At 40.3% G+C, this 58,745-nt stretch overlaps 1 protein-coding gene, 1 long non-coding RNA gene and 3 pseudogenes across 2 annotated transcripts; 2 read left to right on the forward strand and 3 right to left on the reverse strand.

The window, feature by feature from the left end:
• Positions 1 to 25,155: 25,155 nt before the first annotated feature.
• On the reverse strand, positions 25,156 to 26,251 carry LOC139814140 (uncharacterized). Its single transcript, XR_011732342.1, has 2 exons — positions 25,822 to 26,251; positions 25,156 to 25,755 (listed from the first exon to the last, which is right to left on the reverse strand). It is a non-coding gene; the product is annotated as an uncharacterized lncRNA (long non-coding RNA).
• Positions 26,252 to 27,204: 953 nt separating this feature from the next.
• On the reverse strand, positions 27,205 to 28,037 carry LOC139813858 (uncharacterized; annotated as a pseudogene).
• A 101-nt stretch (positions 28,038 to 28,138) lies between these two features.
• Positions 28,139 to 29,096, reverse strand: LOC139813082 (E3 ubiquitin-protein ligase rnf146-like). The gene has a single exon (XM_071778368.1). The coding sequence runs from the start codon at positions 28,854 to 28,856 to the stop codon at positions 28,311 to 28,313; it is 546 nt and encodes a 181-aa protein (XP_071634469.1). The 5' UTR covers positions 28,857 to 29,096; the 3' UTR covers positions 28,139 to 28,310.
• A 1,795-nt stretch (positions 29,097 to 30,891) lies between these two features.
• Positions 30,892 to 31,850, forward strand: LOC139816682 (E3 ubiquitin-protein ligase rnf146-like; annotated as a pseudogene).
• LOC139813869 (uncharacterized) lies at positions 31,689 to 32,783 on the forward strand (annotated as a pseudogene).
• Positions 32,784 to 58,745: the final 25,962 nt, after the last annotated feature.

Here is a 58,745-nt window from a genome sequence, read left to right on the forward strand (position 1 = left end):
ACTTCAGAAGATTTGGATCGAGAGAAGCTAGCGTTATGGCACCGAAGACTGGCTCATTTGAATATTCGCGATCTGGTGGAGATGACAAAGAAAGGAGCCGTTTCAGGTGTGAGTCTTGGACGTATAGATTTGCCTCCCTGTGACACATGCATACGAGGTAAGCTAACTTCGTTGAGCTACACTCAGAGCACTGCCAGGAGCATCGAGAAGCTGGACATCGTTCATACTGATTTATGCGGACCCATGAGGGTCAGGTCGAAAGGAGGGGCATCCTACTTTCTCACTTTCATCGATGACTGCACCAGATGGTGTGAAGTCTACTTCATCAAACAGAAGAGTGACGTTTTCGCCACATTTTTGGAATACAAAGCATATGCTGAGAAGCGAACCGGGGAACGGATTAAGCACCTTCAGAGCGACAATGGTCGCGAATATTGTAACAAAGAATTCGACCTATTTTTGAAGGAGCAGGGGATTCGACGACGGCTTACCGTTCCGCACACTCCGCAGCAAAACGGCGTAGCCGAGCGAAAGAACCGTACTCTTATTGAAATGGCACGGTGTATTCTGTTTCAGGGAAACTTACAGATGACCTTCTGGGCAGAGGCGGTGCATGCTGCAAATTATTTGCGAAATCGATGCGCGTCTAGAAGCCTGGAGGGCGCAACGCCGTATGAGAGATGGGAGGATACCGGACCTAAGACATCTCAGAGTGATCGGCACAAAGACGTACGTCCTGAACAAAACTTCGACGAAAGGAAAGTTCGAGGCACGTACCAAGGAAGGCATTCTCGTTGGTTATTCCGAAATTACCAAAGGATATAAGGTATGGATACCATCGGATAATCGAGTGATTATTGCTCGAGACGTAAAATTTCAGACGGAACTCGACCTAGCTTCCTCCAAAAACGAAGAGATTGATCAAATAATAGTGTTAATCTATGTCGATGATATTTTGATCTGTTCACAGGACAAAACTTGGATTAAGGGATTTTGTCAAGGCCTGGCTCGAGAGTTTGAAGTCAAAAAACTCGGACAGGTCCGGCATTGCCTAGGAATTGAGATCGCTCAGGACGGAAACACAATCTCGCTAACCCAGCGGAAATATATTAAGGAAGTCCTTGAGCGGTTCCGTATGGAAGCCTGTAACCCTGTGTCTACTCCTGGAGAAGATAAAATTCGGGCAGCTGCAACGACTCGATCAAACAAAGGAGATGAAGACTCAATTAAGCCTTATCGTGAGCTCATCGGTGCCCTAATGTACCTGGCCGTTGCGACGCGCCCGGACATAGCGTATATAACAAGCTACCTTGCTCAATTTAACCATTGACATACTTTGGAGCACTGAGGGGCTGCTAAACGTGTGTTACGTTACCTCCAAGGCACCTCTAATCATGGCTTATGTTTCAGCAAATCGAGCATCAAAGTAACGGGGTACTCTGACGCGGACTGGGGTAATTGTGCAGTCGACAGGAGATCCTACACCGGTTACGCGTTTATATTGAGTGGAGCTGCCGTGAGTTGGAAGTCTCAGAAGCAGCGAACCGTTGCACTCTCCTCGACCGAAGCCGAGTACATGGCACTCGCGGAAGCGGCTAAGGAGGCTGCTTACCTGCGAGCTCTATTACAAGAACTCGGAAATCCAGGGATCCAAATCACCGTTTTCTGTGATAACCAGGGCGCTAGGATTCTGACTGAAAACCCGGTCTTTCATAGTCGGACCAAGCACATCGATATTCGACACCACTTTGTCCGACAGGTCGTTGAAGACGGCATACTAACGCTCAAGTCGATACCGACTTCCGAAATGGTAGCCGACGTCTTGACTAAGTCGTTACCGAAACCGAAGCATTGCCAATGTATCGAGTCATTAGGGTTAAAATTATGTACGTCAAACGCGAATCTCAGTTACGCTCGGATCGAGTAGGGCGTGTTGGAATTCGCATTATGTATTCGACCCTTCGCGGATATACCGCGCGTTACGCACATTAAATTTTATCGCTAGTCTACGTTACTTTCTGGAGAAGCGCTATTGGTATTGTCTTGTGCGGTATTGCTTCTGTGCGGCACACTCACTTCCTCTTTGCCTCTCACGAAAGTCACAAGTGTTCAAGTCATAGTATACTAAATACATATCATTCGTCTTAGAGAGTGTCTCATATATTTTCTTGACCGATTCCTGATCCTGCGCCAACAAAATTGTATTTTACTTCTGTAAATTTAACGTACAAATATGTAAGTTTTGATTTATATAATTATTTTTGGACTTATACTTACATTGTTGCGTGCCACAATTTTTTATGTTTAGTTTTTAGATTTGGCGTAGTTTGGACATTATGTCTGACTAATAATTAATATTAGTGTTTCTATACGCTTGAAAAGGACCGAAATCTGCGGTCAAAACGTAGCGTTTTGTGAACAATAAAATTTGCCAGTTGGGTCGAACATAATTCTTTTGCTAATTGTTAATTATTCACTGACGATTCAAGTTTTTACTTCTCCGTTTTTACTTTTGAATAATTTCAATGTTACATTTTAATATTATTTTTCAAGTTATCTTTCGGAAAGCTTTCCCCGCAGTATTTCTGAATAATTTCAATGTTACATTTTAATATTATTTTCCAAGTTATCTTTTGGAAAGCTTTCAATGATACGTATATATTTTAGACATTATTTAGACGTATTTAGACAAGGGTTATAAATGATTTCGATGAAACGTTTCAGAAATACTTCTGAATAATTTTAATGTTACATTTTAATATTATTATCCAAGTTATTTTTCGGAAAACTTTCAATGATATGTATTTTAGACATTACGTACGAAATATTTCTCTGAAATATTTGTCGTGTATATTTTTAGATTTAATTTAATTAAATCATAAATTATTTTCTGCTTTATTTAAAGCAGTGAAACGCTGATATATAGATTAATCTATAATCTATATATATAGATAATTAATTCCTGTAATTATTGTTTTAATAATTGTTCAGTAAATCGTAAACGGACCCTCGAGAATTAACAAAACGGGAAGAAAAGAGGCTATAAGGGTCAAACGCGGTTCTTCTTGCGTAATGTCTCATTTATTCATCTTCTTGGATATAACTTCAAACGTTTCGGCTCAATTTCGAGCCATCCTCAGCGATAACAATGGTTAGCCCACGATCTCCAAACCAAATAGCAAGCTCGTCGACTCGTGTTATTTGTACCAAATGATCCTTATCTGTAAGATTTTGATGTATAAAATCAAAACTTAATTAACCCAAGACAGTGATTAACTTACCAAATGGCCAAAGAGAACGTGGGAATTAGTAAATAATCGAAGTGACTTGTCGGTAACATCGACCTTTTGAAAACGACGGACGGAATAAAAACATTTAACGTAACGCAGTCAGAATTCGAATGTATACATAGATAGTTGTGTCGATGATAAAAGTATTATTGTGATAAAATTTAAAATACCAATGAGAGCACGAGAGCTCGACGCGTCATAACAATTGTACAGCCAATAAGGACATCAATCGTAGGCATGGTTTACAATTTATTTAAAATAGTTATGTATTCGTGATTTAGAAAATCGGTGTCATTTTGCAAATTAATACTATTTTCCTGTAGTTTTATGTGAATCATTTCAGAAATTAGTCTCCTGGATAAATATTTCTCTTTGTCTAGGATTTCCACATTCTCCCAGTCAAAATCGTGATCTAGATTCTGCCTGTGTTCAGTGACGACAGATTGTGTCGAGGTAATTCTATTAATGTGGCTCCGATGTTCAGAAATTCGAGTTTTTAATTGCCTTTTAGTTTGGCCTACGTATGACGCGTCACATTCTCTACAGGAAATTTTGTAAACCACATTTTTATTTGATTGAGCTGGGAGGACATCCTTTTGTACTTTAATAAATTTTTTAAGTTTGTTTAGGCTGAAGAAAGACTAACTCACTAATTCCCACGTTCTCTTTGGCCATTTGGTAAGTTAATCACTGTCTCGGGTTAATTAAGTTTTGATTTTATACATCAAAATCTTACAGATAAGGATCATTTGGTACAAATAACACGAGTCGACGAGCTTGCTATTTGGTTTGGAGATCGTGGGCTAACCATTGTTATCGCTGAGGATGGCTCGAAATTGAGCCGAAACGTTTGAAGTTATATCCAAGAAGATGAATAAATGAGACATTACGCAAGAAGAACCGCGTTTGACCCTTATAGCCTCTTTTCTTCCTGTTTTGTTAATAATTGTTATTTGTTTTATTTAGACAGACAGACAGAGAGAGAAAGAGAAAGAGAGAGAGAAAGAGAGAGAGAGAGAGAGAGAGAGAGAGAGAGAGAGAGAGAGAGGGAGAAAGAGAGAGAGAAAAAGAGAGAGAGAGAGAGAGAGAGAGAGAGAGAGAGAGAGAGAGAGAGAGAGAAGGAGTGTGTATACTACAAAGTATCTTTTACGTTTATTTCGTGTTTGCAGTTATTCAGGTAATTAATTAGTTTGTAATAAAGAAGGAGAGGCAATAGGATCTGTTTTATTTTATTGACCCTTTTTCTGGCGTCAAATGTAGTTCATAGGTATATTTAAGAAAAAATTGTTTTTTCTTTAGTACGCTTTATTTCTTTTTTTATCTATAGATATATTTAAGAAAAAATTGTTTTATTCTTTAGTGCGCTTTGTTTCCTTTTTTTTTTAAGTCGGGATGGCAATCGAGTTTTTAAATGTTAATGGAGAGATGGTATCTCACATTATTGTCCCCATCATAGGGGATGGAGCCTGCCTGTTCCGGGCCCTATCCTATCTCATGTATAACACACAGTTAATGGCGAGGGAAGTGCGTGAGATAATCGTGAGTCATGTGGTGGATAACTGGGAGGAATTTTCAATTATGTCCCACGACAGCTTGGGGAACAATTACAATAGCTTCAACGAGTATCTTGATGAAATGTCGAAACCCTTTACTTATGGTGGTTTATGCGAGTTGGTGGCGGCTGGGCAACTGTTTGGGTTTGTTTTTGAGGTTTACCGAAATGGTGAGCTCTATGAGAGTTTTGGTGCGGAAGGTCACCCTGTTAGAAGGCTACGTTTTACACAGGACATTTCTAAGGGACATTTTGATGCGTACGAGCAATGTGAACCTGAGGATGTGATCAACACATCGTCCTTCTTTCAGCTTGATTCAACCTCACACCTCTCACAGGCAACACTTTTTTCTGTTCCTAATAAGGCTCATGGAAAACGTCGGACTAGATACACCAATGCGAAAAGGAGGAAGCAACTTAAAGATGCGTCAAGAAAATATGCACAGAATAACCCTGAGGTCCACAGAGCAGCGGTGGCTAGGTATCAAAAAAATAACCCCGAGGTGAACACAGCAGCGGTGGCTAGGTACCAAAAAAATAACCCCGAGATGCACAGAGCAGCGGTGGCTAGGTACCAACAAAATAACCCCGAGATGCACAGAGCAGCGGTGGCTAGGTACCAACAAAATAACCTCGAGATGCACAGAGCAGCGGTGGCTAAGTACCAACAAAATAACCTCGAGATGCACAGAGCAGCGGTGGCTAGGTTCCAACAAAATAACCTTGAGATGCATAGAGTGGCAGAGTCTCGGTATGAACAAAATAATCCTGGAAGAAGAGTAGAAAGGCGAGTACTTCCGTGGATGGTCAAAGCCTACTCAGGCATGGCATATGATCCTGATGTGGCTTATGAGGCAAACAGCACTATAGCTTTGGGAACCATGAGCCACAATTGCCAGTACTGTAATGCTTTCAAGTGGAAGGAGGAGACCCTCGGCATGTGCTGCAACGCTGGAAGGGTGCAGCTTTCACCCTTCGAACCTCTGCCTGAGCCTCTATACAGTTTGGTAATGGGCAGCCACCCAGAGCATGTCCACTTTATGAACTATATTAGAAAGTACAATGGCTGCTTCAGTATGACATCATTCGGGGGCAAGCAGGTTCTACAAGACGGCTTCATACCGACCTTTAAAGTTCAGGGGCAGGTATATCACTTGATAGGAAGTCTGCTGCCAGTACCTGAACAGGAAGCTCGATTTACAAATTTATTTTGTGGGCGAGGATGAAAAGGAAGTGAGATTAAGATGTAGCAACTTTTCAGATGTCAAACAGGGATTAGTCAAAGAACTGCAGAGAATGTTACATGATGTCAACAGCTACATAAAAAACCTGAAGACCACTTTAGATAAGGTATCTCCAACTTGCAAAAAGTTTGAAGTTGTCATCCATGCAGATAGAAAACCTGCTGACGCTCATAGAGGTCGCTTCAATGCACCGATAGCAAATGAGGTAGCTCTGGTGATTGTTGGTCAGCAATTCGATCAGCGAGACATCGTGCTGCAGAGTCACGATAACAAACTGCGGCGCATTAGCGAGATTCACCGGTCATACGACGCCTTGCAGTACCCGTTCCTGTTTTGACGTGGCGAGGATGGATACTCGATTACCATTCCACAGCGCGACCCTCAGACTAAGTTGCAACTTAAGAATTTAGTTTCCGCAGCGAGCTTCTACTCATATCGAATTATGATTAGGGAAGGGGAAGTCAACCACTTGGTGTACTTTCGTTCTCTTTTTAGTCAATTTCTGGTTGACATGTACGCCAAAATAGAGACAGAAAGGTTGAACTACATTAGGAACAACCAGGCGCAGCTGAGGGCAGACAGCTACATTCACCTGAGGGACGCCGTGGGAAGGCAGGATGCTGACGTTGCTCAGCTGGGTCAAATGGTGGTGCTTCCGTCATCTTTCACTGGAGGATCTTGCTACATGCATGAGCGGACTCAAGACGCTATGACATACGTCCGTTATCATGGCCGTCCTGATCTGTTCATCACTTTTACCTGTAACCCAAAGTGGAATGATATAACAGATGCATTATTGCCTGGGCAAAAATCTTACGATCGTCACGACATTATAGCTAGGGTATTTCATCTTAAGGTGAAGAAGATGATGGCACTTTTGAATAAGGGTAGTCTGTTTGGAAAAGTGTTGTGCTTTATGTACTCTGTGGAGTGGCAAAAGCGAGGTCTGCCTCACATCCACATATTGCTGTGGCTAGAGCAGCGCATCTTTTCAGACATGATCGACAAAGTCATCTGTGCGGAAATACCTGATCCTTTAAAAGACTCTCTTCTCCACAATATCGTTAAGGCCAACATGATTGACATGGTCCATGCGGGGGCTTAAATCACAATTCGCCTTGCATGAAAGAAGGCAGGTGCAGCAAGAGGTATCCTCGAATACTTCTCAATGACACTCAGACAGGAGATAATGGATACTCGCTGTATCGGAGGAGGATAGTCTCCAGCTGATGGTGGCTTCACTGTCGAAATCAATGGAATAGAGCTGGACAATCGTTGGGTGGTGCCGTACAACCCTGTACTGTTACGTATTTTCAATGCTCATGTCAATGTGGAATTATGTAGTTCTGTTAAGTCTATCAAGTACATTTGCAAATACGTGAACAAGGGAAGTGATCAGGCGGTTTTTGCTTTGGAGAGTGAGAAGGATGAGGTGAAGTTGTACGAGAGTGGGCGATACATCAGCAGCTCAAAGGCAATTTGGAGAATTTTAGCGTTCCCTATTCATGAGAGGTATCCCACTGTCTTTCATCTCGCTGTTCACCTTGAAAATGGTCAGCGTGTGTATTTCAACTCTAAGAACTTGGCTGAGAGGCTCAATAACCCTTCTCAGACAACATTCTTAGCTTTTTTTAAACTTTGCAAAACTGACGATTTTGCAAAAACCCTCCTGTACTCTGAGGTTCCTTCATACTTTGTGTGGAAAAATAACAAGTTTGTGAGAAGAAAGCGGGAGAAGGATGTTGATGGTTGGCCAGGAATAAAGAAGGACTCCACGCTGGGAAGAGTGTATACTATTCATCCAAACAACACCGAGTGTTATTATCTTCGTTTGTTGCTACATGAGATTCGAGGTCCAACGTCTTTTTTAGATTTGAAGACTGCGAATGGTGTCTTCTGTCACACATTCCAGTCTACATGCAAGGCATTAGGTTTGCTGGAAGATGACAAGCAATGGAACAATACCTTGGAGGAAGCTGCATTATGTGATTCCCCTTTAAAGCTGAGAGAGCTTTTTACAGTGATGTTGGCATTTTGCCAACTTTCAGAACCTCTGAGTCTTTGGGAAAAGTACAAAGATAGCTTCTCAGAGGATATTACGTGGCAGGTGGAGAGAGAGTTGCAAAGCAGTGCGCAACAGGTGATGGATGAGGTGTACAATAGATGTCTGGTGTTGATTGAAAACGCAGTGGTGGCTTTGGGAGGAAAAGAGTTGCAACAGTATGGCCAGCCTCAGCCAAAAAGATCTGGAGGAGTATTGGGGAACCGAGACTATTTGAGGGAGACAAATTACGACGTAAATGCCTTGACAGAAGTGGTGTCGAATAACGAGGGTTTATTGACAGATGAGCAGCTCGCTGTCTATCGGCAGGTTCTTAGTAGCGTTGAGTCAGGTGCTGGTCAGGTATTTTTCCTAGATGCTCCTGGTGGTACTGGAAAGACCTTCCTTATCAATTTACTTCTGGCGAGGGTAAGAAGTGATCGTGGAATTGCATTGGCTGTCGCATCATCAGGTATCGCTGCTACGTTGTTGGAGGGAGGGAGGACCGTTCACGCTGCTTTTAAACTTCCTTTGAATTTAATTCAAACAGAAAAACCATTGTGCAATATTTCAAAACAAAGTAACATGGCTAAAGTATTACGGGATTGTAAGCTCATTGTTTGGGATGAAAGCACCATGGCACATAAGGGGGGTTTTGAGGCATTAAGCACAACCTTCAAAGATATTAGGGATAACGATGGAGTAATGGGGGGAGTGACCGTGCTGCTTGCTGGAGATTTCAGACAGACTTTGCCAGTAGTGCCAAGGGAAACTCGAGCAGACGAAGTCAAGGCGTGTGTAAAGAAATCACATTTGTGGTCCCTTATTAGGAAAATCTCTATCAGGAAGAATATGAGGGTACACTTGAAAGGTGATGTTTTTGCAGGGCAATTTTCAAAAATACTATTAAAAATTGGAGATGGAGAGTATCCTGAGACGAAAGGAAAGGTGATTATTCCTGCAAGTCTAGGTTTAGTAGTAAAAACCCTAGAGAGCCTTATTAATAAGATATATCTTGATATTGCGGATATCAAAGAGAAATTTATGGATTGGCTGTGCGAGCGTGCCATTCTGACCCCTAGGAATGATAAAGCTGGTGTCATTAATGACATTCTTCTTAAATTATTCGAGGAAGAAGAAATGAATTATAGATCTGTGGACTCGGTGGTAGATACGGATGACGTGGTCAACTACCCAGTAGAGTTCCTTAACACAATGAACTCTCCTGGCTTACCAGCCCATAAGTTTTTCCTTAAAGTGGGGGCACCAGTGATGTTGTTGAGAAATTTGAATCCGCCAAAACTTTGCAATGGTACAAGACTTCAAGTGAAGGCTCTACACAGAAATGTTATCGAGGCCACAGTATTCACCGGCTGTGCACGGGGAGAGACGGTATTTATACCACGCATACCACTAATATCATCAGAGTATTTTTTTGAATTCAAGAGGTTGCAGTTCCCTATTAAAGTTTGTTTTGCGATGACTATCAACAAGTCCCAGGGGCAGTCGTTAAAAGTAGCAGGAATTGATTTAAGTGAGGACTGTTTCTCACATGGGCAGTTCTATGTGGCATGTTCGAGAGTGAGCTCACCAAACAGTCTTGTGATACTAGCGCCTGAGAGGAGAACCACTAATGTGGTATACAAAGAAGTTCTAAAATAGAAAAAAAAGGTCATAGATATTTTTGGAGAATTTAAAAAAAAAATTATGATAAAAAATATAATGTTTGCAGAAAAAAGAAAAACATGTATGTGAAAGGCATCATGCCTGTTTGAGAAAACAAATAAGGAGAAAAACATGTGTGAAAGAGGTTTATATAATTTTGCTCATTTTTATGGAAAAAAATGACCTAATCTCAAAAAATTAAACGAAAAGAATGATATTTTGACATATTAAATGATTTATTAACGTAAAGGACAAATTATTGAATCAATTTTTTTTAAATATAAAAGATGTTCTGATTGATTGATTCATTAACGCTAAGCACAAACTACTGAACTAAATTTATTTAATTCTATATAAATATAAGAAAGATGTCCTGACTAAATGACTCATCAACGCCCAGTCAAAACCCATGAACCTAGAAACATGAAATTTGGAGATAAGCACCCACTAAGAAGGGATTTTTAGAAATTCGAATCCTAACGGGGTGAAAAGGGTTAAAATCTATTTACACGGATTCGTTAATATCTCTTAGGCACGATGAAAGAGTAAAAGACACCATGTCTGTAAGAAACACCATATCTGTAGGAGAGACCATGTCTGTAAGAGATACCATGTCTGTGAGAGACACGAAGTTTTTTGGAGTCATAATGTAACAAAGCACAGATTTCTTTACAGTGGAATAGGCCTACTGGGGAAACCACTAAAAAAAAAACGCATTTACAATAGTACCTCAAGGGTGATGCGGAAATCTATTGGCGTTAAATGTAAATATACGCTATCATTTATTTGCGTGTCTTTATTACATATGTCCTTTAGGGCGTGTCCTCCGGGGCGAAGCCCGGGTAACCAGCTAGTATATATATAAAGGAAGATGTCCTGACTGATTGACTGACTCATCAACGCCCAGCCCAAACCCCTGAACCGAATTTTTACCAAAAGTATATGAAATAGGGGTAGAATTTTCCGGGGAGTGCCACTATGTGTATAGTTTTTTGTTACCGATTTTCTGAAAACCGGTTTTTCTAATTTTTCTAATTTTTCGGGAAATAATTCACCGAATCTCAAAAAATTATAGATCAAACAGAGGCAGAATTTTCCGGGGAGTGCTATAAAGTGTATAATTTTTTGTTACCGATTTTTTTGGAAGCCGGTACGAAAATTTTTTTAATTTTTCGGGAATTTATTGACCGAATCTTAAAGAAGTAGGGGTAGAATTTTATGGGGAGCGCCATGATGTGTACAGTTTTTGTTACCGATCTTTTTGGAAACCGGTTTTTTTAATTTTTCCAATCTTTCGGGAAATAATTGATTGAATCTCAAAAAATTATACATGAAGTAGGGGTAGAATTTCCCGGGAAGTGCTATAAAGTGTACTATTTTTTGTTACCGATTTTTTTGGAAACCGGTTCCGAATGATCGAATCTTAAAGAATTATACTACATAAAAATCTACTATCTACATAAAAAGTAAGGGTAGAATTTCCCGGGGAGTGCTATAAAATACATAATTTTTCGTTACCGATCTTTTTGAACGCAGCCTAAATCTATATATTATTATATTACATATGAGAACGTACAACATCTGTTAAATCTATATTTGAAAATACACCTAAACAGAAAACCTAAATTGAACAAATATCGCGTTGCAGAGTATACTCGGTAAGAGTAAAATATTTTGCTATTCGTTATTCGCAACGACGATGTGCGTCCAGTTAGAGAGAGAGAGAGAGAGAGAGAGAGAGAGAGGGAGAGAGAGAGAGAGAGAGAGAGAGAGAGAGACAGAGAGACAGAGAGAGTGGGAGAGAGAGAGAGATTGATTGATTGATTGATTGGTTTATTTTATGCCATAGTCACAGACTTTTGGCAAGTAATGAATAATACAAAGGTAGAACAATCGGAAAAAAAAACAAAAAGTTGTAAATAAGAACAGAAGTAATACATCTACATAAGAGGAACAGTATAAAATAGTATAATATAAAAGCGACAGATGTGCATCAAGCAGCAACCAGTAGTGGAACTGCAACCTAAGCGGAGGAATCGGTAGAGTGAAGAAAAGGGTTGAAGCACACCGCCAATAGTACGCAAAAGATGCACAGAGCAATGGAAAAAGTCTCAGATTCAACTCGCAAAAAACGCAAGAACAATTAATAAATTTAACTAAAAGTTACTTAAACTAATCGACGTATAAGCGATAGGTTGACACTCTCAATCAGATCATGCATAAGGCAAAGACTAATAAGGCTCTAGATAGAGTTACGCTCAAGCGAGAAAAGATAGTCGTATAGCTTACCCTTAAAAACGGCGACAGACGTTGCTGAAACAACATCATAAGGAAGCGAGTTCCAAAAGTAGATGCCCGCGAGATGAAAGGACCTGCGATAGGTTTCAGTTCTGTGATTTGGAACATGAAAAGAGTGCGGTAGCGCCAGTCGTGACGATCGCCTGACTAAGGGGTCGTGATCAACAAAGATTTCAGAGAGGTAACTAGGAGATAAGTCATGGGACACCTTAAACATTTTGATACCAAGAAAGTAAAGACGGCGGTATTTGACCGATAACCACCCCAATCGATGCCGGTAAGGTGTGATGCGTTTGTCACGCCTTAAATTGAAAATGAAACGAATAGCACAATTTAAGAGTCTCTGAAGCCTGGTATTTAGCTCCTCGGTCACGTCGTTGTATACAAGAGAGCAATAGTCCAACAAAGGCAAAATCAAGGTGGTCACAAGTTTAACACGTAGATTAATTGATAATGAATTCTTGTGAAATTTCAGTTTGTGCAGTGTAAAGTGTACCCTTCTTGAAATGTGTGAAACGTGACCCTTCCAAGAAAGGTCGGAGCGCATGATGACCCCGAGGTTTCAAGTCTCCGTAACAAATGGGATGGAGGTACCGCCAACTGAAACGAGAGGTAGGTCATTTAAATTTAAGTGTCTAACGTGACTCCTGCTGCCAAAAATCAAGACTTTTGATTTCTTAAGATTGAGAGTCAATCTGTTGGTTGCAGCAAATTGTGAGATGACACCCACGTCATGTGCGACGAGGTGTAAAGCAACGCTCAGTTGACTAAGGGGATTTCTGCGATAGATCTGTGTATCATCGGCAAATATAATGCGCTCAGTATATCTCAGGAAGGCACCAATGTCATTAATAAATAAAGAGAAAAGGAGAGGACCTAGGACGGATCTTTGTAGAACACCTGAAGTGACAGACAGCCAGTCAGAGAACACGCCCTCCAAGTCAACGACAGCCTGACATCGACCAGTTAGATACGAAAAAATTAACTTGAGGGCCGAATCAGAAAACCCTAGTTGTCTGAGTTTGGTCAACAGTAGAAAATGACTGACCGTGTCAAAGGCTTTGCTGAAGTCGAAGAGGACGAGAATCAAAACCTCACCCACGTCGACGCCCATACTTAATGTCATGGAGCAACCGCAGCAAAGCGGACTGGGTGGAATAGCCTTTCCGGTAACCGGATTGCCGATTATCGAGAATATTATGAGTAGCTATAAAGTTCGAAATCTGGCGGTGTAGAATTTTTTCGAACAACTTAGAGAGTTCGCACAGATTAGCAATAGGCCTCGTGTCCGAAGGAGAAGCGGGAGATTTAACTTTGGAGAGCGGTCGAAGTATGGCTCGCTTCCACAAAGACGGGAAGTGACTGAAATTAAGACAACAATTAAAAAATGTGGTAAGGAGATTACCAATCCGGGGCAGGGCTAAGGCTATGGCGTATAGAGGTAATTGATCATAACCCGAGGCAAGGGAAACAGAAGAAGCGGAGACAAAGGAGCTAAGGTCCTCAAAGGTGATCTGAGAAAAACTGAAAAGTGGTGCGTCAGGTACTATGGATGAGATGATGTCGGAAAATTGAGAAAGTGTACAAGAAGAAAAGCAGTTGGAGATGGAGGCATAATGGGCATTTAAAATATCACGAGAAAAAAAGTTGAGCGGAGAAGATAGAGGAGACTCAATGAGCCCAAGACTGGCAAGCTCACGCCATAACCTGGATGGATTAGAAATAGCAGTCAATCTCTCCATGTGATAGCGCTCCCTGGCCCTTCTCAAGTCGTCTGTGAGATCATTTCTATATTGCCTATAGATATGAAAATCGAGAATGTCTCGCGATCTTCGGGCAGTATTATAGAGACGGTTGCGATGTTGAATTCTGCGAGCAAGTTGGTCAGTAAGCCAAGGCGCAGCTGGGCGAGTAACACGAAAAGTGCGGATGGGCGCATACTGATTAAGACAGGACGTGAAGTCGTCAGTCAAGGTATTTAAGATGTCATCCAAGTCAGGCCCATTAAGACTCTTATGGCTGAAGTCCTCGGCGAAAGATAAGGACAACGTAGAGGTGAGAGTCTCGACGAATCCTGACCCATCGAAATCCCTGTAGCTGCGTCGAACTAAAGTACGATTCGAAGCAGATGGAACCACAAACGTGTACTTCAGCTCAATCAGGTCGTGACCGTTAATGAAAGGCGCATCCGATTTACGAAACGATAGAACTTTATCAAGGTTATCGACTATAAAAACGTCCAACCACGAGTCAGAAGAGCGAGTGTGAAAAGTCGATTGCGAATCGACAATGCTGAGCGACAACTGTGAGACCATGTCTCTAAGGTGATCAGAATCGTAAGATGAAGCGAGAAGATTACAGTTAAGATCACCTGAAATGATAATATTTTTATAGTTATGCATGAATGTAGTGAGAGCATCAACATATTTACAGAAGTTTTTTCCCTTAGGTCTACGATACATTGACGTGAACAAGAGAGGCTCACAATCATCGCCCCGAATGTCCAGAACAAGAAATTCAGGCTCATTCGAGAAGACGAGAGGAGACGACGCGAGAACACGCGCTCGCAGCGAGTCGTGGATGTAGCAAGCGACACCTCCTCCCTCCCTGCCATCCCTAACAGCACGCAACAAATAATATCCAGGAATGCGAACTAGATCATCGGAGATGTGAGAGTGAAGCCAGGTTTCAGTAATCGAGATAATATGAAAGAAGTTCAGTGCAATGAAAGCCTGGATTGACTCCAAGTGGGCAGGAAGGAAGCAGGCGTTAAAGCAAGCAATGCTGAGGCGACCACGCGAAGCAAGAAGATCCACATCTGCTGCAACAGATCACTGAAGCTCCGCAAGATCGGCCTCAGAATCAATAGAAATAGAGGGTAGACCTTGAGCTTTACGGACAAAGATGCGACCATCTCTGGTCCAGACATGCTTATAAGAGAATTGCTTAGCCCTGGCTCGCGCCCGACGCAACAAGTTGTACGTTTGTGTTGGAAGCAGTTCATTTATGTAAATGCTACCGGGAAAGCCCCCCGAGAACACATCGGCCACCGCAAGCCGGCGCTTGCCACGGGCGGCCCGGATGATGTGGTCGCGGATCTCGCGCGACTTAAGCGCTACAATTAAGGATCGCGTCCGATTAGCAGGACGGTTCTGCTCAAGGGCCAGACACGATCCCGACGCATCACCCAGCGACACAGACACTCCACGCCCAGCCACGTCACGCGTCTCCAAATCATCCGAGATCAAGCGAGGCACCCCGAGCGCGTGAAAAACACCGGTTACTAATTCGTCAGCCGTTAAGGCTAGAGAGTGAGGAATGTCCGAGACGATAATGTCGGATGTTCGGGGGACACGCGACGCAGCAGTCAGGGCGGCGTCAACACCCTGAGAGCCAAGGAGCACAGAGCTCCGAGCCTCCAACGCAGCGATCCTATCACCGTGACCCGCGACGAGTTTGATGACGTCAGGAAGCTGGTTAAGCTTATCCGCAAAATCAGCATTTACCGCCTCCTGACGAGTTATAAATGCGGAGATTTTCTTGTCCGACTTCTCGAACGCGGCGTCAAGCCTGTCAGCAAACTTCTTGTCCAACTCATCCATCCTGGCTAAAATAGATCGGAGCATCGCATCGGTGGTAAGAGATTGGGCGCCAGGGGGAGGAACTCCATCCGCAAGCGGCGACGAGACAGCACTCTTGCAATCGCCGACACGAGGCGCATGAGAGTCGATGGGCAGCGGCGGCATAGTCGGTAATCGAGCCAAGCAGCACGCACTGGCTGATTTCGTATTAAGATACGCCTTGACGCAACCAGGGTGAAATTCCCTGGTGCATTCACTGCAAGAGACGAACTGCCCAGCAATTGACTTTGAGCATCTGTTGCATGTTCGGTCGCGCTGCATGGCACACAACACGATGATATTTCACAGTTGGCAATAAGAAGCGACCAATCAGGCGAGGGCAAGGCACTCCACGCCAACAAGGATCGCGGCGGAGACACACAACACGCTATACTGCGAGTTCACAGTCGGTATCACGAAGCAACCAATCAGGCGCGGGCAAGGCAGCCCACGCTAGCCAGGGCAGGCACACACCGCACAGACGCACCGAATAGAGAGCAGACAGGCAACCCAAAAGCAGTGAGGTGCAGAAAGAGCAGACCAGGAAGCAGGCACATGCGCAACGGGCGGACGCCCCAGCTCGGGCAAGACCAAGATTCCACGACAATACCAGAAGTGAGGTTAGGATGACCAAAGAGATTTGACCCAAAAATGCTAGGAACTGTGAGGCAATCTCATAGAAAATGAAGATCACACGCGTCAAGCAACGAAAGACTTGCAAGAATCTGCAAAAAAATAGCCCGAAGGCAATTAACGGCAGCAGAAATGTTAGCTTGAAACAGGAGCGAGAAAATCTGACCACCACCAATACTCACACTCAGAGAGAGAGAGAGAGAGAGAGAGAGAGATTGATTGATTGATTGATTGATTGATGGTATTTATTATGCCCTAGCCAGTGACTTTAGGCAAATTAATGACAAATAAATGTATAAACGTATATATAAAAATAAAATAAAATAAAAGTAAGAACAATAATAATGATATCTAATATTTTATATCTGATATCTGCGGATGTAAGTTACGTTGACGCTGGAGATGAGGACTCGATGCTCCTCCAATGAAGGACGAGCCGAATGCGTCAAAACTAAGGTATGAAAAAAAAAAAATAAAATGTGAGAAAAAATTTTGGCGCATGCAACCCGTCACTCACGAAGGACGCACGAAACTCAACTTTACAAACAGGTTGCAACCTCAGAGTTGCTGAGACATATTCAAGAGAATCGAAAACAAAATAAATAAAATGAGAACTTAAGAGTAATTAAACCTGAAGAACAAATGTACAATGCGTTGACACCCCTAAAGGAAGAAACACTAAGCAGTTGAAAGGCCTGCAGTGGAACTCTGAACAGAGCTAAGTTCGAGCGAGAAAAAGTGATCATGTAGTTTATTTTTAAATTCGGCAATGGACGGTGATGACACAATATAGCTAGGAAGAGAGTTCCACATGTAGACGCCTGCCAAATGGAAGGACCTTTGATATGAATCGGTTCTATGAGTGGGAACATGGAAGGTGTGTTGTACTGCCAGACGTGATGATCGCCTGACAGAGGAATCAGAATCGCTGAAGATTTCAGAAAGGTAGCTGGGAGACTTGTTGTGATAAACCTTGTACATCTCTATACCCAGAAAATACAAGCGTCTATTTTTTACCGACAACCAACCGAGTCGATGTCGGTAAGGCGTGATGTGTTCATCACGTCTTAGGTTGTAAATGAAGCGAATCGCGCAATTAATGAGCCTCTGGAGCTTGATGTTAAGCTCTTTAGAGGCGTCATTGTAAACGAGGGAACAACAGTCGAGCAAGGGCCAAATCAACGAGGTCACTAGTTTCACGCGTAGATTTAATGATAGAGAGTTCTTATGAAACTTTAGTTTATAAAGCGTGAAGTGTACCCTCTTAGAAATATGTGAAACGTGGCCCTCCCAAGACAGGTCAGAGCGGATGAAGACTCCCAAGTTCCGCGTCTCGTTAACAAATGGAATAGACGCGTCATTAACTGAAATAAAAGGTAAGTCATTAATATTTAATTGCTGTACATAACGTCTGCTACCCAAGACCTTAGATTTAGTAAGGTTAAGAGTTAGTCCATTGGTAGCAGCAAATTCGGAAATGACGCCCACATCATGCGCCACTAGCTGCAATGCAGTATTAAGCTGAGCGAAAAGACACCTGCGATAAATCTGCGTGTCATCAGCAAAAATCAAGTACCTGGTGAACCTGAGGAAAGCTCCAATGTCGTTGATGAATAAGGAAAAAAGGAGGGGGCCAAGGACGGATCCTTGCGGGACACCAGAGGTGACCGACAGCCAGTCAGAGAGCTCACCATCGAGATCAACAACAGCTTGTAAGCAGCCTGTAAGATATGAGAAAATTAGTTTAAGAGTAAGATCGGAAAACCCTAATTTCCTTAATTTAGTCAGAAGTAGCTGATGACAGACAGTGTCGAATGCCTTGCTAAAATAAAAAAGAACAAGGATCAATACCTCGCCCACATCAACACCGCTTTTAATATCATGAAGCAATCGCAGAAGAGCAGACAGGGTGGAATAACCCTTACGAATCCTGATTGCCGTTCATCGAGGATGTGGTGAGAATTAATAAAATCTACGATCTGACTGTGTAGTATCTTTTCGAACCACTTGGAGAGCTCACACAGATTGGCTATAGGCCTGGTGTCAGAGGGGGTAACAGGCGATTTAACTTTTGATAACGGGCGCAATATGGCACGTTTCCACGCTGAAGGGAAATAACCTATTTTAAGGCAACAATTGAAAAAAGATATTAAGAGATTGCCAATATGAGGCAGGGCGAGGGCTAAGGCATGAAGTGGTAACTGATCGCAACCTGAGGCCAGAGAGACAGTAGAAGGGGAAGCCACTAAGGAACAGAGATTGTCAAGAGTTATCTGGGAAAAACTGAAAAGTGGTTCGTCTGGTACTATTGATGAGAGGATGTCAGAAAATTGAGACTGCGAACAGGAGAGATAGCAATTAGAGATAGAGGCATAATATGCATTCAGAAGATCGCGTGAAAAAAAGTTGAGAGGAGAAGAAAGAGGTGATTCAATAAGACCAAGATTTGCAAGAATACGCCATATCTTGGAAGGATCAGAAATAGAGCCTAACCTCTCCATGTTGAAGTGTTCTCTGGCTTTCCTCAAGTCTAGAGTGAGACTGTTCCTAAATGCCCTGTAAATATGAAGATCGAGAACATTGCCAGATCTACGGGCTATGCTATAAAGTCGGTTCCGGTGCCGAATCCTCTGAGCAAGAGCACCAGTGAGCCAGGGCGCAGACGGACGAGATACGTGAAAAGTGTGAATAAGTGCATACAGGTCAAGGCTGGCCCTGAAATCACCGGTAATAGTGCCCAAGAGATCATCCAAGTCAGACTCGCCAAGACTCATCTGCCCAAAATCTCTCGAGAAAGATGAAGACAACGCAGAGATGAGAGTATCAATGAATCCCTGTCTGTCAAATCTCTTGTAGCTACGTCGAACCAGAGTACGGTTCGAGTAGGGCGGAACATCAAAAGAATAGGTTAACTCAATAAGATCATGACCATTAATAAAGGGGGTCTCAGACTTGCGAAACAATAAAATCTTATCTAAACTATCGACTATAAAAACATCAAGCCATGAGTCTGAAAAACGAGTATGGAAAGTCGGCTGCGACTCAACAATGTTGAGGGACAATTGAGAGACCATATCCTTAAGGTGATTAGATTCGTATGAAGAGGCAAGGAGATTACAGTTAAGGTCACCTGAAATGATAATATGTTTATAGTTTTGCATATATGTAGTAAGGGTGTCAACGAACTTAGCAAAGTTTCTTCCTCTAGGTCTCCGATACATAGAGGTGAACAATAGAGGCTCGCATGCATTACCTCGTACATCAAGAATGAGAAATTCAGGCTCATTCGAGAAGGCAGAGGGCGACGACGCCAAAACTTGGGCTTGCAACGAATCGTGTATATATCAGGTGTATGCATAAGTTTTTTCCGGTTTTTTGATAAAAAAAATAAAAACACGTACAAGGGAAATTAATTTTTCGTCACCCGTCACAATTCGATACAAAAATGATTTCCTTTCGTGGCGTTGAAGCAGCATTTCACAAGTGACTTTGCGATTTTCCATTTGACGTTCATTCAAATCGTGTGGGACCCATTTACCGATTTTATTGATCTTCCCCATTGCTCGTAAACGTCTGCTGATTGTTTCTTGTGACACATGTAATGCTTCTGCTAATTGCTGTTGAGTTTGAGTTGGGTTGTGACCGAACGATGCATAATCGGGCCACGGGGTACGCTATTTTGTCCTATTAGTCATCGGTCGCCACTCGGTTTAACCTTTATGTACCGAGAAGGTAGGTATTCGTAATGAAAATCAGCCAAAATGTGAACAATTTGTTTAAACAATTTTATTTTTTCAATCCCGCCACAACTGCTCGATAAGCATCGCCTGAGCTCTGGATACCGCTAGGTATGACCTCAATCGGCCAGCCAGGGATACCTGTTAGCCGGACAGCTGCTTGATCAGGTAAAATCTCCTTAACCCGTTGACTTTTTAGATTCCCGCCACGGTTGCCTCCTCTGGGATGCTCTGCCAATCGTCTCCACTATCAACCATTCATCTACCTCAACTGTGGAACCATGATAGCCGGACAACCGCTTGATCGGCTAAGTCCCGACATTAATCCAAGTACAACGCTACTAATTCTCCTTTATTTTCAGGATTCGTCGACAGCTGCTTCATCACCATCGCCGATGTCATGGATCACCGCTACTCACCGATGTCCAGGATCAACGCGTCTGGGAGATAGCCGGACAACCAGGTAAGTACGAGAACTGTCCGCGTAACTATGACTAATATCAACTTTTTTTAGGTTTCCGCTACGGTTGCCTCATCAGTGGCCTCCTCTGAAGTAGCATCTGTGATGACCTTGAGATCGGTCCACGCAATCACCAAGATGGCCGGACAATCGCTTGTTCAGGTAAGTTTCCGGGTAAGTAAAGATATTTTCGTCTGGATTTTTGCAAATAATGATTGCTTTTATTGTTAACTATAGTTGCACAATGTTGGTGGTTCACAATTAACGATTGCCACATAAGATGGCGGTCGCACGTCTCGCAAAGTGCGATATCACGGTTAAGGTACGCGATAACCCGTACGTCTTTCGTATCGACGTCACGTAACGCTGTTGGCGGGCGTTCCCGTTTGTTAATAGACACTGAGGTAGGCTTAATTATTCGTATTCCGTTTCGCGTTCGCGAATATTCTTCAACGATACGCCGGTATAATACGCGCGAGATTGCTACCTTCGAGCGCCCACGAGAGACTGCCTCGAGAAACGTTGCTCTCCCGGGCTCCCTACCTCCGGGTTTTTCCCCTTCCATAGGGTCTCGGCCGCTTTCTCCTCTCTGGAAATTTCCATGACGATGCTCGAACAATAGGTGTTTACGCGCTTCGGCACACCAGGTGTGCGCCAGATGTTCGCGATGGAAATTTCCAACGCTAGTACACTATATGCGTCGCGCTCTTTCGACTTCCGGGTAGCGACAAATCAACTTTTATAATATCGACCTTTGGCCGACGTCGACCTGTGCGCAAGGTCCATTCGATGTCCCTCATTACGATTTCGCATCGACTTCCTGGGGAAGACGCCCGGATCGCGTTCAAAACGTCCGCCGATGGCGACGACCCGTCTGCCCGTTCTCTAGGCCCGTACCGATCGCATTCCGGCCTGACTTCCTGCAGCCGACGTCCAGAACTGCTAGTTGTCCGGACTGTCCGGACAACCCCTCGTTAGGACGGTCGGATTTTGATCGCGTTTTGACTATCGGGTGTACCAGGTGTCCCTGGTGACGCAACGCTAGTCCTTGGCATCTGTCCGGCAAACCGGGTGTTTGCGCGGTCAGATCGCGCTCGCGATTGATTCGGGTGTCCTCTCGACCTTCCCTGAGCACGCATATTTAATAGTGTACCGATCCGACGCTCGGTTTAGAGTATCGTGTCTGTCCGGCAAACCGGGTGTTTGCGCGGTCAGATCTTGCTCGCGATGGATTCGTAAGTCTTCCCGACCTTCCCTGATTGAGCATATCGATTCTCGGCTCGGTCCGACGCTCGGTTCGATATTTTATGTCTGTCCGGCAAACCGAGTGTTTGCGCGGTCAGAATGCGTGCGCGACTGGTCCCTGGGGTTTGTTTACCTCCCCCGAGCATGCATATATCGTATCGTTATGTTACGCCTCCTCGTTCACCATATTAATCCCTGTCCGGCAAACCGGATGTTTGCACGGGCGGATCGCGTTCGCGCCAATCTCCAGAGGTCGGTGAAGCCTCCCTCTGGCGGCAGTTCACGGCTCTTCACGCTGCGTCGCCGCGTTTGTCATTGCGTGACGTGTCCGGCAAACCTGGGGTTTGCGCGATCGGATCTTTCTCGCGACAGCTTCTGGAGGTCGGTGAGGCGTAATCCCTCTAGCGGCAGTTAATGACGTTCGGCGCTACGACGCTTCCCTATTGTGTTTTGCCGGGTGTCCGGCAAACCCCATGTTTACGCGGTCGGATCGCAGTAGGTAAGCTAGGAGAGTTCTAACCCAGGGGCTCCGAGGGGGGGTGAGGGGCGGGGGGGAACCGCGGGCGGGGGGGGGGGGACCGAGGGCGAGGGGGGGTGAGGGGCGAGGGGGGAACCGCGGGGGGGGGGTCGCGGGGGGGGGCGGCGAGGGGGAACCGCGGGGGGACCGCGGGGGGAGGGGGAGGAAGGAACCGCGCGTTTCGGGCGCTGCGGGGGAGGGGAAGGGGGAACCGCGCGTTTCGGGCGCCGCGGGGGAAGGGAAAGGGGGAACCGCGTGTTTCGGGCGCCGCGGGAGGAGGGGGAAGGGGGGAACCGCGTTTTTCGGGCGCCGCGGGGTAGGGGGAGAGGGAAACCGCGTTTTTCAGGCGCCGCGGGAGAGGGGAAGGGGGAATCGCGTTTTCCAGCGCCGCGGGGCGAAGGGGTCCGCGTTTTCCGGCGCCGCGGGGCGACCGCGTTTTCGCCGCGCCGCGGGGCGAGGGGGTCCGCGTTTTCGCCGCGCCGCGGAGCGTTCGCGTTTTCGGGTGCCACGGAGCGAGGGGGTCCGCAATCACGTTTATATTGTAAAAAAATTGCTTACCATCGCTGGATACCACCTCCCGGCTCTCAGTCACCTTCCGCACTGTGTGTCACACAACATTGATTGTCTTTTTATTGTTAAATTTATTGTTACACTTATTGTTAGTCTCTTAGCAGTATAGGTCTCTTAATTTTAGATAATATACACTTAAAATATTTTTAAAAATACTGCGGTCTAAACAGTCGATATTTACACGAAAACACACATAGGACACATATTACATGTTGAAATGAGGAATAGTGGCCCCCCACACGATGAACAAAAGAGGCCGTTCATCAGAATATACCGCCTGGTGTCATGTTTACGACAAGCATACAGCATCGAGAATAATCCACCGATTCTCACGATGCATGACGCACAAAACTTTGTCTGTCCTGGAGTAAAGTAAAAATACGTGCAGCACATCCTTGTAAGAGGATTTAACGCATTGACTTCAGCCTGATTCATGACTCTGAATATTTCATCCGAAACATCCTCAGACATTTCACTATCATAACATGAATCGTCTGACAATACTGCATCATCATCATCATCAACTTCCATTCCTTCCTCTTCATTTACTTCCATTTCCTCAGGCACTTCCATTTCTTCAGGCACTTCCATTTCTTCCTCGTTTGCTTCAACTTCCATTCTTTCTTCTCCTTCAAAGTGCAATTCTTCGAAATCCATTTTTTCCACACTTGCCCCCCACTACCTTTAAATCTAATGTTTTAAATATTTTAACTGTCTTAAGATGGCGAACGAATTGTATAAGTCGCACAAATAAGCACGCCAACCGACTGCTCTTACTTCTAGTCCTCGACTACAGAGCGTACCATCAAATGCATCCTTCTACATCTCACTATTGTCACATCGTTTGTTTATCATATCTAATTTCATCTCAGCATCCATACAATTGCACCTCCCGAAAAATCTGCGATGTGCAGTTTTGCACGTGTGCAATGAAGTCACCGCGAGACACATATGTTCTCGAAAACGATATCGCGCCAGTGACTTTCGGTAATTTGATCTGTAAAACTGCTATTGAACCGCGATCAAACAGCTATCAAACAGCTATTAAACCGCTATTGAACAGCTATCAAACAGCTAAAAACAGCTAAAAACAGCTAAAAAACAGCTATCAAACAGCTATCAAACAGCTATTGAATCGCTATAAAACAGCAAAAAACAGCTAAAAACAGCTACCAAACTGCTCTTGAACAGCAACAAAACAGCTAAAAACAGCTATAAAACAGCTAAAAACAGCTAAAAACAGCTATCAAACAGCTATTGAATCGCTATAAAACAGCAAAAAACAGCTAAAAACAGCTACCAAACTGCTCTTGAACAGCAACCAAACAGCTCTTGAACAGCTATGAAACAGCAAAAAACAGCTAAAAACAGCTATCAAACAGCTCTTGAACCGCTATGAAACAGCAAAAAACAGCTAAAAACAGCTAAAAACAGCTATCAAACAGCTCTTGAACCGCTATGAAACAGCTAAAAACAGCTATCAAACAGTTATTGAACCGCTATGAAACAGCTAAAACAACTAGAAACAGCTATCAAACAGCTATTGAACCGCTATGAAACAGCTAAAACAACTAGAAACAGCTATCAAACAGCTATTGAACCGCTATGAAACAGCTAAAAACAGCTAAAAACAGCTATCAAATAGCTATTGAACCGCTATGAAACAGCTATCAAACAACTAAAACAGCTATCAGTATAACTGCGATCTGTATAACCGCTATTGAACAGCTATCAAACAACTAAAACAGCTATCAGTATAACTGCGATCTGTATAACCGCTATTGAACCGCTATCAAACTTCTTTTAAACAACTAAAAAAACAGCTCTTGAACAGCTAAAACATCTATATTATACCACAAAGTATGTAGGAAAAGGAAATAAAACATTTATATACATACATATATAGTTTATTTCAAAAAATCATAATTTTTTCTGGTGTCGCGACCACCAGTCAAATATTTTTAATACATTTTGTAATGCGCTGGGTGAGGGACGATCACGTTCGTGTTTCGCCGCGCCGCGGAGTCCGCGTGACGTCACACTGCACGCTCGCGTTGTCTCCCCCTCGTAGATGTTTCCCCCGTCCCACGTTCGTCTTCTCGTTCGCGCGGTCTCTTTCCCTCGCGCGTTCTCGCTCGCGATCGCGTATCTTTTCTTCGCCAGCGATATTTAATCGTTCAGATTTTCGCAATATTTAATTTTTAATATTACATTTAAGTAAACGATAAACGAAGACAGTTTTATGACAGGAAATGGGATGAACGGTAAATGAAAAGGAAAAACTTTTTAACCATATTATATGCATTTATTTATCATGTAGCGCATTATACACAATAGTATCCAAAGCGTAGGCTAATAATTCGCAATCAATAATCGAATTTTTATCATAAACGTCACGCAAGATTGTAACTGCGTTACATTTATCGGTGATACAATTTTGACGTAAAATTGTTACAAACTGTTTAAATTTTTCACTTACACCATGAACATTTTGACATAGTTGAAAATACACATTTTCGACGCAATGTTCTAGTTCAAACAGAAAGAGTACGGTTGACGGTTTCATGTACAGGCTGGTGTCGCACGATGTCAATTTTACAATATCTGCGTCACGTATTTTAACGAGTTCCAAATCTCGAAACGCTAGCGATGATGGCTTCGATGACTACACGAGTCGCTGAATATCTGAACGTTTTTCGACGAATGTCACCCACGTTGCATGAGGCAGAATTATCCGATTGTCACGGTTATCGCCAATAAGTATATCCACAGAGGACATAGGTCCAGCGTTGATTCCAACATCCAAAAATTTATATGTTGTCGATGTCAAGGCAAATCTCCTTCCCAAAATACTTAGTTAGTGTATAACGAGGTTTATCAAAACTGAAAAATACAATTATGTTTATAAAAGTTTTTGCACAAGTATATACGAAAATTAGCGGTACTTACTCATTGTGCTGTTTCTCGCACGTTTCATCCTGAATCGGAACGTTGTAGTTCATTATGTCCTCATACATATCGAAGTGGCATCGGTAGAATCCTCGGAGCGAATGGGGATACAAATATTAGCGGACCCCATTTTATTTTGCATTCCCCTCCACACTGTAAACAGAGCTCGTTTCCAATAGGCCAATGTGGCACGAGTGATCTCCAGATAATCCCATGTGTTGATCCTTCATCATAAACATCACGAACACTGCCACGAACCATACACCAACATGTTTTAACGTATGAGTCCAGAGCCTCCCAATTATGTTCAGTTCTAGTGATATGCAATACAGAATGCTTGGGACACCATGTGTCATTGCCAGTAAGTACGTTTCGAAATCCAACTTCTCTGCCACGAAGCAAACGCACCATCGACGAGCAATAGCGTCTATCCGTTCCCATACTATATTTTTTACAGATATATTAACTTTCAACTGTGCAAGTAACTCTCAACTGCGCGAGTAACTCGACTGCGCTCTAGAATCTTCGCAGATATTTTTTCTGCAATCTTAAAAATGCAAGTTTGCATTTCAGCCAAGCGTCGTTGCTGCAGGGTGACCACCATCACCACAATCCACATATATGTTAAATGTGATATATTTGTCAAGAACATACATGTCTCGAGATGATTTCATCGAACACGTGCAAAACTGCAAATTTTGCAATTTTGCATAAGTTAATGGAGCTTATTGTTTACAAGAACATGTCGCGACGTGTTTTGCGATGATACAACTAAAACAGTTATCTGTATAACTGCGATCTGTATAACTGCTATTGAACCGCTATCAAACTATTTTTAAACAACTAAAAACAGCTCTTGAACAGCTAAAACATCTATATTATACTACAAAGTATGTAGGAAAAGGAAATAAAACGTTTATATACATATATAGTTTATTTCAAAAATCATAATTTTTTCTGGTGTCGCGACCACCAGTTAAATATTTTTAATACATTTTGTAATGCGCTGGGTGAGGGACGATCACGTTCGCGTTTTCAGGCGCCGCGCCGCGGGGAGGGGCGACCGCGTTCGCGTTTTCGCCGCGCCGCGGAGTCCGCGTGACATCATACGCTCCCGCTCGCGTTATCTCTCCTTCGCGCGCGGTCTCTCGCTCCCGGCCCCCTCCGTTCGCGCGCGTCTTCTCGTTCGCGCGGTCTCTCTCCCCCGTTCGCGCGTTTTCGCTCACGATCGCGTATCTTTTCTTCGCCAACGATATTTAATCGTTTAGATCTTCGCGATATTTAATTTTAATATTACATTTAAGTAAACGATAAACGAAGACAGCTTAACGACAAGGAACGGTAAATGAAAAAGAAATTTTTTTAACCATATTATATACTTATTTATTTCTCATGTAGCGCAATATACACAATAGTATCTAAAGCGTAGGCTAATAATTCGCAATCAATAATCAAATTTTTATCATAAACTTCACGCAAGACTTTAACTGCATTACATTTATCGATGATCCAATTTTGGCATAAAATTGTTACAAACTGTTTGAATTTTTCACTTACGCCATGAATATTTTGACATAGTTTAAAATACACATTTTCAACGCAATGTTCTAGTTCGAACAGGAAGAGTACGGTCGACGTTTCATGTACAAGCTGGTGTCGCACGATGTCAATTTTACAATATCTGCGTCGCGTATTTTAACGAGTTCCAAATCTCGAAACGCTAGCGATGATGGTGCCGGCGACTGCACGAGTCGCTGAATACCTGCACGTTTTTCGATGAATGTCACCCACGTTGCATGAGGCAGAATTATCCGATTGCCTCGGTTATCGCCAATAAGTATATCCACAGAGGACATAGGTCCAGCGTTGATTCCAACATCCAAAAATTTATATGCGGTCGATGTCAAGGCAAATCTCTTTCCCAAAATACGAGGTGTGTAGCGGGGTTTATCAAAACTGAAAAAAATACAATTATGTTTATAAAAGTTTTTTTTGCACAAGTATATACGAAAATTAGCGGTACTTACTCATTGTGCTGTTTCTCACACGTTTCGTCCTGAATCGGAACGTAGTAGTTCGCACCGTGAGTGTTCATCGTATCTGGAGGCTGTTTATTGCAACGTACTCGAACCGTATCGAACTCTCGACTGCGCGCTAATATTCGCCCAAGGTAGCGATTTGGTTGGATTCTTCCACCAGGTCGCGTTCCGTTTCATTGAGATGTTCCATGTTTTTCATACTGTCTTTTTTCACACACTATTTTTAAATCACGCCACAATCTTCGAAGGAGCACTTGCATGTGACTTGGTCACACGCTGAACAATATCATGTGCAATGTTGAACGTGATTGTGCATGCATGTATATACCCGATATCAAGTATTTGTATAATGCTGTATGAAACCATTGAATATAGTTGAGTATGTTGTTAAATATGGATTTGGAATTGGAATCTTCGATCTTAACGGACAAATAATCCATTTTACAAATGTTATTGTACACCCGAGACACCCTTGCACGGAGCATCTTTTTTATCACGTTTGATATTACGTTTGTAACGTGGGTTGTATTTTCTATATTGACATTTCTTTTCAAAGTCAAATACGTAAAGCATGCCACAGATCAAAAGTTCGCATTGCGCGTCACCTAGTTTGTAAATAGTCTCCAGATCATTGCTTGTCCTCGGATCATATTTCCACCAACCATTTCGACCTTTGTAAAACCATTGATACTCTTCCTCAGGATGTTCCGATTCCTTCTGAGGCTCCTCCACTTCCACCAGCTGAGGTCTCTCGAGAAATTCCGGTGGGATCTCTTGACGACACATCGGACACCGCTTGCTCTGATTAGCGACACCCTTTACGCACAGATAGCAGTATATATGGCTGCAGGGTAATCGTGCTGGATGGATACATGACTGCAGGCATACTGCGCATTCTGGCACAACAGTGGGACCTTCCTTTTCCTCGGAATCCTTATCCTTCTCTTTAATGCCGCCGCCAGATTTCTCCGGCACGTCGAGCTTCGCTTGCGCCATGGCAGGACGAGTCGCGCGACCGCCGACAGGGTCAGAGTCTCATCCGACGAAGCCCGATACAGCTCTTATGCATGAACGACATAGTGCAAGTGCACCATCCGTTGAATAATAAAAAAAATAGTACGCACTCTTTTGTATGTAAATTTAGTGCAACGATTTCCTCACGCGACACTATTCTTTCAATGACTTCCTTACGACCATCTTCTTCATCGCTGAAATAATCACTGTCATCCGTTAACGCGCGATTCTCGTATACATCTATATCGAAATTATTGCCATCTTTTTTATCGTGAAAAGTATTCCTCTGTATTGAATACTCGGTACCAAAAAAAAATGTAAAATAACCGCTATACTTTTTTCCAATCGATGTACCGACGCGTAGACTATCAAATCACAGACTGTGATTTTGACTCGCTTCATTCTTTCTTATATACTTTTTCTATTGCCTTTTTTTTTCTCTCGTTCCAACTAGAGCATCGCGTATCGTTTCTTTTGTTTTAGTGCATGGTGTGCATACACTGCAAATTTTGCAATTTCGCATAAGTCAATGGAGCGATATTGTTTTTTTTTTAAGAACATGTCGCGACATGTCTCGCGATGATTTCATCGAACACATGCAAAACTGCAAATTTTGCAAATAGCGCCGATGTATGGCTGCTGCAATTATACAGATCAAATCACCGAAAGTCAATGGCATGATATCGTTTTCAAGAACATACGTGTATCGCAATGTTTAAGAACATGTCTCGCGATGATTTCATCGAACACGTGCAAAACTGCAAATTTTGCAAATAGCGCCGATGTATGGCTGCTGCAATTATACAGATCAAATCACCGAAAGTCAATGGCATGATATCGTTTTCAAGAACATACGTGTCTCGCAATGATTTCATCGAACACATGCAAAACTGCAAATCGTACATTTTCGATAAAAAAGCAAACGATGCATCATTAGTAGGATGTAAAATGACGAATCTGGGGGGGGGGGGATACGCTCAGTAGTCGAAAATTGGAAGTCGTCAGTACAACAAATTGTGTTAGAAAAAAGATCGTGTAATAACATGTGTTTGTAAAAATACAGCGAAAAATTAAATTGAAGAGAGCGGCGATAAACATGCAATCAAGAGACAATGCAATCAAGAGACAATGCATGTTTATCGCCGCTCTCTTCAATTTAATTTTTCGCTGTATTTTTACAAACACATGTTATTACACGATCTTTTTTCTAACACAATTTGTTGTACTGACGACTTCCAATTTTCGACTACTGAGCGTATCCCCCCCCCCCCAGATTCGTCATTTTACATCCTACTAATGATGCATCGTTTGCTTTTTTATCGAAAATGTACGATTTGCAGTTTTGCATGTGTTCGATGAAATCATTGCGAGACACGTATGTTCTTGAAAACGATATCATGCCATTGACTTTCGGTGATTTGATCTGTATAATTGCAGCAGCCATACATCGGCGCTATTTGCAAAATTTGCAAAATTTGCAGTTTTGCACGTGTTCGATGAAATCATCGCGAGACATGTTCTTAAACATTGCGATACACGTATGTTCTTGAAAACGATATCATGCCATTGACTTTCGGTGATTTGATCTGTATAATTGCAGCAGCCATACATCGGCGCTATTTGCAAAATTTGCAGTTTTGCACGTGTTTGATGAAATCATCGCGAGACATGTCGCGACATGTTCTTAAAAAAAAAAACAATATCGCTCCATTGACTTATGCGAAATTGCAAAATTTGCAGTGTATGCACACCATGCACTTAAACAAAAGAAACGATACGCGATGCTCTAGTTGGAACGAGAGAAAAAAAAGGCAATAGAAAAAGTATATAAGAAAGAATGAAGCGAGTCAAAATCACAGTCTGTGATTTGATAGTCTACGCGTCGGTACATCGATTGGAAAAAAGTATAGCGGTTATTTTACATTTTTTTTTGGTACCGAGTATTCAATACAGAGGAATACTTTTCACGATAAAAAAGATGGCAATAATTTCGATATAGATGTATACGAGAATCGCGCGTTAACGGATGACAGTGATTATTTCAGCGATGAAGAAGATGGTCGTAAGGAAGTCATTGAAAGAATAGTGTCGCGTGAGGAAATCGTTGCACTAAATTTACATACAAAAGAGTGCGTACTATTTTTTTTATTATTCAACGGATGGTGCACTTGCACTATGTCGTTCATGCATAAGAGCTGTATCGGGCTTCGTCGGATGAGACTCTGACCCTGTCGGCGGTCGCGCGACTCGTCCTGCCATGGCGCAAGCGAAGCTCGACGTGCCGGAGAAATCTGGCGGCGGCATTAAAGAGAAGGATAAGGATTCCGAGGAAAAGGAAGGTCCCACTGTTGTGCCAGAATGCGCAGTATGCCTGCAGTCATGTATCCATCCAGCACGATTACCCTGCAGCCATATATACTGCTATCTGTGCGTAAAGGGTGTCGCTAATCAGAGCAAGCGGTGTCCGATGTGTCGTCAAGAGATCCCACCGGAATTTCTCGAGAGACCTCAGCTGGTGGAAGTGGAGGAGCCTCAGAAGGAATCGGAAACATCCTGAGGAAGAGTATCAATGGTTTTACAAAGGTCGAAATGGTTGGTGGAAATATGATCCGAGGACAAGCAATGATCTGGAGACTATTTACAAACTAGGTGACGCGCAATGCGAACTTTTGATCTGTGGCATGCTTTACGTATTTGACTTTGAAAAGAAATGTCAATATAGAAAATACAACCCACGTTACAAACGTAATATCAAACGTGATAAAAAAGATGCTCCGTGCAAGGGTGTCTCGGGTGTACAATAACATTTGTAAAATGGATTATTTGTCCGTTAAGATCGAAGATTCCAATTCCAAATCCATATTTAACAACATACTCAACTATATTCAATGGTTTCATACAGCATTATACAAATACTTGATATCGGGTATATACATGCATGCACAATCACGTTCAACATTGCACATGATATTGTTCAGCGTGTGACCAAGTCACATGCAAGTGCTCCTTCGAAGATTGTGGCGTGATTTAAAAATAGTGTGTGAAAAAAGACAGTATGAAAAACATGGAACATCTCAATGAAACGGAACGCGACCTGGTGGAAGAATCCAACCAAATCGCTACCTTGGGCGAATATTAGCGCGCAGTCGAGAGTTCGATACGGTTCGAGTACGTTGCAATAAACAGCCTCCAGATACGATGAACACTCACGGTGCGAACTACTACGTTCCGATTCAGGACGAAACGTGTGAGAAACAGCACAATGAGTAAGTACCGCTAATTTTCGTATATACTTGTGCAAAAAAAACTTTTATAAACATAATTGTATTTTTTTCAGTTTTGATAAACCCCGCTACACACCTCGTATTTTGGGAAAGAGATTTGCCTTGACATCGACCGCATATAAAATTTTGGATGTTGGAATCAACGCTGGACCTATGTCCTCTGTGGATATACTTATTGGCGATAACCGAGGCAATCGGATAATTCTGCCTCATGCAACGTGGGTGACATTCATCGAAAAACGTGCAGGTATTCAGCGACTCGTGCAGTCGCCGGCACCATCATCGCTAGCGTTTCGAGATTGGAACTCGTTAAAATACGCGACGCAGATATTGTAAAATTGACATCGTGCGACACCAGCTTGTACATGAAACGTCGACCGTACTCTTCCTGTTCGAACTAGAACATTGCGTTGAAAATGTGTATTTTAAACTATGTCAAAATATTCATGGCGTAAGTGAAAAATTCAAACAGTTTGTAACAATTTTATGCCAAAATTGGATCATCGATAAATGTAATGCAGTTAAAGTCTTGCGTGAAGTTTATGATAAAAATTTGATTATTGATTGCGAATTATTAGCCTACGCTTTAGATACTATTGTGTATATTGCGCTACATGAGAAATAAATAAGTATATAATATGGTTAAAAAAATTTCTTTTTCATTTACCGTTCCTTGTCGTTAAGCTGTCTTCGTTTATCGTTACTTAAATGTAATATTAAAATTAAATATCGCGAAGATCTAAACGATTAAATATCGTTGGCGAAGAAAAGATACGCGATCGTGAGCGAAAAACGCGCGAACGGGGGAGAGAGACCGCGCGAACGAGAAGACGCGCGCGAACGGAGGGGGCCGGGAGCGAGAGACCGCGCGCGAAGGAGAGATAACGCGAGCGGGAGCGTATGATGTCACGCGGACTCCGCGGCGCGGCGAAAACGCGAACGCGGTCGCCCCCCCCGCGGCGCGGCGCCTGAAAACGCGAACGTGATCGTCCCTCACCCAGCGCATTACAAAATGTATTAAAATATTTAACTGGTGGTCGCGACACCAGAAAAAATTATGATTTTTGAAATAAACTATATATGTATATAAACGTTTTATTTCCTTTTCCTACATACTTTGTAGTATAATATAGATGTTTTAGCTGTTCAAGAGCTGTTTTTAGTTGTTTAAAAATAGTTTGATAGCGGTTCAATAGCAGTTATACAGATCGCAGTTATACAGATAACTGTTTTAGTTGTATCATCGCAAAACACGTCGCGACATGTTCTTGTAAACAATAAGCTCCATTAACTTATGCAAAATTGCAAAATTTGCAGTTTTGCACGTGTTCGATGAAATCATCTCGAGACATGTATGTTCTTGACAAATATATCACATTTAACATATATGTGGATTGTGGTGATGGTGGTCACCCTGCAGCAACGACGCTTGGCTGAAATGCAAACTTGCATTTTTAAGATTGCAGAAAAAATATCTGCGAAGATTCTAGAGCGCAGTCGAGTTACTCGCGCAGTTGAGAGTTACTTGCACAGTTGAAAGTTAATATATCTGTAAAAAATACAGTATGGGAACGGATAGACGCTATTGCTCGTCGATGGTGCGTTTGCTTCGTGGCAGAGAAGTTGGATTTCGAAACGTACTTACTGGCAATGACACATGGTGTCCCAAGCATTCTGTATTGCATATCACTAGAACTGAACATAATTGGGAGGCTCTGGACTCATACGTTAAAACATGTTGGTGTATGGTTCGTGGCAGTGTTCGTGATGTTTATGATGAAGGATCAACACATGGGATTATCTGGAGATCACTCGTGCCACATTGGCCTATTGGAAACGAGCTCTGTTTACAGTGTGGAGGGGAATGCAAAATAAAATGGGGTCCGCTAATATTTGTATCCCCATTCGCTCCGAGGATTCTACCGATGCCACTTCGATATGTATGAGGACATAATGAACTACAACGTTCCGATTCAGGATGAAACGTGCGAGAAACAGCACAATGAGTAAGTACCGCTAATTTTCGTATATACTTGTGCAAAAAACTTTTATAAACATAATTGTATTTTTCAGTTTTGATAAACCTCGTTATACACTAACTAAGTATTTTGGGAAGGAGATTTGCCTTGACATCGACAACATATAAATTTTTGGATGTTGGAATCAACGCTGGACCTATGTCCTCTGTGGATATACTTATTGGCGATAACCGTGACAATCGGATAATTCTGCCTCATGCAACGTGGGTGACATTCGTCGAAAAACGTTCAGATATTCAGCGACTCGTGTAGTCATCGAAGCCATCATCGCTAGCGTTTCGAGATTTGGAACTCGTTAAAATACGTGACGCAGATATTGTAAAATTGACATCGTGCGACACCAGCCTGTACATGAAACCGTCAACCGTACTCTTTCTGTTTGAACTAGAACATTGCGTCGAAAATGTGTATTTTCAACTATGTCAAAATGTTCATGGTGTAAGTGAAAAATTTAAACAGTTTGTAACAATTTTACGTCAAAATTGTATCACCGATAAATGTAACGCAGTTACAATCTTGCGTGACGTTTATGATAAAAAATTCGATTATTGATTGCGAATTATTAGCCTACGCTTTGGATACTATTGTGTATAATGCGCTACATGATAAATAAATGCATATAATATGGTTAAAAAGTTTTTCCTTTTCATTTACCGTTCATCCCATTTCCTGTCATAAAACTGTCTTCGTTTATCGTTTACTTAAATGTAATATTAAAAATTAAATATTGCGAAAATCTGAACGATTAAATATCGCTGGCGAAGAAAAGATACGCGATCGCGAGCGAGAACGCGCGAGGGAAAGAGACCGCGCGAACGAGAAGACGAACGTGGGACGGGGGAAACATCTACGAGGGGGAGACAACGCGAGCGTGCAGTGTGACGTCACGCGGACTCCGCGGCGCGGCGAAACACGAACGTGATCGTCCCTCACCCAGCGCATTACAAAATGTATTAAAAATATTTGACTGGTGGTCGCGACACCAGAAAAAATTATGATTTTTTGAAATAAACTATATATGTATGTATATAAATGTTTTATTTCCTTTTCCTACATACTTTGTGGTATAATATAGATGTTTTAGCTGTTCAAGAGCTGTTTTTTTAGTTGTTTAAAAGAAGTTTGATAGCGGTTCAATAGCGGTTATACAGATCGCAGTTATACTGATAGCTGTTTTAGTTGTTTGATAGCTGTTCAATAGCGGTTATACAGATCGCAGTTATACTGATAGCTGTTTTAGTTGTTTGATAGCTGTTTCATAGCGGTTCAATAGCTATTTGATAGCTGTTTTTAGCTGTTTTTAGCTGTTTCATAGCGGTTCAATAGCTGTTTGATAGCTGTTTCTAGTTGTTTTAGCTGTTTCATAGCGGTTCAATAGCTGTTTGATAGCTGTTTCTAGTTGTTTTAGCTGTTTCATAGCGGTTCAATAACTGTTTGATAGCTGTTTTTAGCTGTTTCATAGCGGTTCAAGAGCTGTTTGATAGCTGTTTTTAGCTGTTTTTAGCTGTTTTTTGCTATAGCTGTTTTTAGCTGTTTTGTTCAAGAGCTCTGTTCAAGAGCAGTTTGGTAGCTGTTTTTAGCTGTTTTTGCTGTTTTATAGCGATTCAATAGCTGTTTGATAGCTGTTTTTAGCTGTTTTTAGCTGTTTTATAGCTGTTTTTAGCTGTTTTGTTGCTGTTCAAGAGCAGTTTGGTAGCTGTTTTTAGCTGTTTTTTGCTGTTTTATAGCGATTCAATAGCTGTTTGATAGCTGTTTGATAGCTGTTTTTTAGCTGTTTTTAGCTGTTTTTAGCTGTTTGATAGCTGTTCAATAGCGGTTTAATAGCTGTTTGATAGCTGTTTGATCGCGGTTCAATAGCAGTTTTACAGATCAAATTACCGAAAGTCAATGGCGCGATATCGTTTTCGAGAACATATGTGTCTCGCGGTGACTTCATTGCACACGTGCAAAACTGCACATCGCAGATTTTTCGGGAGGTGCAATTGTATGGATGCTGAGATGAAATTAGATATGATAAACAAACGATGTGACAATAGTGAGATGTAGAAGGATGCATTTGATGGTACGCTCTGTAGTCGAGGACTAGAAGTAAGAGCAGTCGGTTGGCGTGCTTATTTGTGCGACTTATACAATTCGTTCGCCATCTTAAGACAGTTAAAATATTTAAAACATTAGATTTAAAGGTAGTGGGGGGCAAGTGTGGAAAAAATGGATTTCGAAGAATTGCACTTTGAAGGAGAAGAAAGAATGGAAGTTGAAGCAAACGAGGAAGAAATGGAAGTGCCTGAAGAAATGGAAGTGCCTGAGGAAATGGAAGTAAATGAAGAGGAAGGAATGGAAGTTGATGATGATGATGATGCAGTATTGTCAGACGATTCATGTTATGATAGTGAAATGTCTGAGGAAGTTTCGGATGAAATATTCAGAGTCATGAATCAGGCTGAAGTCAATGCGTTAAATCCTCTTACAAGGATGTGCTGCACGTATTTTTACTTTACTCCAGGACAGACAAAGTTTTGTGCGTCATGCATCGTGAGAATCGGTGGATTATTCTCGATGCTGTATGCTTGTCGTAAACATGACACCAGGCGGTATATTCTGATGAACGGCCTCTTTTGTTCATCGTGTGGGGGGCCACTATTCCTCATTTCAACATGTAATATGTGTCCTATGTGTGTTTTCGTGTAAATATCGACTGTTTAGACTGCAGTATTTTTAAAAATATTTTAAGTGTATATTATCTAAAATTAAGAGACCTATACTGCTAAGAGACTAACAATAAGTGTAACAATAAATTTAACAATAAAAAGACAATCAATGTTGTGTGACACACAGTGCGGAAGGTGACTGAGAGCCGGGAGGTGGTATCCAGCGATGGTAAGCAATTTTTTTACAATATAAACGTGATTGCGGACCCCCTCGCTCCGTGGCACCCGAAAACGCGAACGCTCCGCGGCGCGGCGAAAACGCGGACCCCCTCGCCCCGCGGCGCGGCGAAAACGCGGTCGCCCCGCGGCGCCGGAAAACGCGGACCCCTTCGCCCCGCGGCGCTGGAAAACGCGATTCCCCCTTCCCCTCTCCCGCGGCGCCTGAAAAACGCGGTTTCCCTCTCCCCCTACCCCGCGGCGCCCGAAAAAACGCGGTTCCCCCCTTCCCCCTCCTCCCGCGGCGCCCGAAACACGCGGTTCCCCCCTTTCCCTTCCCCCGCGGCGCCCGAAACGCGCGGTTCCCCCTTCCCCTCCCCCGCAGCGCCCGAAACGCGCGGTTCCTTCCTCCCCCTCCCCCCGCGGTCCCCCCGCGGTTCCCCCTCGCCGCCCCCCCACGCGACCCCCCCCCGCCCGCGGTTCCCCCCTCGCCCCTCACCCCCCCTCGCCCTCGGTCCCCCCCCCCCGCCCGCGGTTCCCCCCCGCCCCTCACCCCCCCTCGGAGCCCCTGGGTTAGAACTCTCCTAGCTTACCTACTGATCGCGCTAAATTTTGGGTGATCCTCTTCTGAGGATATCAGGAGTCGGCATCTTGACTCCCTTTCGCCTGACGTGCGCGCCATCTGAATTACGCGCTCCCGCGTTGAAGCTTGTGTGTGACTCTAGCATATGACTTAATGGCATGCTACCGCGATTCACGCACCTCTTATAACTCAAACAATTTTACTCCCGGTAGAACCGGGTATCGTCAATATGTGGGGAATTGAGTGTCTTGCGTGGCCATACGGCTCTATGAGCTGGCGCCTTTCGACCGCTGTCGCGCTACTTACTATACTCCTACCTGCCCCGAGTGGGCATCCTTGCCTGCGTCGTCCCGCATTCTCCGTGTCACGGTGCGCTGCTTGTGTGTGGATGTCCGGATGTTGCGTGCGGTCGCAGGGTCAACATCCAATAACTCCTGCAATTGCTCGTCTTCGCATTTTTGTGGTCTACCAGAGCGCTCATTGTCTTTCAAATTGAAATTACCACTTTAAAATTGTCGAAACCATGTCTCACATGTTCTAATCGATAGAACGTGTTCACCATATGTTTCTACCAGCAAACGATGACTTTCAACAGCCTTTTTTTTTTGTATTAAATAAGAAAAGCAATGCGTGCCGCAAATGTTCTTTTTCAGGCACAAAACTCGACATGATCACTGAACGATAAAACAAACACGCTAGTTTTTGGCGGACTCAACTTGTGTGTGTTTGTGTGTGTAAATGTTAGACAAACAAAATGACGTATATTTCAAATTAATGCGCTGCGTACTTTTCGCTGGCGCCATTTCTTAGTAAACCGGAAACTACTTATGCATACACCTGATAACAAGCGACTCCACCCCCCTCCCTGCCCTCCCTATCCACCCGTAACAAGTAGTATCCTGAGATACGCACTAAATCGTCAGAAATATGCGAGTGAAGCCAGGTCTCCGAAATTGAGATTATGTGGAAAAAATTTGACGCTAAAAAGGCCTGGATTGACTCGAGATGGGCAGGAAGGGAGCCGGCATTGAAGCATGCTATCCTAAGACGAGCTCTCAAAGCAGGAGAAGTAACATCCGCAGTAACAGGTCAGTGAAGCTCCGCAAGATCAGCGTCAGAGGCTATGGAAATTGGAGGGTGACCTTGGTCCTTACGGACAAAGATCTTACCATCCCTACACCACACGTACTTGAAAGCCAGTTGCCTAGCTCTCACCCTCGCCCGACGCAATAGATTATAAGCGGTAGGAAGGAGTTCGTTTAAATATATTTTCCCAGGAATATTTCTAGAGAAAACCTTCTCGATAGTTAGACCATGCCTTCGACGCATGACCCGCAAAATGTAATCACGGACCTCACGCGACTTAAGCACGACTATAATAGATTTTTTAGAGCCGCGGGCTTGAAAGTCGGGGACAGAGATGGAGGCCCTCCACCTAGCGCCGCGGACGCGCCCACCGCCACATCACGGGTCTCAAGAACATCCGCAAGAAGTCGAGAAATATCAAGAGCAAGAAAAACACTTTTAACGAGCTCACTCGATGTGTCAGTGAAGTAGCTTGGAATGCCCGAGATAATGATGTCGGATGTTCGAGAGACCCACGATGCAGCAGATGAGCCGAGACCCGACTGCTGAGAGCCACACAACTGCGCGCCAGTAACCTCCAACGCCGCAATCCTCTCTCCATGATCAGATGCGGTTTTCACTAGAACGGGAATCTGATCGAGTTTACGCACAAAGTCAGCATTCACGGACTCCTGATGCTCAATGAATGCAGTGATTCTCCTATCAGACTCATCGAACCTGGCCGTCAACTTTTTGTCGGATTCATCAAGTTTCTGCAGGATCGACTGTAGCAATGCATCGGTTGTTGACGGCGCGCCAGGAGTGATAACCCCCGCACTCGGAGAAGGAGCACCGAGATGAGACCCATGCGCATCACTGGGCGTGAGCGGCATGGTCGACAGCCCAGTCCTGCAGCAGTCACTGGCTGCCCTGGTAGCGAGATACGCTTTAACACAGCCCGGATGAAACACACGATGACACTCCGCGCACGATTCCGCCGAGCCGGCAATAATTTTGGTACACCTGCTGCACTTGCGCTGCATAGGCACAGCCAACCTACATCGAGATCCCACTTCTGCTATCGATTATCGACTATCGATCGACACTCGAGATCAACCGCACGCAGGTCGGCCAATCAGATCGCAACGGTGCTACTAGTGACACTAGCCGTATCCTGCGCCAGTCAGCCAACAGAATAATAGAGCTCATGTGGATCGCAATAGGTGCCACTCTAACGGCATGCACACTCCAAGAATAAGGTGTAGAAAAGAGCAGATCAGACAGCAGGCGCACGTGCAACAAGGGTCAACGTCAATCCAGATGATGACTTGAAGAATTTGATTAGGATTCTCAGAAATACTTTTCGCATAGATGCCAAGGCTCAGATAATAGTACTGTAATAAGCGTGGTTTTAATAAGATCACACTTAAGATTATAATCAGTCTTTATTAGATAACTGTGTTTTATAATGCGTGTCTCTGGGGACCTCGTGTCTCGACTCGACTGTTCTTAACGCTCACTCTCACTGACTCTCAGACTCACGCCCACGCCCCTCAACGCCGCCTAGGGGTTTTCACTATCCCTACAACAACCTTCAACCTTAAACTATGCACAACCATGACATCTTCCTCTTTTTATTTTATAGATATTTTTTTTTTTAAATGACCAATTTTTTATTAACTACGCACACATAATCGCTTAAGTACGCTGGCTTTTTTATAACTCTGCCTGATCTCGTTGACATGTACGGTGTACTTATAGTTGGTAGCCTACCGCTCTCTTGAACACCTGTTTGATCCTTTATAGGCTCAGCAACGGACTGACTTGACAGCGGTGTTTCTTCCAGATCGTATTTATGTTCATTAAATGTTAAACCTTTTGATAAATCTTTCCTATTCCGTTTAATCAACTGACCCTGCTCTGTTTTTATTTGGTATGTTCTTGGATTTGAATCCATTCCTAATACAATTCCACTTTGATGTGGTACTAGTTTGTTTTCAGTGTGTATCTTGACTGTATCCCCTATCTTAAACTCTGGAAGTAACCTCGCACCTCTGTCATAATAACTCCTCTGCTGCGCCTGACGCTTTCTTAGTATATCCGCAAACTGCTCTATCTCTACTCTATTTTTACAGTTATAGCTTGGTATCAAATTTCTTATTCTCCTGCCATACAACAGTTCCGCTGGGGTAAACCCATTTTGTTCAATTGGCATATTCCTATACTGTAACAACGCCATCTCCTTATCTTTCCCTTCTTGAATGGTCTTTTTCAAAATTCTTTTTAGCGTTTGTATGTGTCTTTCTGCGAGACCATTTGATTGATGATGTTTAGGAGTAGTGATTATATGTTTAATGCCCCACTCCTTTACAAACTCTGCAAATCTGCCACTTGTGTACTGAGTTCCCGAATCAGTGTACAAAATTTTTGGTATCCCGAACCTAGCAAACATTTCTTTTAAAGCCTTTATGGTCGTTTCTGTAGTTAGGTCCTCTAGATCACTTATCTCTACAAATTTACTGTACGTATCTACTACTAGTATAAACTGTTTTCCTAACAAATAGAAGATGTCTGTAGCTAAAACTTCCCACGGTTCTTCCGGAATTTCCTTCTCTACCATTGGTTCTTTACTATTATCTCTCTGATAGCTTTTACATAAATCACAATTACTTACGAGATCTTCTATCTGTTTGGACATTCCTGGCCAAAATAACGACTTCCTGGCCATCGCTTTACATTTCTCTTTACCAAAATGAGCATAATGTATCTTTGATAGCATAAGTCTTCTCAATACTTTCGGTACTATTATACAAGTATTTTTTAACACTAAACCATTACTCTCAGTGAGTTCTTCTTTGAACGAGAAATACGGCTTTACTACTTCTGTTAGTTCGCGTTTATTTTCCGGCCATCCGTTTCTAATATACTTTATTACTTCCTGTAGTTCTTTATCTTTCTCTGTTTCCATTCTTAGTTCATTTAACCTTACATCTGTTATATTGAAGCTTTGCTCCACAAAGAATACATATGCTTCAATTTTTTCTTCCTCCGAAGAATCGGTTGTTCTTAAATGCGATCTACTTAGATGATCCGCTAGTACCAACTTTTTTCCTGGTACATACTTTAACTGTATATCAAAGTTTTGTAAACTTATACGCATTCTTTGTAGTCTAGGAGGACATTTATTTAATGGCTTTTTAAAAATCGAGATCAGTGGGTTATGGTCTGTTTCTACTACAAATTTTTGACCAAATAAGTATTGTCTAAACTTTATACAACCAAACAATATGGCCAAGCACTCTTTTTCTATCTGACTATACATTTTTTCTGTCTGTGTTAATGCTCTTGACCCATAAGCCACTGGTCTTTCTTCTTGTAATATTGCACAGCCTAATCCTTCACTTGACGCATCTACGCTTAATGTTATCAGTTTATTTACATCAAAATACGCAAGAACCGGAGGACTACATAACACCTCTTTTAATTTTGCAAACGATTCTTGTTGTGCTGTTCCCCATACAAATGGCACATCTTTTTTTATAAGTTGTCTTAAACTACTAGTTAACTGGGCACAATCTGGTATAAATTTTGATACGTAATTTACTGTGCCTAAAAACGTTAGCAACTCTTTTTTATTCTTTGGTACGCTCATTTTTTCAATTGTCTGAACTTTCTCCTTATCTATTTCTATACCATTTCCCGTTAATATATGTCCTAAATATCTGACTTTATTTACATTAAAAATACATTTTTCCGCGTTGAACTTTATTCCATATTCTTGTGCTCTTTTGAAAACTTTATCCATTATTCTCATTAGTTCTTCTATAGTTTCTGCCCATATTACCATATCATCCTGTCCGCAGCGCCATGTAATAAGCGTGGTTTTAATAAGATCACACTTAAGATTATAATCAGTCTTTATTAGATAACTGTGTTTTATAATGCGTGACGATTCTTGGCCATATATCAACTTGAAAAAATTTCTAAATACTCTTCAAATATCAATAAATATGATGTAAAACTTTCAAAAAAGTGTATTCTTATGATTCCTTACAAAAAATTCCCCCCAAAAAACAGCCTCTTGACCAGACGACCCCCTTAACTAAATTTTTTCAGTTAAAACGCGAATATACTAAAGCACTCGGTCAATTCTAGTTTTGACTAAATTATTTCAGTTAGAACGCAAATTGCCGAGTTGGCTTAGTTAAAAATAGAATTTACCAGTAAATTCGGATTTTGACGGATTTCGGGTTTTAACTGTAACATATATAATTCTTTAAAATTCGGTCAATTATTTCCCGAGAAATTTGAAAAATTTCTGAACCGGTTTCCAAAAAGATCGGTAACGAAAAATTATACACATTATGGCAATCCCCGCGAAATATATTCTACCCCTACTTCATATACAATTCTTTAAGATTCGGTCAATTAATTCCCGAAAAATTGGAAAAATTTCTGATACCGGTTTTCAAAAAAATCGGTAACGAAAAATTATACACTTTATGGCACTCGCCGGAAAATTTTACCCCTATTTCATATACTATACTTTGAAATTCGATCCACTAACAAATGAGTAATTTTCATAACCGATTTTTTTGAAACCGGTTTCCAAAAAAATCGGTAACAAAAAAGTAAAAATAAGAATAATAAAAAAAATTCAGCTTGATATCTCTAAATTTGCGGAAATTAGAGCAATCACGTACATTTTTTTAAACAAAAATTGGAAAACCCTTTATTATTATTTTTTTTTAATTTTATTACATTCTTTAGTTCTTTTTTTCTATCTCTACTTCATATACAATTCTTCGAGATTCGGTCAATTAATTCCCGAAAAATTGAAAAAATTTTGGTACCGGCTTCAAAAAAGATCGGGAACAAAAAATTATACATTTTATAGCACTCCCCGGGAAATTCTACCACCGTTTCATATACAATTCTTTGAGATTCGGTCAATTATTGCCCGAAAAATTGAAAGGATTAGAAAAACCGGTTTCCAGAAGATTTGTAACGAAAAACTATACACTTTATGACACTCCCCGGGAAATTCTATACCCCTATTTCATATACTTTTGGTAAAAATTCGGTCCACTAACGAATGAGTAGTTCGCGGTCAGACTGACATACATACATACATACATACATACAGACGACGGTACTTAATATATATTAGATTTTTCGCCCGTGCTTCGCGCGGGCTCAAAATCTATTCCCTTCTTCCCGAACTCACTCATTAATTAGGAGCACCAATAGAACCTCATAAAACCCAATTTTTAACCCCATAGTAGCCATTTCCATAAAATTAGTAATCTTTTGGTACCAAATTCATCAAAATCATCAATAAAAAATTTAAAAAATTTTGGCATTGGTTTCAAGAAAATCTATTCATTAATAAAAAATTAAACTTATCCTCCAAAAATTAAAAAAAAAATTGGTACTGGTTTCAAGAAAATCGGTTAATTAATACTTATTATTTCTCGACATTTGAATAATTTTCAAACTGGTTTTCAAAAAATCGGTAACAAAAAATTATCCATCAAAAAAATTCAGTTTGACATCTCAAAGTTTGCGGAAATTGGAACAATCACGTGCACTTTTTTTAAACAGAAAATCGGAAACCTTTTTATTATTAACACTTTTTCTAATTTTATTACATTCTTTAGTTCTTTCTACCCCTATTTCAGATATAATTCTTTAAGATTTGGTCAATTATTTCCCAAAAAATTTGAAAAATTTTGGAACCGGTTTCCAAAAAATCGCTAACAAAAATTACACACATTATACACTTTATGGCAATCCCCGAAAAACATTCTACCCCTACTTCATATATAATTCTTTAAGATTCGGTCCATTAACAAATGAGTTCGCGGACAGACAGACAAACAGTCGGGTTTTATATTATAGTAATTTTCATAACCGATTTTCATGAAACCGCTTTCAAAACATCGATAACGAAAAAATAAAAATAAAAGTAAAAATTATTTAAAAAATTCAGCTTGATATCTCAAAATTTGCGAAAATTAGAGTAATCACGTACATTTTTTTAAACAAAAGTCTTAAACCTCTTTAAAGCAGCGACTTTCTCGCAAAATAAAATATTCTCTGCTTTAACAAAAAGACTTCAATTTATGAACAATTTATTGCTTTAAATGTTGTGTTTTGGTAAAACAGCGACTTTCTCGCGAAATAAAGTATTCACTGCATTAACAAAAAGACTTTAATTTATCAACAATTTACTGCTTTAAATATTGTGTTTTGGTAAAGCAGCGACTTTCTCGCGAAATAAAATATACTTTGCTTTAACAAAAAGACTTCAATTTATCAACAATTTACTGCTTTAAATGTTGTGTTCTGGTAAAACAGCGACTTTCTCGCGAAATAAAGTATTCACTGCATTAACAAAAAGACTTCAATTTATCAACAATTTACTGCTTTAAATGTTGTGTTTTGGTAAAGCAGCGACTTTCTCGCGAAATAAAGTATTCTCTGCTTTAAAAAAAAAAACGTAATATTAGTCGTTTATGCCTTCCAATACTGAAAATAGCTGCTATATTTTCGAAACTTTTTTTGCTAATAATTTTTTAACAAATAACGACCGCCGGCTAAAAACTTCTGAAGGTCACTTAGAAGGGTGACCTTGACAACATATATCAAGGTCAAGGTCATTAGCAGGTGAGGTCTTTTTATGCATAATTACCATATATATTGTCATGGCTTTTTGTACTCCCGGACCGCGCCGGGACGTGTGCCGGATTAAAAGGGGGAAACGGAGAGAAAGGTGACAAGCCTCTCCGACGATTTCCTCGCACCTCCGACACTTCGCGAAACGATTTTGCTGTTGGGCGCCAGACGCGTGAATTCGCGTCCGCGAAATCGCGAAAGAACACCGAGACGAGACGCGAGACGAAACGTGCGGATGTGCGAGAAATCGGCTAGCTCGACCTAAGGGCTGGGGTGGGGGTGATGAAGGGCGGCGCGATATCCGGCGGACACACAATAAATAAGGCTACGAACTCAAGCGATTAACAAATCATAATGTAACATTTATTCTTTCGTAACTCGCGGGTGAAATAATACATGCCAATTCGGCTTCAGTCAATCAAACAAATCAAATAATTAATCACGCAAGCGTCAGAAATGAGACAACAAAAATAATGATAGCGCGGACGCCAAAAATGAACGGAGTATTACGTTATCGTATAGTGAACGCGCAGAATGCGCTGCGATTAGATTAGAGAAATACAGTAGGACAAAACTTATAATTCTTATGGAACATTGACAGTAAACGCGAAACAATCACGGAGATAGAAAATATGGTCTCGCAGGAAAGATCGCGAGAGGACGGTACGTCACGCTCAGAGCGCGTGAACGCCACGTATAGAGTCGCACGAGAATTCTGTCGCCAATTATCTTAAGCCTAACACCAGTGGAATCGTGGTGTAAGCCGCGGCTCCACGTAATGAGGACCGTACGCAACGCAATAACACGAGAAATATTCCGGCGCGATCGCCAGGAGACGCGAAATCTTATAACTAACGCGAAAGTACGGACTTAATCTAACGCACGTAATAACTAAAGTCAACGTAAGTCATTCTGATCAAATTCGGCACATTGTCTCCTGTGACTTTCGAACGCGAAGAATGATACGCCGAGGTACTCGGCATAGCGCGAAATACTGGAACGAACGCGAGGAAAAATATGCGGAATTACCGCGAGCAATAATAATACGCAATCACGACGGCACTGAGCCGATCGCGAGAATGGAGTAAATCACGCGAATAACGTTCTCCCGCCCGCACGACTACTTCTTACACGCAATTACCGAAACACGCATCCGAACATAACTATCCTGACACGCATAACTTTCTAAGGCAATTAGCCCACCTAAACGGCACGTTGACGCAATTGATGTGCCGACGCGGACGACATTCCGACCTACGCAATATTTGGTAATTCGATACGCCGCGAACACCGGGTGCGCGAGACGCAACCGCGAGCGCGGACATTACACGAAGACGGACTCGCATTATCGGATTTTGCCAACGAATCTATCGCGATCTCCAGAGGCTTGTTATCATGTCGTTATCGCGATTCCGCGGCCACGATACCATCCCGAGGCCCTTCGCTCTCGCTGTCGATTGCCATTCGATACTCGGTCTCAAGGAACCGTACGTCGCGATATTACGAACGTAATCCTGGACGAGAGCGCGCACCGGAGGGCGGCGTCGTGGCGTTACATGTCGGTATTAAGTACTTGCGGGCAACCTCACCGATGCGATGCCTCCTCGTAGGGCTCCTCGCCGTCACTTCGTACCAAGTCGTCGCAGGACGAAACGAATACCCGACTCGGGGCGGCTATCGCGAATCTTAAGAAAACTTTTCGTGTTCGGCCTCGCCGACGGACGACCAGAGAGTGTCTCGCTAAATCCGCTCGATTGCGGAATCGATGTGGCACCCCCTTCCGCAGGGGCGCGCCAACCAATCGAGAGCGAGCTTGCAAGCTCGCGCGATATTCTAACGCAGGATCGTCGTACGGTGGATCCTTCGGCGGCGCGCAACGGTCCCTCGGCGGCGTAGCGATTCCTTCAATTTGTCCCTGGGCAGCGGACTGGACTTCGTTCTGGCCGATGTGCCTCTGGTTTGACCTCGGGGCGGTGGCCAGCCACCCCGCGGGCCGGTATTTCGTGGAGGCAGATTGCTGAGGCCGGGTTCTCCCCAGGCGCCTGGGGCCCCGCTATCGGCGGCCTTGTCCATCGCTGCCTCACGCGCCGCACGCCTGCCGCGTTGCTCTCGCCGCCCGGGATCCCAGTGGTTTCCGCTTTCGCCCTCGCCACCCCTCCTCGGTCCTTGATTCTCCCGGATCCTTCCGCTAGGTGTATTCCCTCGAAGATTCGTCGTGGTGGGGTGAGGCGCCGCGCGTATTACAATTGCATAAAAATAAAACAAATAGTCAAAACGCGGAAATGATATACATTTTTGGCCTCTGGAGATCTCGTCGTCGCCTCTCTGGCTCGTCCCTGGGCGCGAATTTCCGCGCCTTGTGACGGCGGCGGGGCGCCGCCACGAAGCGGCGGGCCGCAACGTCACAATATATATATATATATATATATATATATATATAGGTATGCATAAAAAGACCTCACCTGCCAATGACCTTGACCTTGACATATGTTGTCAAGGTCACCCTTCAGTGACCTTCAGAAGTTTTTATATATATGCTTATTCTATGACAAACTATAAAGTCAATACAGCGATGCAAAAGCATGACAATTATTCCAGTAGAAGGCAAGGGAAAGCAGCTGGGTAAAGGGTAAAGCATTAGATGCAAATATTTGCAAGTACTACGCGATCGGTGGTCTCTGCGGACCAAAGTTTCGCGACACAAATGAAATTACAAAGTCAAATGTAGATTGGCCTTTCTAAACGAAGGAACACAAGAGAATTATAAATTTAATATACCTCATATTTGGAATAACTTATATAAAAGAATGTTTTATTTAATTATTTAATAATGGCGATGTAAAAAATAAATAAAAAATGGAAATCTTAAATTCCTATTCAAAAATATTTTTTTTATATATAAAAATGCGATAACAAAAATGTAATAACAATTTGTATACGTAAAGATATAAAAATTCCTTACGTTTAAATAATATTTTATAATTCATGTGAAAACATTATTATATAAAATCTATATAAAATCACCGATACTTTCACAAATATACAAACCGTTGAGTTTTTTGAGAGCAGAAATCGATTTTAACAAGGAGTAACGAGGGCAAGGGGGTTACCGACGCGACGCGGTTAATATAATTCGTGGTGTACCGCCCTCGAGACTATGACTATGATATATCGCGAAAATTCCCGCGTTGAAATTAGCATCGCTCGGATTCCGATCCATGAATGTTCTAAGTTATAGTCAAACGAGAGAACGATCCCGCATGCCTCGTCGTCTATGATCACTCGCGGTGAATATGCACGCACTTTAACCCCGAGATACTGGATAATTGCATATATTCCCCCTCTTTTAACATTATTGCTCACAATATCGTTATATTTGTTTTAAACCATTTATAATTTATAAACAAATTTTATTTAAATTTTTAGTAAAAAAAAAGCTCCGCTTTTACGTAATCTTTGTTTGTGTATTTTGTATATTGCTTGCAATTATTCTTCTCATTCTATAAAATTTGTTCATTAATAGTCTTTTTTCCATAGAACATATATGTTGCATGTTTAGCACGAAAACAATGGATATACCATAAATTCTGGATATACTATAAATTGCATGTTAAATTGCAAAAGAGAATGCATGTGTGTACATACACATAAACGAACAGTAAAAGAAGTTCAGGTAATTTAAACCATGCAAACAAATTAAATATAATAATTATTATAGATTGTTTTATTATTAATATGCCTTAAAATACAATAAAAATTATTTTTTTACAAGATTAATAAAATGGTTCATCTTTCCCGACATGGTTCAAATTGCCCGACAAAAATCTACCTTCGAAAATTTTGCTTATAACATAATACTCACTATAAATAAACAAAATTTGTTAGAAACACGTTATAACAAACAATTGACATTACAACTCAGCGAAAACAAAATTCAGCTCTCTTTGATAGTAGGTTTCAAGTTTTCTTAAAAAAAGCTTAGGGTGGTTCAAATTACCCGAACTTCCTCTACATACACATAAACATATTCGAGTGCGATGCACACACAAAAACGGTACCTAATAAACTTAACTCCCATAAAGATGATCTTAGACTTCGAGGTCTTGGGATCATGTTGAAAACTCTGTCGCGATATCACGGCGTAGCGCGAAATTTTCCCCATAATAATTTGCCACACGTCCATTACGAGCTAACATAAAATTAAGAGAAGGAAGATGGGGTTAACGTCCTCCATTACCACCATCTTCCTCTCTCCCATGTACGGAAATTTCGGCACGACGCGACGTGGCCAACGCTCTATTTATGGATTCGTTTTATGACAAGTACTTGTGTTGATGGGTTATATTTACACTCGCTTGATAAAGTACATAATAAACGATGGAAAGTAAAAAACAAATTATTCATCATAATATTGTTAGATTTTTAGACAAAGCTCTAATGTATAAATACGTACATGTACATATGTGTATGTATGTTTGTATACCTATATAATATACAAATTTTAAATAGATATTTATTTAATATTATTGTGTATACCTGTTTATTAGAGGAAAGTACCCGATTATAAGATACCATATCTATTTTGTGTGATTGCCGGAAGTCTATGGGCAGAATTGAAAAATATAGTAGGTCATTTTGAAGGAAATTTAATAAGCTTTAAGATGCTGAAATGTAAAATTTAATTTAAATATTAATTTTGCTGAAAATTAGAAAAATGTGAAAAATGAGCTTTCGGCAAAATCGCAAAAGTGTGCTCCTAATATGAGAGACCCCGGGAAATCGCTAATAAAGTGCAAAATACATGATATTGCAATTAAAAAACTTTATTTAAAGTTTTTGAAAGACAAATATAATGGAGAAGCATATTTGCAACAATCGTAAACCCACTTATACTCAATATTGTACCTAATCTTCCCCTCCACCCTTCCCTCTCAAATCAAGGTCAGCACAGTCTTATAAATTCGTATAAACCTTCCCTTAACGTTAATATAGTATTTTCTCTTCTTTTATTACTATACAATAACTTTCATACTCCAGCAACCCATCAGGAGTACCCTGAGTATCTCATGTTACGAGCACCACGCCTTGCAGTTTCACGATCACCAAATCTAATCTCTGCAATTGAGCAACTCAACATATCCCGTATTTTCCTATTAATACGACCTTACTCTATCGCTGCATGCAGAACTTATTGCCAAATATTTATTAATTATATAATAAACAAGGTTTAAAGACTTATATCCATGGCACTTGACAACATCCAATTTCATAATTTCTTTCTCTGCAACAACTACACGCACGGTCAAACAATGAATTTTCCACTAAATAGGTTTTACCCCAAGGGCAATAAGTTCATGGTGGAACCAACAGATAGGGTCTATTAGTACAATTAGCAGAAACCTCGCTGTCGCATATTAGGAGCCTATCTCATAATAGGGGACTTTCCTCTATTATAAAAAAAATAATGTATTGTAATTAAAAATGAAAAACAAATATAATTTGAAAAAAATAATGGAGTTATTGTACTTATTCGTATTTTTATTAAAGAAAAGATATATTTTAACTATATTAATATCAGCTGTATGTTTAACTATAATATACCTATTAATATCGGTTGTATAATAAAAGAATATAAAATGCAATTATAAAATGTAACCATTCAATATAATTTTATCTGATGAAAGTAAATTGGACGAAATACATAAATGTACACGGAAAAGTTACGCCAAAGCTACTATAGAATTGGGAGGTCCATGCCCTGTCTGTGTCTCTTTGAATCGATTTTAGGCGTATGAACGATATAGGCGTACATTTCCCGTTGAGAAGAGACACTGCCAGACGAAAAAAATTAAGGCTTATCATTAAACAATATACGTTTACAAGAATCTTTTTCTTTCTTTTCATTCTTTTGAAATTTAGTTAAAAATTTCGACTGTTTAGTATTATATCAATTTAATTCTAATAAATAGATCAAAAAGGCAGCCCTATAAAAAATTATAGCTAAGTTCTAGAAAAAAAAATTTTTTGTTAAAGATACTAGTTATCTCAAAAATATAATTAAAAATAAAAAATCTAAGGCAATACAAGAAATTAAAAATAATAGATAATGACCAAATAATGACAAGAATTATGTACAAAATATATTAAGCAATAATTACGTATTTACTAAAGCTGCACTTCAAAAAATTTCTCATCAGTCAAAATTTCTCACAATTATTTTTTATACTATACGAGGAACAAAAAGGAAATGCACTTGAATGGATCGCGTGCGTATCGCAATTACCGTCGTGCGTAGGTTACCTTTGTTAATAATGCTCTCATTGGTGTTTTGTACATATTTATGAATTATCTGCTCCTTTTTGTTTTTTATTTCCGACAACGTACGAAAAGAAACATATCTGGTGCCAATTTTCGCCGCGATTGCAGTGAATTACTCATAATCATCGATTGACAATTCGTTATTTTTTTCTTCCTAAAACAAACCGAATATTGTTACGTTTGTATTTAAATATAAAATTATAGATATCCAATGATCTGCGAAAATAAATGGTTATTTAGCTTACAGAATAGTAAATTAAGCAATATAGGATTTTTTTTCGTTATACATGTTAAATATAACATGATCTGCCATCATCTGCTAGTTTATACAACAATAATAGATCAATAAGAAGATTCGCAAATTTAAAATATTTTACACAAAATAACGTAATTAAAAAATAAAGTTATATGTATATATTATAAATTAAAAGTATATACATTACGTTATATTATATGTACATATATTATTTATTTTTTCTTGATATGTAGAAGTTTTCAGAATAAATTATCTCAAGATAAGCTTTGCATTGGGATGATGCAAGCTTTCAGAAGGGTGCTTTAAACCGCTGTACATGTAATACCATTGCTTTTATTACCACACTTTATCGGTTTACCATATCTCTCTATTACACACCATCCCATTTTTACGCGCTTCGTTAACGGAACTGTTCTTGCACGCGAATTGAACGTTTTAATATCGCGCGAATTAATATACAGATGCTTCTGCACAAATTAAGCCTCTGAAATAGTTAGAAAAGAAAAATTTACGTGGAACAACTTTGCTCATGTACATATTATGTAAAATATTTATTTTATTTACAAAAAATACAATATGTTTATACAAATTTATATTTAGTCTAATCTTACTTAATTATAAAATCTAACTACATATATCAAAAAAGCAATTCGTAAAATTATAAATACTTAATCGAATGTAATTGATACTAAATAAAAATTTAAAATATGGCAAAAGATTGAATATTTTTCTATATTTTAGATGATATAATACACGGAGAAAAAGTTACGGTTGCTACAACAGAATAATGCTGTTAATTTTCGCTCATCCATACAAAAGGGTTATGGAAACCATAGTACTCTGGAAGTGACCTATGGTTTCCATATGGTTTCCATATGGTTGCCCTAACCTTAGTGAGGGTAGCTACTATATGGATGTTGCAACCATAATATATGGATGTTACAACCATAATATACAATTATTCACCCGACAAAAAAAATTATTTATTTCAAAATTTTATTACTATTTTTTAACTAAATTTGTTTCTTAAGATGCAGTCTATGATTATAAATATTTTCTCGTATTTAAAAACACATATAAAAACACACATACCTTGGTGGGATTCGAACTCGGGACCTCTGGATCGTGAGCCAACTGCCTTACGTGGTAGACCACTTCTTAATTTAATGTTAGTGTTATATTTAGTCTACATATGTCAACCAGCGCAAATATATAATTTTTCAAAAATCATCTTAAGAAACAAATTCGGTTTAAAAAAAGTAATAAAATTTTGAATTGGATATATGATATAATATTTCTTATAATGTCGGGTGAATGTCAGAAACCAGTGTCGGCTCATTACGAAATTTTGTGTTCGTAAATATATTTATGAAAAAAGTATATTTATAAAGGCCTATCTACATAAGACGCAGAACGCGAGTCGCAAGACACACGCACAGTCTACATGTCAATCTAACCTCTATACACAAAGAGGTTAGATTGACATGTAGACTGTGTGTGTGCTTGCGACTCGCGTTCTGCGTCTTATGTAGATAGGCCTTAAAGTTAAAACATCCTTATCAAATCCACTTTATTCTATGCAGAAATTCTTTTGCGCGCGCAATGGAACTAAACTCTCAATCATGCAGTGATTCAGTGCTGTACCGTGCAGCTATATCTTATGGATCTCTCAACCATAATAATTGTGCTGCAGACCACATAAGAGGGATAGCAATAATCCTTTGGTTGAGGCAACCATATACGAGGGTATTATAACCGAATGTTACGTATCGTAAGAACTACGGTTATGACAACTGTATAAATGGGCATATCTTAACAGCTACATTGAATGTAATATCAATTTAACTTGAATTTACATCCATTTCTCTTTTAATCATAGAGAACATTGTTGTAACAACCGTAACAATTTTCTCCGTGTAAAATTCTCTTTTTAATATCTTATTTATATAACTAGATTTTCCGCCCGCTTCGCGCGGGCTCAAAATCTATTCCCTTCTCCCCAAACTCACCCATTAATTAGGAGCACCAATAGAACCTCATAAAACCCAATTTTCAACTCCATAGTAGCGATCCCCATAAAATTAGTAATCTTTTGGTACCAATTTCATCAACAAAAAATTAAAAAATTTTTGGCACCGGTTTCAAGAAAATCGATCCATTAATAAAAAATTATCCATTAATGAAAAATTAAACTTATTCAAAAATTAAAAAAATTTTGGCACTGGTTTCAAGAAAATCGGTCAATTAATACTCATTATTTCTCGAAATTTGAATAATTTCCAAACCAGTTTCTAAAAATTCGGTAACAAAAAATTATCCATAAAAAAAAATTTAGCTTAATATCTCAAAGTTTGCGGAAATTGGAGCAATCACGTACATTTTTTTTAAACAGAAATCGGAAACTCCTTTACTATTAGCAATTTTTTTAATTCTATTACATTCTTTAGTTCTTTCTAATCCTATTTCACATATAATTCTTTAAGATTCAGTCAATTATTTCCCAAAAAATTGGAAAAATTTCGGAACCGGTTTCCAAAAAATCGGTAATGAAAAATTATATATTTTATGGCAATTCCCGGAAAGTGTTCTACCCCTACTTCATATATAATTCTTTAAAATTCGGTCCATTAACGAATGAGTAGTTCGCGGACAGCAGACAAACAGTCGGATTTTATCTATATCTATAAAGGAAGATGTCCTGAGACTCATTCATTCACTGACTCATCAACGCCCAGCCCAAACCCCTGAACCGAATTTTTACCAAAAGTATATGAAATAGGGGTAGAATTTTCCGGGGAGTGCCACTATGTGTATAGTTTTTTGTTACCGATTTTCTGGAAACCGATTTTTTTTATTTTTCCTATTTTTCGGGAAATACTTGATTAAATCTCAAAGAATTATACATGAAGTAGAGGTAGAATTTTCCGAATTTTCGTTACCGATCTTTTGGAAGCCGGTATCAAAATTTTTTCAATCTTTCGGGAATTAATTGACCGAATCTTAAAGAATTGTATATGAAGTAGGGGTAGAATTTTACGGCGAGCGCCATAATGTGTACAGTTTTTGTTACCGATCTTTTTGGAAACCGGTTTTTTTAATTTTTCCAATTTTTCGGGAAATAATTAATTAAATCTCAAAGAATTATACATGAAGTAGGGGTAGAATTTCTCGGGGAATGCTATAAAGTGTATAATTTTTCGTTACCAATTTTTTTGGAAACCGGTTCAGAAATTTTTCCAATTTTTCGGTTCAAAAATTTTATTAATTTTTTTAGGATGGGTATATTTCCACTGGAAACCAGTTCGTCTTCTGTCTGTCTGTCTGATCGCGAACTACTCATTAGTTAGTGGACCGAATTTTTACCAAAAGTGTATGAAATAGGAGTAGAATTTTACGGGGAGTGTCATGATGTGTATAGTTTTTTGTTACCGATTTTCTGGAAACCGGTTCCTCATAGAGGAAGCTTTGTTTTCATAAATTTCGTATATGAACCTTTTATTGCGTATAGAAGTTGGATCTAATCAACCACATTTAAATGAATTATATATGAAATAGGGGTAGAAAAAATCAAAGAAAAGATTGGTTTTGAGTTTTTGATGCTAATATGTTCAGATATATAATTTTTCGTAACCGATCTTTTTGGAAACCAGTATTCGAAATTTTTAAAATTTTTCGGGAAATAATTGATCGAATCTTAAAGAATTATGTATGAAATAGGGGTAAAAGAACTAAATAATGTAATAAAATTGGAAAAATTGCTAATAGTAAAAAGGTTTCCGATTTCTGTTAAAAAAAATGTATGTGATTGCTCCAATTTTCGCAAAATTTGAGATATCAAGTTGAATTTTTTTTATGGATAATTTTTTGATACCGATTTTTTGGAAACCGGTATCAGAAAATTTTTCGGGAAATAATTGACCGAATGGGGTTAAAAATTTGGTTTTATGGGGTTCTGTTGGTGTTCTTAATTAATGAATAAGTTTGGGGAGAGGGGAATAAATTTTGAGCCCGCGCGAAGCGCGGGCAAAAAATCTAGTATTATATAAGTATGTTTTTGGCACCAGTTTTAAGAAAATCAATGCATTAATGAAAAAATAAATTTTTAGCACCAGTTTCAAGAAAATCAATACATTAACGAAAAATTACCCATAAAAATTATCAATAAAAAAAATGTGAATACATATTTCGCGGACAAAAGAATTAAATAATTTTTAACACCAGTTTTAAGAAAATCAATACATTAATGAAAAATTTAATTTTTTTTCTGAACCGGTTTCCCAAAACATCGGTAACGAAAAATTAATCACATCATGGCAATTCCCGGAAAATTCTACCCCTACGTCATATATAATTTTTTGAGATACAGTCCATTAACGAATGAGTAGTTCGCGGACAGACAGACAAACAGTCAGATTTTATATTATAGTATAATAAAGATATATATTATTTTTCCCGCGCGTTGCGCGGATGTACCGGTGGAATGTGTTTCAAAATTTTTCAAATTTTTTGGGGATGATGGTGATGTGTATAATTTTTCATATCCGATTTTTTGGAAACCGAAATCTCTGCAATCAAAATATTAATATCGTTAAATATCGATACTAGATTCTTTAGTTTTTTCTACCCCTATTTCATGTAATTCTTTCAGATCCGGTCAATTATTTCCCAAGAAATTTGAAAATTTTCTGAACCGGTTTCCAAAAAGATTAGTAACAAAAAATAATACACTTTATAGCACTCCCCAGAAAATTCTACCTCTAATTCATATTATATACAATTCTTTGAGATTCGGTCAATTAATTTGTTAAATTTATATTTATTTTTATGAAACAGATTTATTTTATTACTAATTTTATTACACTTATTTACTATTAATTTATATTATTTCATATTTATAATTATTTAGATATATATTTATTTAAAAAATATAAATATTAATGAAAGTAAATTTTTTTTTACACCCACGAACTATACGTTTTGCAAGATTAAATAACTCAATTAATTAATTAATATTTATAATTACAATTTTTGTAATCTCTGCAATCAAAATATTAATATCGTTAAATATCGATACTACATTCTTTAGTTCTTTCTATTTCATGTAATTCTTTCAGATTCGGTCAATTATTTCCTGAAAAATTGGAAAAATTTTTGAACCAATTTCCAAAAAAATTAGTAACAAAAAATTATACACTTATAGCACTCCCCAAAAAATTCCACCCCTGTTTTATATATAATTCTTTGAGATTCGGTCAATTATTTCCGGAAAAATTAAACAAATTAGAAAAACCGGTTTCCAAAAAGATCGATAACGAAAAACTATACACTTTATGGCACTCCAGGGGAATTTCTACCCCTACTTCATATACTTTGGTAAAAATTCGGTCCACTTAAAGTCTTTAAATTTTATTTTTGCTTGCGTCTCGCGCGTTTTTGCCCTCCGTTGACCCGCCATTATTAACTTCTTTCATTTTCTTCCATTTTATTTTTTTTTTCAAAATCATCAAAAAATTAGAAAAATTTTGGCACCGGTTTCAAGAAAATCAATTCTTAATAAAAAAGTATCTATTAATAAAAAATTAAACTTCTCCAAAAATTAAAAAAATTTTGACACGACTCCTATTTCATATATAATTCTTTAAGATTTGCTGTTTGCTAAAAAAAAAATTGGTAACAAAAAATTATACACTTTATAGCAATCCCCGGGAAATTTTACCTTTATTTCATATGTAATTCTTTAAAATTCGGTCAATTAATTCCCGAAAAATTGGAAAATTTTCTGATACCGGTTTCCAAAAAATCGGTATCAAAAAATTATCCATAAAAATTATCCATAAAAAAATTCAGCTTGATATCTCAAAATTTACGGAAATTGGAGCAAAAATCGAAAACCCCTTTATTATTAGCAATTTTTCTATAAACTTATCGTAGCCATCCCCAAAAAATTAGAAAGTTTTGAAACCGGTTTCCAAAAAATTGATTATGAAAAATTATACACGTCTGCCATCCCCGAAAAATTAGAAAAATTTGGGCATTGTTTTTAAGAAAATAACAAAAAATTATCTCTAAAAAAATTCAGCTAATATCTCAAAATTTGAGGAAATTAAAACAATCACGTACATTTTTTTAAACAATAATCGGAAACCTCTTTAAAAAAATTGGAAAAACTTCGTAACCGGTTTCAAGAAAATCAATTCATTAATGAAAAATTATCCATTAATAAAAAATTAAACTTATCCTCCAAAAATTAAAAAAATTTTGACACGACTCCTATTTTATATATAATTTTTTAAGATTTGGTTAATTAATTCTCGAAAAATTGGAAAAAATTTGTAACCGGTTTCCAAAAAGATCGGTAACAAAAAATAATACACTTTATAGCACTCCCCAGAAAATTCTATCTTTACTTCATATACAATTGTTTGAGATTCGGTCAATTAATTTCCGAAAAATTGAAAAATTTTATGATACCGATTTCCCCAAAGATTAGTAACAAAAAATTATACACTTTATGGCAATCCCCGGGAAATTCTACCCCTACTTCATATAATTTTTTAAGATTCGGTCAATTAATTTCCGAAAAATTTTGTCACCGGTTTCCAAAAAGATCGGTAACGAAAAATTATACACTTTATAGCACTCCCCTGAAAATTATATCCCTGTTTGATCTATAAATTCCCCAAAAATTAGAAAAATTAGTGTTTGGCGCTCGTCCCCTGTACATAGCTGTACATATTAGTGTCAAGTATTAGTTCGTCTGCAATAGTATTAGCGATCATTCGCG

The sequence above is a fragment of the Temnothorax longispinosus genome, chromosome 1 (genome assembly GCF_030848805.1).
Source record: "Temnothorax longispinosus isolate EJ_2023e chromosome 1, Tlon_JGU_v1, whole genome shotgun sequence".
In the NCBI taxonomy this organism is placed as follows: Eukaryota; Metazoa; Arthropoda; class Insecta; order Hymenoptera; family Formicidae; genus Temnothorax; species Temnothorax longispinosus.

Coding starts and splice junctions, on each gene's coding strand:
- LOC139813082 (XM_071778368.1), bottom strand. CDS start 28,856: ATGGCGCAAGCGAAGCTCGACGTGCCGGAGAAATCTGGCGGCGGCATT.